Consider the following 52,984-nt stretch of genomic DNA (forward strand, 5'->3'; position numbering starts at 1 on the left):
CTGCCAAGATAATTCTCCTTTCCAGGCAGGTTTTGTGTAAGAGTATTTCACTTACTTTAAGCATTTTTCCCTCAATTATCTTAAGGTATTATAACTTGTTATTGAGATTTTATTACTGGTTATGAGTAAGTTCTGTCTTAAAATGAGAATTACCATAATTTCATCGGTGTTATATTAACCATGACAAGCTTGTCAAAGTCAGAATTTCTTATTTCAAGCATCTTATCCTTTCTTTTAATCTCTTAACACAAAACAGATAACTAAATTAAATTAATTGTTGTATTGTCAATCTGGCAACAAAAATAGGCTACAAAATGGATTGGTTTGTTGTTTTGATTGATTTATTTGGCGGTCTCAGTTAGTATAAACACTTACTTAAACAGAGCACACCAATATGCCCAGATGAAATAGTCAAACTGTTGGCTGCACTGCAAAAAATGATTTCTTGTTGAGAGAAAATATCTTTAATATGGGTGAATTTATCTATTATTTCTTATTAGAAGTTTACTAGAACTCAAATATAAGATTATTTAGCTTACTTTGAGACACTTTTACTAATTTCAAGCCTTAAATTTTCTTATTCTATTGGCAGATAATTTTGCTCATTTTAAGCATTCAATTCTAGAAAGAAGCAAAATTATCTGTCAATAGAATAAGAAAATTTAAGGCTTGACATTAGTAAAAGCGTCTCAAAGTAAGCTAAATAATCTTATATTTGAGTTCTAGTAAACTTCTAATAAGAAATAATAGATAAATTCACCCATATTAAAGATATTTTCTTTCAACAAGAAATAATTTTTTGCAGTGTGGGGGACAAAGTATCTAGCATGTTAAAGTGAGTAGTACAAATCTACTTGTTTTTAGTATAAATACACTAGTTTTAAGACATCTGTGGGGTTTCTTACTTGTTTTTAAAAATCTTGCCAAGTCAAATTTTCTTGTTCTGTTGGCAGATAATTTTGCTTATTTTAAGTAAAATATTCCTCATTGTATTACTTTTTTTTCTTGTTTTTGTAAGCCGGGTTTTTGCAGTGTAAAGTTGTGTTTATATATCAGTGACCAGGCCAAGAAGAGACTTTTACTTCCGCAATGAATGTGAGTCAGATGACGTAAGGGGGGGAAATGGGCGTGGTTTTGCCGACTGGTGTCATTGCGGAAGTAGCGGTCATATGATTCGTTTGAAGCAGCATAATGAGAGAGAATGAGCAGGAAAACAAACCTTGTTGTATTTTTGTTCATTTCGTTCTGTGTTTTTGCTTGTTTGGGTGATGAGACCTACTTTATAGATGATGGTGGTGGATTTGGACGGACATTTGATGGTATTGGGGGTTTGAGTGGTGGTGGGGTAAGAGGAACTTTTATTGGTGTTTCACTGAAAGCTGCCAGTCTGTGCATTATATGATCATTTTTAGTTTGACTTCACTGTAAAATATGAGATGCATAAAACAGAAAAGTTAATACTCCTAATCAGCAGAAGATGAGAAATGTCAGGAAGTGCACACTTCCAATTACTGAAAAGTTTTATTGCCTGATTATTTCATACACTGTGTCATATTAAGTTCCTTACTCAGACACAGGACGCATCTGGAAACATCTGTCGGCCTGTTATATATTGTGTTTGTATGTTATCTAGTTTTTGTGGTGTACATTTGTATTGTAAACAGCAAGAGATATTTCTGTTCATGTTCAAGGAAAATTCTACTCCAGGTATTCCACAACTTGTTAGAGCAGAACTTCAGGGTTGGCATTGATTGCAATAAAGCTTTGGAAGCTGATCTGTTTGAACAGAGTGTACACATGAGGAAGTGTGTGTGTGTGTGTGTGTGTGAGAGAGAGAGAGAGAGAGAGAGAGAGATGGACAGTAGGATGCATCAGTTGCCCTCACTTTCATAAAATCTGATGCATTTTTGTTTGGGTGTTCCTTTTCACCAATAAAGACATCCTGTAAAATTTTTTGACCATATTCAAAAGTCTAATGGTGGCACCTTGAGGTTCATTTTTTGCCAAAAAACGCTTATTTTATGTTTTCGCGTAAGGTTTGAATCACAATGTTGGACTCCATTTATTGATTTCTTGTGACCCAGAGATCATGTTAAGAACCTTTGCAAGGGATTGAGAAGCATTAATGTGATTCATAATACATTTGTATTGTTTAAAAGTAGTTGAACAATGATTCAATGAACAGCTAAAACTCAAACTGTGCTTGATAATATATTTAGAATATGTACTAAAAATTTGTATCTAAGATATTTGGTATACTCTATAAGGTGCCATAATGTTTCATGAAAAGTGATCGAAATTTTGTCATAAAAGTCATAAAATAGCAGCTTTTTCCATAACTTTGAGCTCCTGGTGCCACCATTAAACTTTTGAATTTTGTCAAAATATTTCACCCAGTGTGTTTTCTTACCAAAAGGAACATAAAAACAAAAATGCATCATGATCGGAGGAATTTTTCATTTTTAGGCGGCAACTGATGCACCCTAATGGACAGACTACTAAAGTGCCGCTGCATCGCTCTCTTGAAGTAGACATTAAGTGAGGGATAAATCTCATTGTGGGTAAGGTTAACTGATGTGAAAGCATTGATGAAAAGACACAAAACTTAAACTCAAATGTAGTTTTTCCTTGAAGACAGTGTATATACTTTTATTGTTATCAGTAACATTGACACTTAGAGATGTACACTGGTCAGCCTTAAAATTAAAAACCCTGACAGGTCAAGTGAATTACATTGAATATGCCATGGCAGTGGCACCTGGAAGTGGGTTGGATATATTGAGCAGCAAGAGAACAGTTGGTTCTTGAAGGCTAGCCCATATAGTCCAGTCCCGCAGATGAGCCACTGTAGCACAAGCTGCTGAAAAAATTAATGCTGGCTAAAACAGAAAGGTGTCAACATAAACTTTTTCAGCAGTTTGTGCTACAGGAGGTCTTCTGTAGGATTGAACCATATGGCCTAGCCTTCATATCCTGCGTGAATCAGTGAGCCTTTGACACCCATGACCCTGTCGCCAGTTCACTGGTTGTCCTTCCTTGGACCACTTTTGGTAGGTACTAACCACTGCATACTGGGAACACCTCATAAGATGTGCCATTTTGGAGATGCTCAGACCCAGCCATCTCACCATCCCAATGTGGCCCTTGTCAGTCACTCGGATCCTTACGCTTGCCCATTTTTCCTGCTTCCAACACATCAACTTCAAGAACTGACTGTTCTCTTGCTGCTTAATATATCCCACCCACTGCCATGTACCACTGTAACCACATAATTAATGTAATTCACTTTACCTGTCAGTTATAATTTTATGGCTGATCAGTGTGTGCATATAGCTCATTATGATTAATCTGTTTGCAGGCAACATCTCGCCTACTGGTTAGCTATGCTGAGCCATACAGGAGTCAAATTCTGGATTACCTTTTCAAGGTAAATGCTGTGTAATGTGTGAGTCATTTTAACAAAAAGTACATGTCATTAACATTCTCCTATATTTTTTTTCCCCTTTTTAGCCCAACTTTGGAGCTTCTTTACAAATCCTAAAAGTTGAAATTGGAGGTGATGCACAGACGACAGGTAGATTTCCAAACCCTGTAACCAAACAAATAATTTGGAGATGAATTGCAGGAAAGACGTTACTTTGCCACACTACATTGTATTGTTTTCTGTACAGATGGTACAGAGCCGTCTCACATGCACTATCCGAACGATGAGAATTATTTCAGGGGATACGAGTGGTGGCTGATGAGAGAGGCAAAGAAGAGGAATCCTAACATCACACTGATAGGTGGATTACACAGTAATGATTTGATTAGGCATTCACTGATATCAGTAACTACAGTAATGTTTGATCATATTACAATATTGTAAAACTGTAAATATATTCTGCTTTTGAAAAGCTATTTATGAGTCAGAGGATCAGTTTTACACATTATATTCAGGGGTACTGATATTTAAGGTTTCACTATCGCATTTACTATTTTTGAGCACATGCTATGCAGATAAGGAAGATAACTGAAAATGTGTTTGTTTCCTTCTTCACCGAAAGCAGTGCTCAAACATGGAAAAAAAAAACCCCACACTTGTTAAAAAATCCAGTTTACTGAAGGGGAAAGGACATGGGATGTCAAAAATCCCTTCTGATAGTGCTTTTCTTAGCAATAGTCCTCACTGCAGGACCGAAAGTCCCAACATTGGATCCGGATCTGACCCAAGCACTCCTATAAGCATACACAATGCTGTCGAATACAAAACAACACATTGAACAGACTCCTCCTGCTTAAAAAACTCCACCCCTTCTTTATTTATTTATTTATTTATTTATTTATATCAACTCTGCCCAGCTCTGTTCGTGTAGGAGGAGCTGGATGAGGTCTGACTCCACCCCATGGACTTTTTGTTCTGCAGTGAGGGGTATTTGCTTTTTCACTTTGTGTTAGTGTTGTCTAGCTGAACTTTGACCTGTGCCTTGGTCTTGTGAACCAATAGAAAACAAGTGGGTAGGATTGATATTTTTGGTCAGTAAAAATGGAGGGACTGCTTCTTATTAATGAGCATTCACAGCTGATTTTTTTTTTGCCCCTTTTCTATTTTCATACCTTTACCTGGTGCAAAGCTGGGAAAAAATATAAGGAATTTTATGTAATCTCTCTACCAGGATTTTCTTGTCAGCAATTTTGGGACCTCTGCATGTTTATCACACTTTTCTGAAACTGTTATGTGGCAAATGAACTTGTGATGCGGTTTTAAAATATAAGAATAAGTCTATGTTGAGAAGTGAGATATTACACACCTGTTTATTGATATATTTCTTTGGAAACTAAACTATCTATGCATAGAGATGATTTAAATAATGGCATGTGACTTGGTGTTGATGTGATGTAGGCCTGCCATGGGCGTTTCCTGGATGGGTGGGTCATGGGGACAACTGGCCCTATCACTATCCTGATATTACGGCGTCTTATGTTGTGTCCTGGATTATTGGAGCGAAGCAATACCATGACCTGGACATTGATTATGTTGGGGTAATTATTATTTTTATTATTATTATTATTATTATTATTATTATTATTGTTAGGAAAGTCTGATCAAGCTGAAATTTGGTGTACTGCACTGTTGGACTAATCTGTAATTGGAAAATTTTTGCTGAAAACTCTTGGTGGCCAAAATTGTTGTTTCGCCAAAATTCTTGGCAAGTGGAAACCAAATATTCGGACACTGGATGAAAAAGTATAAAACATGCTGGATTTAAAAAAAAATTGCTTATTTATTTATAATAAATAGATACCAGATCATGAGGAACAGGGTAGCTTCTTGGATAAACATTTTTACGTTTTTGCTGAAAATCTAAACTTGTCAAAGTTGGGAAAATTTTTGGTGGACAAAACTGTAATTAATTTTTGTTGTTGTAGTTGTAGAATTGTTTTCTATTTTTTACACAGATATGGAATGAAAGGAGTTTTAACAGCAAATATATAAAGGTAAGCAACTCCCTGTAATTCTACTTGTGTCTCTAGCAGCAGAGTTTGTACGCGTCAGAGTATTTTACAGTTTTTGTATGAGGTATAGTTGAGTAGAATGGAATCCAGTCTGGAAGATTAGACACTAGCACCTTGTTATAGGAAAAGAGTTTGGGAAATGTTAAGGAGTTGTCTTTTGCTTTGTTTTATTGTGAATAATTGTGTGACATGCTTTTCCCTCCTCCTCTCTGTTGCTGTTCCCTCATTAGATCCTGCGCTACACTCTGGATAAGAGCGGCTTGGAGAGAGTCAAAATCATCGCCAGTGACAACTTGTGGGAGCCAATCACACTATTTGTGCTTCTGGATCCTGAACTCAGGAGTGCTGTGGATGTGCTTGGGTAGGACACACACTCCAATGTTCTCCTGTTAATAAACATGAATGAACAGAAACGATGGATGGATATCTCATCTCATTATCTCTAGCCGCTTTATCCTTCTACAGGGTCGCAGGCAAGCTGGAGCCTATCCCAGCTTGCCTGCGACCCTGTAGAATAGGATAAAGCGGCTAGAGATAATGAGATTAAAAAAAAAAACCTCACACACAAAGTACATTAATATCAAGGAGCTAATAAGGAGTAGCAGCATCCTTTCCTCTAGAAAAGCTTTTTCTTGAAACGTTCTAAAAGTCCTAGATGGTTTGTTGAATGTTGGCTCATTTTTCAAGAAGAAAATTTCAGTATCTGCTTTGCAATGTATGTTCAAGAACTTGCCATGAAATTAATCTTGAGTAATATTGTTGAACTCTGACAGTAGTCCTGGCTTTATTATCACAGGCTTTATTAATTAATGCACTTATTCTAATACTTTATATTCACACTGACTTGTATGGCAGACTTTACATGATGATAATCTAAAGCTAATTATTTTAAGTGTTTTCTTTGTAAAAATATATCTCTGATGGGGTAAGCTTTACTGTAAGGAGACCTTCGTGGAAGGAGTCTCCAGTGTCAGTGCTTTGTAACGGACAAAGTCAAATCTATAAGAGGAGGAGGCGGCTTTGAGAAACAGCAGGAGATGCTGGGCAGTAATGGCCAGTAATGGTTCATGTCAGTTGTTTTGTATGACGGTGTGTCTTTGAGCCCGTATCAGAGATTTGACGTCTACGAAACAGACTTTTCACATTGTCTTATGTTATCTAACTGCCTGACAAAAATCACATGAGCGTACTGTATATGAACAAATGTCCATAGATTGACTTGTACAGTATATGGACTCTAAAACATGCCTTCTGTGCAGTGCTCATTATCCTGGAACAACCACCGTACCTGAAGCCTTGTTCCTGAAGAAGCAGCTGTGGTCTTCTGAAGACTACAGCACCTTCAACAATGATGTGGGAGGAGGCTGCTGGGCGCGAATCCTCAACTGGAACTACGTCAACGGCAGGATGTCTGCGTATGGCTGCTTTTCTTATATCTTGCACTCATCCTGGTGACCAAGCCAAAGAACTTGCATTTGCAATTTCCTTGTAATCAGTGCCCTCTAGGGGACAATGTTATGTATCTGGACAGTCAGAGACTGAAATTACAGTGGTGCTTGAAAGTTTGTGAACCCTTTAGAATTGTCTATATTTCTGCATAAATATGATCTAAAACATCATCCAATTTTCACGCAAGTCCTAAAAGTAGATAAAGAGAACCCAGTTAAACAAATGAGACAAACATATTATATTTGGTCATTTATTTATTGAGGAAAATGATCCAATATTTTATTATTATTATTATTATCTGTGAGTGGCAAAAGTATGTGAACCTCTAGGATTAGCAGTTAATTTGAAGGTGAAATTAGTCAGGTGTTTCCAATCAGTGGGATGACAATCAGGTGTGAGTGGGCACCCTGTTTTATTTAAAGAACAGGGATCGATCAAAGTCTGATCTTCACAACACGTTTGTGGAAGTTTGGACTCCAACAATCCAGTCAGACAGATTGTGCACAAATGGAGGAAATTCAAGACCATCTGTGAAACATGGTGGTGGTAGTATCATGGTTTGGGCCCATTTTGCTGCATCTGGGCCAGGACGGCTTGCCATCATTGATGGAACAATGAATTCTGAATTATACCAGTGAATTCTAAAGGAAAATGTCAGGACATCTGTCCATGAACTGAATCAAGAGAAGGTGGGTCATGCAGCAAGACAACGACCCTAAGCACACAAGTCGTTCTACCAAAGAATGGTTAAAGAAGAATAAAGTTAATGTTTTGGAATGGCCAAGTCAAAGTCCTGACCTTAATCCAATCGAAATGTTGTGGAAGGACCTGAAGCGAGCAGTTCATGTGAGGAAACCCACCAACATCCCAGAGTTGAAGCTGTTCTGTACGGAGGAATGGGCTAAAATTCCTCCAAGCCGGTGTGCAGGACTGATCAACAGTTACCGGAAATGTTTAGTTTCAGTTATTGCTGCACAAGGGGGTCACACCAGATACTGAAAGAAAGAAAGAAAGAAAGCACAACTTTATTCATCACACACTTGTGAAATTTCCTCTCTGCATTTAACCCATCTGAAGCAGTGAACACACACATGAGCAATGAGCACACACACACATACCCAGAGCAGTGGGCAGCCACACTAACAGCGCCCGGGGAGCAGTTGGGAGTTAGGTGCCTCACTCAAGGGCACCTCAGCCCAAGGTCATCCCATATTAACCTAACCGCATGTCTTTGAACTGTGGGGGAAACCCACGCAGACACGGGGAGAACATGCAGACTCCACACAGAAAGGCCCTCGCCGGCCGCTGGGTTCGAACCCAGATCCTTCTTGCTGTGAGGGGACAGTGCTAACCACGTACGCCACCGTGCCGCCCAAAGCAAAGGTTCACATACTTTTGCCACTCATAGATATGTAATATTGGATCATTTTCCTCAATAAATAAATGACCAAGTATATTATTTTTGTCTCATTTGTTTAACTGGGTTCTCTTTATCTACATTTATGTAGGACTTGTGTGAAAATCTGATGTTGTTTTAGGTCATATTTATGCAGAAATATAGAAAATTCTAAAGGGTTCACAAACTTTCAAGCACCACTGTATACAGAGTTCTTAAATATTGTTACTATTTAAAACATAATTGGAAACGTCTGTTCACAGACATTTTAGATTATAGCTTTTTTTTTTTCCATGCATATGTTTTTGTTTTTCTCTTTGGTAGTCTAACCTTGATGGCATGGTGCTACAGTGGTTAGCACGGTCACCTCACAGCAAGAAGGTTCTTGGTTTGATCTTTCTGTGTGGTGTCTGTGTGGGTTTCCTCCGGGTGCTCCGGTTTCCTCCACAGTTCAGACATGCAGTTAGGTTAACTGGCTACTCCAAGTTGCCCATAGGCGTGAATGGTGAGGGGAGAAAACCTCTATAATCCAGTAGCAGGCAGAGGGAAACCACTACTGTAATTTCCCTAGAAGCTGAGAGAAAACGCCATCAGAGCGGCCATGTCACTGTTGTGATATGCCAAATGGAGAGAGAGTAACTTTTTAAATATCCTACTTCAAAATACATAACATTAGACCAAAATCTGAATATTTAATACCAGGTGAGTAATAACCGAGACAAAGTCTAGGTTATTATTTAAATAATATTGGTTGGCTTTGAGCACAGTCACTAACGGCCCCAATACACAATCCTCCTCGATCTTCTTTTCCTACAAGTTATGACATGGAAAAATCCCAAAGCTGGGGGTTCCCCTGTTAGAAGTCATGTAGTTCATAAACTGCTGGTTCCACAGCCAGTCTACCAACCTTATTTTGATCATGAATCAAAGATTACTCAGCCCAACACGTTATTCAATTCAAGTCGATGATATTGATCCAAACGGTCGATTTTTGCCCCCTCCAACTAAGAAGAAAGCTGCCAGTCTACTCCACTGAGCGCTATATAAAATCTGGAGAGCTCATAGGCTCGTCAGAGTGAAGCCATCTGACTGCCATCTTACCACTCACATCGCATGTATTTGGCATGTGTTGAACCATCGTATCCGATCAAATTTGCCTCAAGAAAAGTGTCTCCTGACCTTTTTTCCCCTCCTTTCATTACCTCTTCTTATTTATTCACCTTTACCCACATTCCTTACATATCTTTTATAACGTTGTCCTTTCCTGTTATTTGGGTTTTTTTTCTTTCCTTTCTCAATCCAGTCTCTGATCTTTTTTTTTTTTTTTGAACTGCTTTTTTTCCTACTATATCTTTGGGAAGATTATTTCACTTTTTCTCTTTTACAATGTATCTTTCTCTTGTCTATCTATTATACCAACACAAAGGCTGTACAATACTTTTTCTTTTTAGGACAGTTGTTGAAACAGGATTATTTTCTCATGTTTGCCATTTTCACTTCAGTCTCAGTCATGTCTTACAGTCTTTATTGGTCACATAATTCAGTGTCACAATATTCATGCAGCTTGCGACCAATAAATCCTGTAAGACATGCCTGTGAGAATGAAGTAAAAATGGCAAATAACATGAGCAAATAATCCTCTTTCAATAACTGTCCTAAATAGAAACGAAGTATTGTACAGCCTTTGTGTTGGTATAATATATGGATAAATAAAAAGGAAGGAAGAACTGTATGAAAGAGAAACATACACTGTATAAGAGAAAAACTGAAATAATCTCCGTTGAAATAATTATAGTCATGAAGGAGCCGTTCAAAAAAAAAAAGATCAGAGATTGGATTGGAAAAGGAAAATAACAATGAAGGGGAGCGCTATAAAGAGATGTCAGGAATGTGGGTAAAGTTGAGAAAATAAGGAGGTAATGAAAGGGGGAAAAAATTACAGAGATCCTTTTCTTGGGGCAAATTTGATCAGATGCAATGATTTTAAACACATAAGCAAAATACACACGATCTAAAATGGCGGCCAGATGGCTTCACTCATCTCTACAGCGAGGAATAGGCTATGAGCTCTCCAGACGTTATGTAGAGCTCAGTGGTCTACTCCGCCGGTGCTGCCATTTTGGAAATCACATGATCTGTTGCTGCATGCTGATTGGTTGAAAGGTGAGTGACATTGAATTCATCTGCAAGAAATCACACACCAATGTTTTAAAAGTGTACTGTCAAAATGAGTAACAAAAACAGGACTAAAGGCTCACAACACACCATGTCATGGTATGGAAGGGTTGGAAATTAAACAAGTAGTACACAAAGTCTAAATTTATGCTTCAAGTCATTATTCTCAAGTTTATTTGGGCGCGCTGATTGTGGGATTCTGATCGGTAAAACAGCACGGTGCATAAGGTTCACGAATACCATTCGAGCTTTGGCCAATCAGTGCACAGGAATGCAATCACGTGATTTTCAATCATGGCGGAGGAGACAAAACATTTTGGCTCAATTCAGAAAATCGGCAGCAGGGGACACGAATATTGATTTGAAGTTAATGAAATGTTTGTTCAGGAAACCTTTATTGTTTTGTGATCAAACGGAGACCTACATTGTATGTGGAGTGGACCATTCATGAATTACAGCTTTGAGGATTTTTCCATGTCCTCATTTGTAGAAAAAGAAGATTGAGGAGGACTGTGTATTGGGGCAGGTAGCAACTGTCGTTTTGAGTGGTAGATCAGATATATTCCATTCAGCTAGCATGATATTGAACTCCTATTCGACTTGTTCAGACTCATGCTAGCTGAATGGAATATATCTGATGTACCATGAAAACAAAAAAGCTATTATTGTTACACTCTTCATATCAGCATTCTTGAAGGCCAGCACTAGCTTACCTGTGAGTCGGCGCTGTCAGCGCATCAGTGAAGTCACCTTCCAGCCAGTGTAGCGTTCATCAGTAGTGTTAGTGAATGCTAATAAAGTGATCAAGCCAGTGCTATCGAGAGCAAGTAGCCCAAGCTAACGACCGAGAAACTAAGATTTCTGTCTCTGGATTCTTCTTCCACGCATGCTCGCCACAGTATTTTTCCACTCGGACTTAAGTATTCATTTCCCTATGTAATTTACTTTTAAAATCAACATCGACAACTACTCACAACGGAACGACCTGGCACCCTGCTGCTTATCCCTTGCAAAATCCTTTGCCCTGTCGCTGATTTGGTGTGTCCAAGTTGTTGCTGAGCTCAAGTCCCAGCTCTAATAGTAACGGTTCACCACTGCTTGTAAATTTCCGTGAACAATATCTAATGAAGTTTTGGTAGCCTTTCAGGTGTTGCATGTCTCTCTTTTTCCCCGGCGAACAAAGAAATGCTTCTGTGCATGCACAGCAGAAAACTCTCATTGAATATTCGCATCAGGTCCGACGTGTTGTCTTGACAACCATGCAATATCGTAAACCATATTCACCACTCATTTTCCATTGGGTAATATATGTTGGATAAGCGATATGATGATATTGCATACTATCAAACCAAATGAATGAAACCTGCTAGAAGGGAATAGAACCCGTTTTTATTCCATTGAAAAAGTCGCCTGTATGTATAAGTCACCGATATTCACTGAGCCTGAGGTGGATAATTGTTTTAGTATAAATGCATGTGATTTTATTTTTTTTTTTAAATTCAGTCTTCAAGGACAGCATGCAAATGTAATAACGGCGCGGCGCAGACTTATCGCTTATCTACACCGAGTCACATACTTTTGTGTTTTGAAATCGATAAAATGAATCACAATTCTACTTTACCTTTTGAATAGTTTTAGACCAAACTTCGTAACATCTTTAGTGCTTTTACGGACACAATTTTCTTTCATAATTTGTAATTCTTCTTCACTTACGGTGACGAAGCGATCGGCCGCTGTTTTGCCAAGTCGCTCGAGGTGATTATCGAGAAATAGTCCGAATCTGTCGACCAGTCAGTGTGCACGATTTCCTATAATCACCTACATATTTATACTAAAGTAGTTTAGTCACTGAGGTGTATTTTCATCCATTTTTAGTCCACTATCATGTGCTGTGTATTTAGCTTAAATGTTATTCTGCGTTATACTGGGGGGCGGGGGGCTGCTGATGTACAGAATGCTTCAGTTTCACTTTAGAGCATTACATGTAATACAAGTATGCAGTAAAATGAGGCTTGGGGTTGATTTCTAAATACTTTAATACTGACTCTGTGTCTTGTTAGCACTATTTCCTGGAACCTGGTGGCCAGTTACTATCAGGATCTTCCCTTTGGCAGAGATGGGCTGATGACTGCTCAAGAGCCATGGAGTGGAAATTATGTTGTGGAATCACCCATTTGGATAACAGGTGCTGTATTGTACACTTTATTTAACAGAAATAAAGATCAGCATGCTAACATGCATGCTAAAAGTATATTCCTCTGATGTCGTCGTCGTCATCTAGCCCACACCACACAGTTTACTCAGCCTGGATGGAAATATCTGCAGACTGTCGGACACCTGACGTACGGTGGGACTTATGTAGCTTTGTCAGATCAGAATGGAAACCTGACTATAGTAATAGAGACAATGGTACGATTTTTCTTTTCAGGATACTCCGCTCAGAAGGTAGCGTTTTTTGTAATTTACCTTAACTTATTTAATTTTTTGTTTGTTTTTTCTTCTCCAGACTCACAATCACTCTGTGTGCATCCGGCCTCCTCTGCGTCGTTATAACGTCACACCGCAGAAAGCGACGTTCTCTTTAAAGGGGTCGTTTGTACGTATTATCAAACATTCAGTCATTTACATTGTCAATTCAGGTTTTTTGTTTGTTTGTTTATACAGAGAATTCTGGTTTGCCTGCAGGCCTCAGTTAGTGAACTGCAAGTATGGCATTCGAAGTTTGATTTCAAGACGAAAAAGCCCGTCTTCTTTCAAAAACTTGATCCTGTGAAGGTAAAGTAATTTAAGTAAACACTGATTAAATGTTTGGGGGTTAAAAATCTTCCAATTTTCACACAAATGTAGCTGAGGTTTGCTTTTTAACTTTTGCACTAGAGCTATGAGACGAATGTACAGTCAACTCTAGAATTATTGGCACCTTTAACCTTATAAAAAAAAAAAATTCAATAAAACATCTCTTCTTATCAGCCCTAGAAATTCTTATCAACAAAATGTAACTGAAGTGTAGCGCCCATGTTTATATTTTACTTTTATGTACTTTTTTGTATGGTCTTTTTTTTTAAACTTATTTTACTTCTATGTTTAAGTCAAACTCCCATTAGTCATTCATAAACATGATGACTAGCGAATAAAATTAACGTTCATAAAGCAGATGATTGCTGCAAAATAGCAAGATGCATCCATTTCAATTATTTTGTTTATTAAATCTTAGAATAATTTTTCAGTTAAGTTTGTCATATTTTTAGTAGTGCTGTCAAAAATGTCACGTTATTAACGCGTTAACTTGACTCAATTTTAACGGCGATAATTTTTTTTTATCGCGAGATTAACGCTCTGTGACATGATGTAGGTTTTTCATAAGCTTTTGAAACTGCCAGGAACTTGGAACAGCGACTTTGCTTAGAAAACCGATAGCAGCTAGACTGTAATGCCACGCCCCGCACAGCCAGAGTCCTCTGCCCCCCCCCCCTAAAGAACCAGCGCGGGCAGGGCGCGCTAGTAGAGATGGGATTTATGGCTCTTTGATGGGATCCGCATCTTTGTGATCCGTTCTTTGAAAAGAGCCGTTCAAAAGACTGGCTAATTTGGCTCTTTTTAAATATTTATTCAGTTTTAAGAAGACAGCGTCTAAAGAAGCCAGATCCCTCTGAACTGTAAACTCAATGCTATCCCAGAAATCCTTCCTGTAATATGCAAATTTGGCCGCCTCTGATTGGACAGCGCGACGCATCAACAGGCAGAAAGTGTAAAAGTACAAAATGTGTTAAGTGAGCTGAAACAGTAAAGATCAGATTCAATGCAATATTTATCAACGAACAACGGAGATTAAAAAAAAAAGATGGATAATTCAACAGTAGATCATTTCACTCATAGTTCTCTTGCTAGCCCCGCGCCGGTGCTCGGCTTAGGTTTCACTTTGCAGTGGCTGTGTCAAGACGTGTTATGCTTTGCAATAAAAAAAAAAACCATTGGTACAAAGCAAGCCCATGCACTTTTTTATGCTGATAAGAGAATTACAATGGTTTTTTATGTGACAAAAATGTGCGATTAAATTGCGATTAATCGCGAGTTAACTATGACTGTCACGACATTAATCGCGATTAAATATTTTAATCACTTGACAGCACTAATTTTTAGTGTCCAATTCAATGAATTAATTACACACTTTTTTCATAACCGTCCCCTTTCCCTCCATCTTCACCAAGGGTGCCAATAATTCTGGAGCTGACTAACTAACAAGTAGTAGACCGAGTAATCTGTCACAACCATAACCTTTCTGATGTGATCGAGGATACCTTGGGGCTTGGTGTGATCTTTGAACCTGAACAAAACTTCATAATGTAGCTGGACACTGTAACACTATGCAGGCAGCCATCTTGGATAATAATTTTTCTAGACATATCAGGTGAAAATTTAATCCGAATCACTTGAATCTGGTCTCGTTGAATTCAGAATTGAATGCTAAACAACATACCTTTTACAGAATTCAAATGTTTATCCGTTCTTGAGATATTACAAATCAAAGATTGAAAAACGGTTACATTTTTTAGAAAACTGCCATAATATTCTGTATGAGGATCACATGGTCCAAAATCAGCCTCATTAACCAATGAGATCAAATGTTTTTTTCTTAACACCCCCCCCCCCCCCCCCCCCCCCAAAAAAAAAAAAAGATATTTGCATGGAAATTGGCAGGCACATAGATGGTTGTATACTGAAGAATACAAAGTTTGAAAAATTAGTAAAAAACAATTATGCAGATTAGTGTTTAATTTAGTATTAAATATGCTAATTAGGTAAAACCGTTAAACCGTTACACTCTTAAAAGTTTCACCAGTTGGCTTTATTTGTGCAATATAAAGCTGATCTTAGCTTTCATTTATACATCACAAAGAAGTCAATGTTAATTATAAAATATGCATAAACAAGCATTGACTGTCATTCACATCTACCACTATCAAAATAAAAAAGTAATAAAGTCATAAAAGATTATTTCTAATACCCTCTTTGTGCTCTGTAGGCCTTTTGTATTTCTAAGTAGTGCCTACTAGTGTTGATCTGAAAGAATATAAATGATTATTTCGATTAATATTCACAGTTTAAGGCTAACCTCGAAAAAAACTGTCAGCCACATCCAATAAACAATTCCAATTAATTGACTTGAAATTGTCACCTTGTGTTTCTAACTGCCAGGTTTTAAAAATATCATTTCGACCACTGAGATCTCAGTATTTTTCATCAAAATAACCAGTTATATTCTAAATTGGCTATTTATTTACAGGAATCAGTTTGATTGGAAAAAATAAGCAGGTAAAGCTATGAAAACTCACTTCAAAGTCTCCCATGAATCAAAACTAGCAGATGGAAAAATTTTTTGCTGAATTCTTCATCAGAAACAGTGATGGCGAGAGAACATCCCTGTAAAAGTTATCTGATTGATCTTCATGAGTAATCCATTCGGAAACTGATCAGAAAAGAGAGAGAGCGAGAGAGCCTGAGCGCTTTCCCGTGACTCAAAAAGCACTGGCAGTTTCCCGATGTCACGCGAGCAGAGTTTTTACTCTGTTGTACCAACTTCAGCCTGCCGTTACTCCCAAAGTATTGAACAAATCTTAATGAGAGATTTTTTTGAAAAGCAGAGATTGTTTTTTTTTAATGATCGTATTCACGATAGAAAATATTCAAGAGTTAAGCAGTGACAGATTTGGAAACTTAGATGAGCGTCTGCATGCACAGTTTTCACACCACATCCAGCGAGCGTCTGATCTGCCTATTTCCCCCCCGGTACAATTTTGTCGCTTCATGTCCTTGGCCTCTCCAGGAATTTGAAATTGTCCTAAAAAAAGCTTAGTTATACAGATGATAGTGGTGGTGGCGGTGATGTGGTTCAACTTGTATGGTAAATAAGGTTGAAAAATGTATTTAAGCTGAAATGTACCTTAATGGTGATTTTAAGTATTTATGGACGTAATTATTTCTTTAATAATTTATGGACGAGACACTTTTGCGACTTGTTAGCTACAGCCACATAGATCCAGTGCAAATCTAAAGAAGCAAACACCAGACTCTAAACAAGTTCTGACTATATTTGAGGATTTACTCCATTTGAGGTAAATTTCTTTTAACATTCAAACAGCTCTCTGAAAGTACTAACCCTAAAAATAGCTCAATTTATTGAATTATCAGTTCAGAAAGATTTGTAGATATAACGTGCTGTAATGAAATCTGACCATCACAGGTATCTAATGGGACCTTCAGCTTGGACCTTGATGTTGATGAAGTTTACACAGTAACCACCATTACCACAGGATATAAAGGGAGTTACCCAGAGCCTCCTCCTTCCGCTCCCTTCCCTAAAAAATATACAGACGACTTCAATGTCAGTACGTGCTTGTGTCTCTTTCTCGTTAATTTCTGGTTTTGTATACAAATCTGTCATATAAGCATGCCTTGGCAGTTGGACTTGGTTTATCTGCATGATCACAGCCTACATATGAAATTAATTCATTATTATTATTATTATTATTATTATTATTATTAATTAAAGGATACTTCTAACCCACTTTTAGCTAAGTTTAATATGGGGGGGAAACAAGTCTATGAAAAGATGGTTCCCGTCCTCATGCTCAGTTACATAGGCATGCAATGATCAATCGTGATACAAATTTATGACTACTCAAATCGATGAAATTAAAAATTGAATCCCGATTATTATCAGGCTCCGTAATGTTTCATAGCTGTAACTGTGTTTAGACAGCAGAGGATTGATAACGTACAATAGCAGGAATACACGTGACTTTACCCTAGGTGGAGGTAGCACAGCTATACTGCCACAAAAACGCACCAAAAAAGGATCTAAAATGAGAGAGAGCTGCTGTGTGATTTGACTACAAATAGATTTAAGAAAAAAATCAGAGCTTTCTTTTTACAGACTGCTGAAAGCTGAACAGAAAAGAAAATAAGGTAGTAGAAATGTTCGTAAAAAGTTAAGAAAAGGCCTATTTGTTAACTTTTTAAAAAATTTTAATAAAAGGAATATTTTAGTTAATAAGCTATTATATTTTACTCCAACATTTACAAATGTGGGTGAAATAATGATTGTTGGTTATTAAGAAAATAAAATAAGGGTCGTGTGGGTTTTTTTTTTTTTAAACAAAAGGAATATTCAAGTTGATGAATAGGAAAATAAATGTTGCAGTTTTGGTAATAAAATTCTTTTTAAACTAGATAGAACTCGACGCCAACGGCATCGATGGGGATGCCTCCGCCTGGTAGACTACACGCCTTATTAAGTTATGATTTGGGGATGGACATTTGACCTCACAGTAATCTTGACCTGTGACCTTTTAACCTCAAAATCTAATCAGTTAATGTTTGTCCCCAAGTGCACAAATGGTGAAAGTTTGGTGAAATTCCTTTCATTTGCCTTGGAGATATTGTGTTCGCAAGGTTTTCGGACAGACACTTGACCTTACAGTGACCTTGACCTTAGATCTTTTGATCTCAAAATCTAATTATTTCATCTTTGTCCCAAAGTGCACAAATGGTGAAAGTTTGGTGAAATTCCTTTCATTAGCCTTTGAGATATGGTGTTCACAAAGTTTGGGGATGGACATTTGACCTCACAGTAATCTTGACCTGTGACCTTTCAACCTCAAAATCTAATCAGTTCATGTTTGTCTCAAAGCGCACAAATTGTGAAAGTTTGGTGAAATTCCTTTCATTAGCCTTTGAGATATCCTGTTCACAAGGTTTCGGGACGCATGCACGGACGGACAGACGGACAACCCGAAAACATAATGCCTCCTGCACCTTAAGGTGGCGGAGGCATAAAAATGGGGGGGGATCAAACTGTGAACCCAATATTTGTGAATCAGGTGAATTGTGACATGCGTGAAGTTATAGCTTCACCCATGTTATGAAGCATTAACACTGGAGACTCCTTCCAAAATTGTTAAACATCAAAAAAAAAAAAAAAATTCACTATTGCAACAGTTTTCTTTGTTGACAAATGTTTAATTTGTTTACTGTTAGGTTTTGATTATGTAGCGCGTTCACCATCTAAATCCCAGTTGCTATAGAAACATTTTCAGGTTTGGAATACACTCACTGGCCACTTTAATAGGAACTTCTTCTTGATTCTAAGATTCCTGTTCTTGGCTGCAGGACTGGAACCCAATGTTCTGCTGTTGCATGCTGAGATGCTTTTCTGCTCACCACAGTTGTAAAGAGTTGCTATGAGTTATGATGTCCTTCCTGGCAGCTTGAACCAATCTGGCCATTTTCCTCTGAGCTCTCATCAACAGGGTGTTTGTTTCCACCCATAGAACTGTCGCTCACACAATGTTTTTTTGTTTTTCACACCATTCTGTGTAAACTCTAGAGACTGTTGTGTGTGAAAAACCCAGGAGATCAGCAGTTTCTGAAATACTCAAACCAGTCCATCTGGCTCAAACCAACACCCATGCCACAGTGAAAGAAACTCACACTTTGAGAACAGTTTTTCCCATTCTGATGTTTGAAGTGAACATTAACTGAAGCTCTTGATTTGTATCTGCAGGATTTGATGCATTGTGCTGCTCTCAAGGGATCAGCTAATTAGATACCTGTATAAAACAGCAAGTGGATGGGTGTTCTAATAAAGTGGCCAGTGTGTGTTCTCCTATAGTGTGGTGTTCTTTTCCTGTTTCTAAAAGGGAACCCGTACTTCTCTGAGGCGCCACACTTTGCTGATCAGACCGGAGTGTTTGAATACTTCATGAACCTGACGGATGCCGGCGCTCACGTTTACACGCTGCGTCAGGTGCTCACTCAGAGGCCGGTAACGTGGGCAGCAGATGCAGATCAAACAGTCAGTGTCATCGGAGATTATACCTGGTGTGTATTCAGAGTTTTGGTTACTGAGCTGCTCGGTCTGTTTCTTCTTTATGTGCTCCAAGTACAGAGGAGGTGTGCTGATTTAGGAAAATAATCAACCGCAGGGTGCAGAGATATAGCCTGACATGAAGCAGTTACTGTTAACATCATGTCCCAAAGTGTTTTATTCCTCTTTTACTATAGCAGTTTGTCTCTAGCCTGCCATCTGATTGGTCATGAGGTGAAAAAAAAAATGTGCATCCTAACATTTTAACATTTGTGCAGTTTTAAAGCCTCTTTTCATCTTTGGCTTGTATGCAGTACATTATCTGTAGCAGAGGATTATTTTATTTTATTTTTTTAAAAACAAAAGAAGCCCCTGATGATCTGAAGAGCTTTATTTTTTGCAGGCAGAATCTGAGCGTCTCTTGTGAAGTGTACATGGAGAACGAGTACACCGGAGGTGTGTTTGTGGCAGCGAGAGTGGATAAAGGAGGAGGATCGATCAGAAACGCACGGGGAATCTTCTTCTGGGTGTTCGCTGATGGAACATACAAAGTCACCAATGACCTCAGTAAGAGGGGGGGAAAAATGCTTTGTCCTTTTAATCATATCACTGTTTATAACTGACTTTACAGTACGTTTTAGAATTTGAATGCATTTGAGATGCCTTTTTAATTTCATCCTGGCACAGTCAGAGTGAATAATCACGACAGCTACATCATGTTCCTCTTGTAATAAGACAGATGCCGGAGGGCACATACAGTTACAGATATGAACTGTCAATATAGACAGATCTGATATGGGGGGGAGAATACAATACAAACAAATTTATAATCAATAAATAAAGAACTTTTATTAATAAATGCTTTCAATCTGACAGGTGGACAAAGTGTCCTGGCTGAGGGGTTGTCCGGAACCAGAGCTCATGTTTGGTACACTCTGACTCTGACCATCCAGGTTTGTTGATTTTTGTTTATCTATTTGAATTAAAAAAAAAAAAAGAATCCTCAAATGGAGTCTGTGACTGTCTTTATTTGCAGGGTTATTTTGCTTCTGGAGAGCTGAACGGCTACATGCTGTGGAAGGACGCAATCATTTTGACACCTAAAAATGGATGGGCGGCTATCGGCACGAGGACGTTCGAATTGGCTCAGTTTGATAACTTTGCAGTGCAAGCAGAGTAACAGCACAGTCTAGTCTTCATTTTCTATGAAGAACAATAACATGAGGATTATTGAGTTGGAAATACTGAGACATTTAACTTTTTTACAAGGTTGCCTCTTTTAATTAAAAAAAAAAATCCAGTTTGGCATCACACTGGTGTGATTTAACTTACTGATGAAATAGTCAGTGCGTTTACATGCACATCCAAATCGAGCTGCTGTCGGTAATCGAGCTAAGGGTCCCAGCAGGGGTGCCAGAGAAATCCAATCCTACATGCACACAAGCAAATCGAGCTATTGTTATGAGGTGCATTGTGCACCCGAGCCACAGGTGGCGCTACACGCCCCCATCGTGTTGGTACACTTCCGGTTGTCGTCATGAAGAAGAGCTATTCAAGAGTGTAAACAAAGTTATCAGTTCCGTGTTCTCCATTGCGTGTTTTTCTCCTGTCCATGAATTTTAATGTATTCAACTCCTTAAGCTGAATGAGCATGAACTCTGTCTCCTCATTGCTCCAGAAGTGCACGTTTCTGCTCGCCATTTTCTCTTCTTCGTTTGTTCCTCCTGACCTCTTCTGCTGCTCGCTACTACTGTTGTCATGCCGACCGAGGCTGTTGTGTTTCCCGCTTGTGGTCTCGTCACTCGTCACTTCCGGAAGGGGCAGTGCTGAAGTAAGCAGCTCGACTACGTAGCTCGATAGGGTTTACATGCACTAAGTAGCTCGGCAAAAATCGCATAATCTAGGTCGTGTAGCTCGATTACGAGAAATCAAGTTCGGTTCAATTTCAGCCGAGCTAAGGTGTTTCCATGGCATTTAGAACTTCGATTTCAGTCGAGCAACGGCAGAAATTCGATTTTCTCTATGTGCATGTAAACGCACTGACTGTGTGAGCAAGAGAGGTGTGTAAATTGCACTGAAATACAGAGTGTCCGTTGAATGTTTTGCAAATGAAATGCCTTAACTGAAAATATTAAAATATCTTGATGTATGTACAGTGTTTGATTTCAGACTTTATCAGTTTTGATTGATTTAAAAATAAATAAATAAAAACAAATTTCAGGAAACTGGCCAAAATATAATTTAAAAAGTCTCATTTAGAAACGGAGTGATCTCCGAAATATTTTTGATTGAAGAAAACATGGATCATGAACAACTTGAATATCATCATTCTGAATCTGGATGTTTGAAGGACCTACTGATTAAAAAATAAATAAAGATGGGTTTCTAATGATTTACCTGCTACTGTAAAATCGGTGCAATCAAGAAAGTAATTTTTTTAATACCATTAATTCCAGTTCCTTTTAATTCTATCGGTCTATGTCTGTTGGCCTGTTAAATAAAGGCCCCAAATTCACACTTTCTCTGTTGGCTTAAGCTTACAAGTAACAAATTAATACCCATATGTTTCAGAAAGTATGGCCATATTGGCATGACTTTATATATAAAAATCTCACACACGTGCTTGAAAGTTTGTGAACCCTTTAGAATTTTCTATATTTCTGCATGAATATGACCTAAAACATCAGATTTTCACACAAGTCCTAAAAGTAGATAAAGAGAACCCAGTTAAACAAAGACAAAAATATTATACTTGGTCATTTATTTATTGAGGAAAATGATCCAATATTACATATCTGTGAGTGGCAAAAGTATGTGAACCTTTGCTTTCAGTATCTGGTGTGACCCCCTTGTGCAGCAATAACTGCAACTAAACATTTCTGGTAACTGTTGATCAGTCCTGCACACCGGCTTGGAGGAATTTTAGCCCATTCCTCCGTACAGAACAGCTTCAACTCTGGGATGTTGGTGGGTTTCCTCACATGAACTGCTCGCTTCAGGTCCTTCCACAACATTTCGACTGGATTAAGGTCAGGACTTTGACTTGGCCATTCCAAAACATTAACTTTATTCTTCTTTAACTATTCTCATGGATTAAAGTTTTCCGTCGCTACGACAGATTTCCGTCAACTGGGAGCGCTAAAGGTCAATAATGAGATTGATGCAGATCCGAGGAAGAAAAAAAAAGGGGGGGTAGGCCCATAGGTCTGACACCGATGTGATTTAGAACTTCACCAAGCTGCTGTGATTGCCTGTTGTTGAACCCTTTCTTGTGCTGTGTTTGAGTATATGTAAAGGAATAAGTTGTTGTGCTAGATATGCATAAATAAATACAGCCTCCGCTACTGTCTAGTCCCAGGGAGGCTCGGCGTAGGCAGCGAGCCGTGGTGCTCGGCTTGAGTTTCGTTTCTATCGGCGGCTCCAGACTGACTTTGCACGCTCGTAACTCGGCCAGGGGAGGTCCCAGCCTCTCCAAACTTGGCAGCCAGCGACCTCTGCCCTCTCCCCAACGAACCAGCGCTAGGGCGGGCCAGCCCCGCGCCTCGGGGTGAGCCGCGGCGCTCCGCACAAAAGGTCAGAAAACAGTGGAAGCCAATACTCCGAAGCTCAAAATTCAGGAAAGTGGCTCCGGTGTCGCGAGTGCACAAAAACAGTTACTTGAAAGTTAACCTGATGAATTTGTGCGTGCGCGTGCGATTTCATGAAGAACCGGGACAATTGGCATTCGGTGAAAGATTCACACCTGTGACTCATTATATTCGCGCGCACCCTCTCGCCCACTGTTGCTTCGTTTTCCCAATTTACACGCGTGTCTGCAGATGGAGTTTTCAGAAATCTCCACTCTGCCCCGAGTTTGCGAAAGTAGCTGTTTTCAGTGACTGAAACCTCCGTATACAGTACCAGTCAAAAGTTTGGAAACACCTTCAAATTCGATGTTTTTATTTTTACATTTTTTTCCTACATTGTAAATGAATACTGAAGTCATCCAGACTATGCAGCAACACACAAGGAATCATTTAGTAAACTTTAAAATGTTAATCAAACCAAAATATGTTTTAGATTTTAGATTCTTAAAGTAGGCACCTTTTGCTTTGATTACAGCTTTGCACACTCTTGACATTCTCTCAATCAGCTTCATGAGGTCATCACACAAAATGGCTTTCCAACAGTCTCGAAGGAGTTCCCAGAGGTGCTGAGCACTCGTTGGCTGCTTTGCCTTCACTCTGCGGTCCAACTCATCCCAAACTTTTTCAGACTGACTGACCTTCATTTCTTAAAGTAATGATGGACTGTCGTTTTTCTTTACTTAGTTGCACTGCAAAAAATGGCATTCAAAAATAAATAAAAGATTAAAACAAAGCATATTTGCTTGAATCAGGTGAAAAAAAATCTGCCAATGGAGCTAGTCAAATTTGACTTGGTAAGATTTCTTAAAGTAAGATGAAAAATCTAACCTGTTTTTAGATGAAATAATTCCAAAATAAGATTGAGGAACTTATTGTGCGAGATCTGATTAACTCAAAATAATCAAAATAGTTCTTATAACAAGATCGTACTTCTTACATTTAGCCATTCAAGTCATTTTTATTGATTTCATTTTAAGGGTATTTCACTTAAATTCATGACAGTCTTAGCAGTAAAAACTGAATTTAAGAAAAATATACTAATATTCATCTCATCTCATTATCTCTAGCCGCTTTATCCTTCTACAGGGTCGCAGGCAAGCTGGAGCCTATCCCAGCTGACTACGGGCGAAAGGCGGGGTACACCCTGGACAAGTCGCCAGGTCATCACAGGGCTGACACATAGACACAGACAACCATTCACACTCACATTCACACCTACGGTCAATTTAGAGTCACCAGTTAACCTAACCTGCATGTCTTTGGACTGTGGGGGAAAATGGAGCACCCAGAGGAAACCCACGTGGACACGGGGAGAACATGCAAACTCCACACAGAAAGGCCCTCGCCGGCCCCGAGGCTCGAACCCAGGACCTTCTTGCTGTGAGGCGACAGCGCTAACCACTACACCACCGTGCCGCCCTATACTAATATTAGGATTGTTAAATTCTACAACTAAGCATTGCTAGCTTAAAAGATTCTCCTTTTGTGACCTGTAATTAGTAAAATACTCTAGATATGAGACCAGAGACTATCTTGAATCAAGTTGACGACACGTGTAGCATTGCAACAAGTTTATTTTTTTTCCCATTTCAACATTAAAACATCTCTTAAGATTCCACTTCCCCAGGACCTCAGGCACCAAAAAAAAAAAAAAGTCTACGCATTTTGACTTACAGTGCTTACACAACGCCAAAGCAACAGTGCATTTTGGGGGCACTGACTATTCATGTGTACAAGGGGTTTACAAGATCAGGCACAAAAAAAAACCAAACAAAAAACACTGAACTTAACTCACAGCATTCCAAAAAGACCTCACTAAAACGCCCTCCACTCACTCATAGCCTTTTTGAAGGCACTTGTCTGGTCTAGAGTCTGTACAGCATCTAGAAGGAGCTCACTCTGAATGACTGAGAAAACAGTCGCAGTAAACTTAGGATCTGTAAGGTGGAGTTGAATTGTAATGAAAGATTCAAAGATTTCAGTAAAGTTCATTTATTCCCAAAACAAGCATGCTTTGTTTTTTTTTCTTGAAACAAGATGAACCACATTTGACAAATGTCCAAAATGTACTTACTTGTTTTAAAAAAAAAACTTGTTTTATTTTCAAAAAGTGCTCCAAATAAGACTTTTTCAAGACATTTTGTCTATCAGGGATCCCAGACGTCCGCTATTTAGCGGAATTCCGCTATGTTCTAGTGAAAGTCTCATCTCATCTCATTATCTCTAGCCGCTTTATCCTTCTACAGGGTCGCAGGCAAGCTGGAGCCTATCCCAGCTGACTACGGGCGAAAGGCGGGGTACACCCTGGACAAGTCGCCAGGTCATCACAGGGCTGACACATAGACACAGACAACCATTCACACTCACATTCACACCTACGGTCAATTTAGAGTCACCAGTCAACCTAACCTGCATGTCTTTGGACTGTGGGGGAAACCGGAGCACCCGGAGGAAACCCACGCGGACACGGGGAGAACATGCAAACTCCACACAGAAAGGCCCTCGCCGGCCCCGGGGCTCGAACCCAGGACCTTCTTGCTGTGAGGCGACAGCGCTAACCACTACACCACCGTGCCGCCCAAGCTCTTGTATATCCATTAAAAATATGTTTAAGTAAAATGACCAGCAGAATACGTTCTGATTTGGTTTGCTTGTTTAGCGATGTTTTCGTCGGCTTCGTTTGTTCTCGTTGACATTCGGGAACACTCGGAAGTTAAATTGATGTAAATACCATGAGCAGTGTTGCCCGATTGCGCGGTTCTCCGCCCAGTTGGGGGGTTTCAAGTGCATTTTGGCGGGTTTTGAACATATTTTGGGCTGGAAAACGTCAGGAGTATCTGGCAACACTGACCGCGAGACTGTACACGATAGAACAAGAAAACAATATGGCTGCGCCCATTTGCTAGAAAACATGTTTTAACTCCGTTCGTGCTTTTGTTTCTAATGTGTTGAACTTAATTCAGAGCACTGAAGGAACATCAGAAAAGCAGAAGGAAAGATCAGAGAAACAAAAGCAGAGAAAACTGGAGGAAAGACAGAATGCACCCCAGAAAAGAGCATTAAATTCCTTTGCAGTGAAACCTTTCAAAAAGAGAGAGGTTTAAATCAAATATCTCCAGTATTTGCTGTACATATGTATATATCTAATATTACTGAATCATTGATTTCTGCTCATATTCATGATTTTTGAAAAATGAATGTGGCTTATGTTAGACTAGTTTTGACATTAACTTGAAACAAAAAAAAATAAACAAATGAGATGAACTATGGATACTATTGTTATAACAAAATCAGTGGAATATTTAGGCAAGTATATTCTTCAAAGCTACATTTTCGTCTAATTTTTATAAATTTTTTTTGCCACTTATGTCATTGATTACAAAATATGGCATCAAATAGATACACATTATGGTTAAATTATGTTGCTTTTCTATGTTAAATCTATGTAAAAAAAAATGTGTTCTATAGCATCTTTAAATGTTAAAATCTCAACAGCTTCAGGCAGCCCCCTTGACCCCTGCTGATAGTTTCTCATCTCATCTCATTATCTCTAGCCGCTTTATCCTGTTCTACAGGGTCGCAGGCAAGCTGGAGCCTATCCCAGCTGACTACGGGCGAAAGGCGGGGTACACCCTGGACAAGTCGCCAGGTCATCACAGGGCTGACACATAGACACAGACAACCATTCACATTCACACCTACGGTCAATTTAGAGTCACCAGTTAACCTAACCTGCATGTCTTTGGACTGTGGGGGAAACCGGAGCACCCGGAGGAAACCCACGCGGACACGGGGAGAACATGCAAACTCCGCACAGAAAGGCCCTTGCTGGCCACGGGGCTCGAACCCGGACCTTCTTGCTGTGAGGCGACAGCGCTAACCACTAGCCTACACCACTGTGCCGCCCAGTGATAGTTTCTTACATTCCTCTATTTTTTTCAATTACTGCTGGGATCCCTGGTCTATACAAGATTTTCAAGGTGGACTGTCTAAAAACTAGCCTTTCTAGCCAAATGAGGTTTTGCTTGTTGGGCAATTATGTCTTATAATAAGGGTGGCTAGATGTTTTGACTTGAAAATAGACAAATAAACTTCCTAAGATTATTTTTTGCAGTGTGAGTAATTCTTGGCATAATATGGATTAGAACAGTACTCAAATAGGGCCATTCACTGTATACCAACTCTACCTCTTCACAACACAACTGATGGTCTCAAACACATTAAGAGGTCAAGAAATTCATGAAATTAACTCTTGACAAGGCACAGCTGTAAACTGAAAGCCATTCCAGGTGACTACCTCGTAAAGCTGACTGAGAAAATGCCAAGATGTGCAAAGCTGTCATCTAAGCAAAAGGTGCCTACTTTGAAGAATCTAAAATATAAAACATATATTCTGGTTTGATGAACACTTTTTTTGTTTACCAAATAATTCCATAGATATTTCTTCATGAAGTCGATGACTTTAGTATTAATCTACAATTCAGAAAATTTTAAAATAATGAAAAACCACTGAATTAGAGGCGTTTCCAAACGTTTGACTGGTACTGTAGGTGTGAATGAGAGGTGCAACCGAATAAATAAATATGCGTCTTTTTTATGTGGCTACATGTAGACTATCACTGCGCAAAGCCTCTAATGTTGAAATGGTAGTAATATTTGTTAAAATAATAGTAGGCTAATTTCCACATTAATTGGTAAAATGGCTCAAGGGATGTGATGGGTGGGATGGTCGTTTTTTAAGGGGGATGATTTGAGATTTTTATTTCAGAAGGGGGATGCCTCCCCCTACATCCCCCCTCAACTCGAGTACTGCGTATAAGGCCATATTTCACCAGACATAGGCCCTTCAATTTCCATCACTAGAGCGCGTCAAATTACTTTCGGTTTTGCCAGCATGGACGCGCTTCTTTTAAATGAAGGCACAGGTGTGTCAGACATCGACAAAACGGTAAAGAATAAGTGGAGATGGGCTTGGCGAAATGAAATGGGCGATAATGGCAAGCTCCTGCTGCTGTGCCAAGGAAAAAGAAACAAAAACAGGCATCAGGTGTTGCCAAACTAGATGCCTTTGGCTTCACTGCGAACAAGCAAAAAAATGGAACTTTCACTTTACTTTTCTTGTTTCCTGGCTTTATTTCAACAGATTTTCTTATTTTTCTTTCTGTTCCACTCTTTTGAAAGCATGGTTCAAGTTCGACTGCACTTGCACTTTTCTCTGAACCACTGTTGTGCATTACTAAAGTATTGTTGAAATAAATTTGCACTTTGCGCTGAAAACTTGATGTTTCATCATGAATAGCCAGTAATGACAATGGTAAAGTCTTGCCTTAGCTTTAGTCATTGTTAAAATTATGTAAATGTACTATAAGTAGGGACCGAGGAGATAATGGACAACACAGCGTTTAAAATTTGACGCATCGCTGACGTGGTAGGGGCCAACGACATGGAGCTTTTTTTTCCAGTCAGATTATTATTTTTTTTTGCTTTAATCCATGCATTCTTTGGCAGAACGACTTGTGTGCTTAGGGTCATTATCTTGCTGCATGACCCACCTTCTCTTGAGATTCAGTTAATGGACAGATGTCCTGACATTTTCCTTTAGAATTCGCTGGTATAATTCAGAATTCATTGTTCCATCAATGATGGTAAGCCGTCCTGGCCCAGATGCAGCAAAACAGGCCCAAACCATGATACTACCACCACCATGTTTCACAGATGGGATAAGGTTCTTATGCTGGAATGCAGTGTCTTCCTTTCTCCAAACATAATGCTTCTTATTTCAACCAAAAAGTTCTATTTTGGTCTCATCCATCCACAAAGCATTTTTCCAGTAGCCTTCTGGCTTGTTCACGTGATCTTTAGCAAACTGCAGACGAGCCGCAATGTTCTTTTTGGAGAGCAGTGGCTTTCTCCTTGCAACCCTGCCATGCACACCATTGTTGTTCAGTCCCAGCAAAAACACAATGTATATACGATGTAGTGGTTAAATAACATCAGGGAAATACGTCATCATTACGTAGTAGGCATGTCCTAATACAACGTTGTGCCAATACGTAATGACAACGTAGTGGTAATACCTAACGGACATGTTATCTGGCGACCATCCAGTGATGCATGTCCTACTACGTAGTCTACATGTTGTGTGTATTTTCTATTTGATGATCGATGTATTAATAATTTGCTTTCATACATTTTGTTGTATGTCTCTATGAATAACATTAACAATGTGATCTTGGTCTGTTGATGAATTGATTGTATTTTAACTTTAAAATAGCGCTGAATGAGGCCATTTCAATGAAATAAAAGTTCGTAGATTCATGATTTTGCAGTTTGTCTTATCAGTTTATCTGCCCTCTAATATAACTATTAGGGTTTTTTTTTATCCAAAATCATGTTCGGTACATGCAAAACTTTAACTGAAGGGGAGGATTTTCACATGATCCGTGATTGCCAACAAATTATTTCTGTGACCGGTGATTTGAGCCTGTCTTTAATTCATAAATGCATAATTCTCACTCGTTTTTAGGTGGCCCATGACACTCACCATTTGCTTTTTATGTGTTTTTATAGATTATCAGAGAAAGGTTCTGATGTGCCTAGATGAAATTGTGAAAAATTATCTGTAGTTACTTACCTCTTGCAAATATTTTGTGTACATACATCACTTAATCTGATCATATAATGGTAAACAAGGATTTCCCAATTTATCATTGATTATATTTGCAGGCTCCCGCTGCTGTGGCTGCAACAACTAAGGAGACAACTACTGTACCAACCCACCATTCATCTGATTCGGAAACTAGAGACAGCTGTTAGCTCTTTCACTGCTAGAATTTCTATTATTGAATACTGGTTCACCATGAAATATTTTCTAGAGCCAGAACAAAAATAATGGTTGGCATGTGTGTCAATACCTGGTGACTTGTCCAAGGTGTAGCCTGCCTTTCGCCCGTAGTCAGCTGGGATAGGCTCCAACTTGCCTGCGACCCTGTAGAACAGGATAAAGCGGCTAGAGATAATGAGATGAGATATATAGATAGATCGATATACACAGTGGTGCTTGAAAGTTTGTGAAAGCTTTAGAATTTTCTATATTTCTGCATAAATATGACCTAAAACATCAGATTTTCACACAAGTCATAAAAGTAGTTAAAGAGAACCCAGTTAAACAAATGAGACAGAAATATTATGCTTGGTCATTTATTTATTGAGGAAAATGATCCAATATCACAACCATGATTCCAAAAAAGTTGGGACAAAGTACAAATTGTAAATAAAAACGGAAGACAATGATGTGGAAGTTTCAAAATTCCATATTTTATTCAGAATAGAACATAGATGACATATCAAATGTTTAAACTGAGAAAATGTATCATTTAAAGAGAAAAATTAGGTGATTTTAAATTTCATGACAACAACACGTCTCAAAAAAGTTGGGACAAGGCCATGCTTACCACTGTGAGACATCCCCTTTTCTCTTTACAACAGTCTGTAAACGTCTGGGGACTGAGGAGACAAGTTGCTCAAGTTTAGGGATAGGAATGTTCACCCATTCTTGTCTAATGTAGGATTCTAGTTGCTCAACTGTCTTAGGTCTTTTTTGTCGTATCTTCCGTTTTATGATGTGCCAAATGTTTTCTATGGGTGAAAGATCTGGACTGCAGGCTGGCCAGTTCAGTACCTGGACCCTTCTTCTACGCAGCCATGATGCTGTAATTGATGCAGTATGTGGTTTGACATTGTCATGTTGGAAAATGCAAGGTCTTCCCTGAAAGAGACGTCGTCTGGATGGGAGCATATGTTGCTCTAGAACCTGGATATATCTTTCAGCATTGATGGTGTCTTTCCAGATGTGTAAGCTGCCCATGCCACACGCACTAATGCAACCCCATACCATCAGAGATGCAGGCTTCTGAACTGAGCGCTGATAACAACTTGGCTCGTCCTTCTCCTCTTTAGTCCGAATGACACGGCGTCCCTGATTTCCATAAAGAACTTCTAATTTTGATTCGTCTGACCACAGAACAGTTTTCCACTTTGCCACAGTCCATTTTAAATGAGCCTTGGTCCAGAGAAAACGTCTGCGCTTCTGGATCATGTTTAGATACGGCTTCTTCTTTGAACTATAGAGTTTTAGCTGGCAACGGCGGATGGCACGGTGAATTGTGTTCACAGATAATGTTCTCTGGAAATATTCCTGAGCCCATTTTGTGATTTCCAATACAGAAGCATGCCTGTATGTGATGCAGTGCCATCTAAGGGCCCGAAGATCACGGGCACCCAGTATGGTTTTCCAGCCTTGACCCTTACACACAGAGATTCTTCCAGATTTTCTGAATCTTTTGATATTATGCACTGTAGATGATATGTTCAAAGCAGTGACGTGCGGTGAGGTTTGTGGCTAGTGAGGCACTGACTTTTTCAAAATCAGATTTTCAAATATGCACCAAAATATTTGCCAAATACCGATTAGTTTCATATCTCATAGCAGCATTCTTTACATAAGGTACATTTGAAGGTACATATTTGGCCAAGGAAGAATGAAAAATGAATGGCGGTTCAGTAGCCTACCTCCAAAAAACACCACGGCGGACCACACAGTGGGTACCATACACAGAACAAACACACGAACCACAGTGCTACAGACAGAACAGGCCACACAGCACCACGGCCGGTGCCACATCCATCCATCGCAAGGCACAGCATCACGGCGGATGCTCTCTCTCTCTCTCACACACACACACACACAAACACAGGATTCGAACACTGGTCTTACCTTTACTGTTTGGCTAAGAAGCAGGTTGCATGAATGATATATTTTAAGATCTCTCGGTTTTCCTTCACCTTAGTGTTGTGCATGCTAATGTTTAGCCGGTGCTGTTCATTCAAAGCCACATCTATTCGAGAAGTCCCAAAAGTTTTTAAAGCAATTTGGCTTTGAATGTGAGTAGCTGAGCATTCATGTTTCAGGAGGCTTCTTGGTAGGTTTTTTTAAGTCACAAAATCCCATGTTAGTCCAGACATTGTCACTGGTTGAGAACAAGAGACAGGGATAACAGAAAAGGCGGTTTCTTGTAGCACAGCCACACAGCCAATCTTTTCGGTTGTACCACTCACTTTGAAACGATCGGGTTATCTTCTGCCCAGTCCTTTGAAGTAATTCCTTTAGCTCCGGCGTCAGCCGTCCATTCTTTATCACGTCCCATTTTCCTTGAAAGTCCAACTTTGAGAAACCTTTCAGTTGAGCTATTATATCCTCCATTGTTGCAGTCAATCGGAACAAGCCAACAACAGTCCAAATTAAACTTTACATTACCACCAAACAAGAATAACTGAGCTCACGTACGCCCTCTGCACTGCGGCAGAGCTACTGCCTGCCTCACCTCATGTCTTTTCAGTGCGGCTTTATGTCAAATTGTTAACACTAAATAAGTGATACACATACGTAGAAAACATTACATATTATAAGGAAAGTGAGGACATATTATACACGTCTACAATGTATAAAAAACATTTTAATACAGCATTACGTTGGTAGCATACACAGAGTAAGCAAAAGGCACGCGCTCAACGCAGTTAACAAGGGATTGTGCAATCTGACGTGAGGCACGGCTTGGTGCTGCCTCACGTCGCTGCATATTCGCTGCAATTGAAAAGGAAATGGGCAAATACGGCGATTTTGATCGCAAAAATGATTGAAATTATTTGAATCATACAGAAATGGCATATATAGCACAGATGATTGGACAAATCTTTATCATTATTTACATTCATTACATCTCATGATGGCTGGATGATGACCGGTGAGGCCCTGCCTCACCTGCCGCCCCTGACCGCACGTCAGTGGTTCAAACTCTTTGCAATTTTACACTGTCGAACTCCTTTCTGATATTGCTCCACTATTTGTTGGCGCAGAATTAGGGGGATTGATGATCCTCTTCCCATTTTTACTTCTGAGAGCCGCTGCCATTCCAAGATGCTCTTTTTATACCCAGTCATGTTAATGACCTATTGCCAATTGACCTAATGAGTTGCAATTTGGTCCTCCAGCTGTTCCTTTTTTGTACCTTTAACTTTTCCAGCCTCTTATTGCCCCTGTCCCAACTTTTTTTGAGATGTGTTGCTGTCATGAAATTTCAAATGAGCCAATATTTGGCATGAAATTTCAAAATGTCTCACTTTCGACATTTGATATGTTGTCTATGTTCTATTGTGAATACAATATCAGTTTTTGGGATTTGTAAATTATTGCATTCCATTTTCATTTACAATTTGTACTTTGTCCCAACTTTTTTGGAATCGGGGTTGTACGCATCTGTGAGTGGCAAAAGTATGTGAACATCTAGAATTAGCAGTTAATTTGAAGGTGAAATTAGAGTCAGGTGTTTGCAATCAATGGGATGACAATCAGGTGTGAGTGGGCACCCTGTTTTATTTAAAGAACAGGGGTCTATCAAAGTCTGATCTTCACAACACATGTTTGTGGAAGTGTATCATGGCACGAACAAAGGAGATTTCTGAGGACCTCAGAAAAAGCATTGTTGATGCTCATCAGGCTGGAAAAGGTTACAAAACCATCTCTGAAGAGTTTGGACTCCACCAATCCACAATCAGACAGATTGTGTACAAATGGAGGAAATTCAAAAACATAGTTACCCTCCCCAGGAGTGGTCGACCAACAAAGATCACTCCAAGAGCAAGGTATGTAATAGTCGACGAGGTCACAAAGGACCCCAGGGTAACTTCTAAGCAACTGAAGACCTCGCTCACATTGGCTAATGTTCATGAGTCCACCATCAGGAGAACACTGAACAACAATGGTGTGCATGGCAGGGTTGCAAGGAGAAAGCCAGTGCTCTCCAAAAAGAACATTGCTGCTCGTCTGTAGTTTGATAAAGATCACGTGGACAAGCCAGAAGGCTATTGGAAAAATGTTTTGTGGACGGATGAGAAGCGTTATGTCTGGAGAAAGGAAAACACTGCATTCCACCATAAAAACCTTATCCCATCTGTGAAATGTGGTGGTGGTAGCAACATGGTTTGGGCCTATTTTGCTGCGTCTGGGCCAGGGTGGCTTTCCATCATTGATGGAACAATGAATTCTGAATTATACCAGCAAATTCTAAAGGAAAATATCAGGACATCTGTCCATGAACTGAATGTCAAGAGAAGATGGGTCATGCAGCAAGACAACGACCCTAAGCACACAAGTCGTTCTGCCAAAGAATGGTTAAAGAAGAATAAAGTTAATGTTTTGGAATGGCCAAGTCAAAGTCCTGACCTTTAATCCAACTGAAATGTTGTGGAAGGACCTGAAGCGAGCAGTTCATGTGAGGAAACCCACCAACATCCCAGAGTTGAAGCTGTTCTGTATGGTGGAATGGGCTAAAATTCCTCCAAGCCAGTGTGCAGGACTGATCAACAGTTACCAGAAATGTTTAGTTGCAGTTATTGCTGCACAAGGGGGTCACACCAGATACTGAAAGCAAAGGTTCACATACTTTTGCCACTGACAGATATGTATTGGATCATTTTCCTCAATAAATAAATGACCAAGTATAATATTTTGTCTCATTTGTTTACCTAGGTTCTCTTTATCTACTTTTAGGATTTGTGTGAAAATCTGATTGTTTTAGGTCATATTTATGCAGAAATATAGAAAATTTTAAAGGGTTCACAAACTTTCAAGCATGTGTGTGTGTGTGTATATATATATATATATATATATATATATATATATATATATATATATATATATATACACACACACACAAGTAGAGTGGGTAAAAAGTCTCTGTCAGCCAACAACCAGTCTGTCCAAAAGGATGCCACGGGTCCCAGCAGTGTAGATATAGATAATGTAGAATAGAAACATTTCACTCTGATACCCAACTTTTGAACATTTATTAAAAATTTATTCTCGACAAACTTTTTGGCCTTCTTCAGTGTCGTAAAAAACTACGACACTGAAGAAGGCCGAAACGTTTGTCGAGAATAAATTTTTAATAATGCTCAAAAGTTGGGTGTCAGAGTGAAATGTTTCTCTTTTTAACCTCACCTAGCTGATGCAGCTTTTTTTTTTTTAAATAAATGCACCGACTATGCAAAATATTGTTGCTTCTTCCATGTTTTCTGCATGATATTACTCCGGTTTTGTCAGGTTAGTAGAAAGGATGTGAAAATCTAAGGTAGCGAGAATGTGCCCATATGAGTGTGAAAGTATCCATAGTATAGTGGGAAAGTCCCCATGGGGTAGTGGGAAGGTGGTGGGTACGTAATTTCTCTACGTAACATTACGACATAGTAAAAATGTTGCTGGTAGTCCAGAATTTTACATAGTAACTACGTAAAAACACTACGTAACATCTACCAAACCACTACGTTGTAAGTACAGAGTTACTACGTAAAATTGTTACCTGGGGTGTTCTCCTGATGGTGGACTTATCAATATTTACATTAGCCAATGTGAGAGAGGCCTTCAGTTGCTTAGAAGTTACCCTGGGGTCCTTTGTGACCTCGCTGACTATCACATGCCTTGCTCTTGGAGTGATCATTGTTGGTCGACCACTCCTGGGGAGGGTAACAAGTTTTGAATTTCCTCCATTTGTACACAATCTGTCTGACTGTGGATTGGTGGAGTCCAAACTCTTTAGAGATGGTTTTGTAACCTTTTCCAGCCTGATGAGCATCAACAGTGCTTTTTCTGAGGTCCTCAGAAATCTCCTTTGTTCGTGCCATGATACACTTCTAGACTGGTACCAAAATTCAAAAAAGTGCTTATTTAAGGAGTTAAAGGCATTTTTGAGACAAAGTCGGCAAACAGTCTTATTTTGTCAATTTGGGTGTGCCGAATTCAAATCCGCAATATGCCGAGCTCTATCTGACCTCTGTTGACCTCTAGAGGTCATTGAACTTTGGGCCTGTAAATGTCTCAGCTGAACCCAGTTTCTCAGCTTTCTAAGGAATGAAATGTACTAAAATGATTAATGAAGTTAGCAAATGGCCTTGTTTGTTAAATGTTTGGGTGCTGAATTCATTTTTCATTTGTAAAATGACAAAAAGGACAGATTTAGCAGCATACAAAATGTGGGGGCATACAGGGTATACAGGTTAATCAGGGTTAGTATATATTAGTTTTTTTCTTTGTTTTTTGTAAAGGCTTTACCCCATTTAAAACAAAACAAACAACAAAGAAAAAAACTCTCATATATACTAACCCTGATTAACCTGTATACCCTGTATGCCCCCACATTTTGTATGCTGCTGAATCTGTCCTTTTTTCAGTAGCTTTGTATAAACAATAACCGCTAAATGTAATGCAATGTTATGTAAGGTGATCGCCTAGGCATTCTCATTGTGAAAAGTAAGTCACATGTACATAGACTGGCATTTAATGTTGTATTTGTTCCTTTCTATTTGTTTTTTGTCTGTTCATATTCTTTTTGGGGGAGTAAAGTCAGTTTAAAAATGCCGTTAAATGCATAGGCCTATAGGCCAAGTTTAATGACCTTGAGGTTATCAGAGGTCATATGTCGTTTTACAAATGAAAAATGAATTCAGCACCCAAACATTTAACAAACAAGGCCATTTGCTAACTTCATTAATCATTTTAGTACATTTCATTCCTTAGAAAGCTGAGAAACTGGGTTCAGCTGAGACGTTTACAGGCCCAAAGTTCAATGACCTCTAGAGGTCAACAGAGGTCAGATAGAGCTCGGCATATTGCAGATTTGAATTCAGCACACCCAAATTGACAAAATAAGACTGTTTGCCGACTTTGTCTCAAAAATGCCTTTGGGTGTCACAGTTCTGGATTTTGGTACCAGTCTATTCCACAAACATGTGAAGATCAGACTTTGCTAGATCCCTGTTCTTTAAATAAAACAGGGTGCCCACTCACACCTGATTTGTCATCCCATTGATTGAAAATGCCTGACTCTAATTTCATCTTCAAATGAACTGCTAATCCTGGAGGTTCACATATTTTTGCCACTCACAGATGTGTAATATTGGATAATTTTCCTCAATAAATAAATGACCCAGTATAATATTTGTCTCATTTATTTAACTGAGTTCTCTTTATCTACTTTTAGAACTTGTGTGAAAATCTGATGTTGTAGGTCATATTTATGCAGAAATATATAAAATTCTAAAGGGTTCACAAACTTTCAAGCACCACTGTATAAAAAAAATGTAAAAAAAAAAAATAAATCAAAGAGATAGAGAGAGAGAGAGGCACCCCCTAGTGCTCAGGCTCAGCCATAGACTTGGGAGACGGAAATGCGGTCTCCCAAAGACAAGTGCTCTTTTATTTACTCAGTTGGCAGGGAATGGGGAAAAGGGAGTAAAGGTGTGAGTGAATCTTCCTGTCCTGGTGTGATAATGTTCCTTGACGAATGTTGAGGCTTTCCTACTCAGGTGAGGTAGTGTGAAGGAGAACTGCTTCTGTCCAAAGGTGGGTGAGTATTGCCAAAATTGGAATCTGTCAGCAGAGACAGAGCAGCACAGACTTGTTACTTCCCGTCACTATCCTGCTACTCGCCCAACTGGTGAAGTGTATCCTTTTGTGTCTTCTCCACTCCTTGTCTGCATTTCCGTGGTGGACTCCCACTCAATATCGAACCAGGAACAAGAAATCCTGTAGGAAGAGAAGCCATCGGGTTATGCAGCTGTTGGAGTCCTTTGCTTAATGCCATCCATTGTAGGGGTCGTGATCTGTAATGGGAGTGAAATGATGGCCAGTGAGGTAGTATTGTAATTCCTCTATGGCTCATTTGATGGCCAGGGCTTCTTGCTCCATAGCGGCATATCGCCACTCTGCGGGGTTCAGTTTCCTACTAACATATACAATTGGGTCCTCTTCTCTCTCAAACTCCTGGGAGAGAACTGCATCCCATGCTAGTCTCAGGGGTGTCTGTGAGGACCAGGAAGGGTTGTGAAAAGTACAGATTTTGTAGCATTGGCATGCTGGTGAGGGTTGCTTTCAGCATTGCAAAGGCCTGCTCTGCCTCTGTAGACCTTGTCTGGTTCTCATTTCCTGGTTAAATCTGAGAAGGGAGAGGCTGTAGAGGTGAAATTAGGCACACGTTGCCTATAATGTCCTGCCAAGCCCAAGAAAGCACATAACTGCTGTTTTGTGGAGGGTCAGGGGGTGTTTCACAGTCTTGATCTTCTTGTCCTGGGGCTTCAAGAGACCCTGACCAATGCAATAGCCCAGGTACTGTGCTTCTGTGAGTCCCAGGTGGCACTTCCAGGGTTTGGCAGTCAGCCTGGCTTGCTGGAGTTGAGCAGCACCTCTCTGAACTGATTCTGCCAGATGTAGGAGTTGATGATCTCATCATCGAGGTATGCGGCTGCAGGATGGTGTCCATCAGGCTTTGTAAAGTCATTGGTGCTCCATGGAGGCTGAAGGGGAGAATGCAGTACTGCCAGTGCCTTGTGGTAGGAGAGAAGACCATTTTTGGCCTGGAGCTGGGAGTGAGGGCCATTTGCCACTAGTCTTTTGTGAGGTCCAATGTGGAGATGAAACGAGCTCTCACCAGGCGCCCAATGAGGTCATCCACTCGGGGCATGGGGCAGCTGTCAAACTCTAAGACCTGGTTTAGCCTCCGAAAATCATTGCACAGTCGCATGGTAAATAATTTTGCAATGCTCTCTTTATAGTTAGCTCTGGAAAAAAATTAAGAGACCATTGCAAAATTTATCAAGTTCTCTGGTTTTACTATTTATAGGTATGTGTTTGAGGAACAAGAAAATTTTTGTTTATTCCTTAAACTACTGACAACACTTCCCCCAAATTTCACACCAAAATATTGTCACTTCGAGCATTAAATTGCAGACAATGACAACTGGTCAAAATAACAAAAAAAGGTCTTTTCAGATCTTGAATAATGCATAGAAATCAAGATCATATTCAATTCTAAACACAATACTAATGGTTGAACTTGGGAGGAATTCAGAAATCAATATTTGGTAGAGGGGCGGCACGGTGGTGTAGTGGTTAGCGCTGTCGCCTCACAGCAAGAAGGTCCTGGGTTCGAGCCCTGTGGCCGGCGAGGGCCTTTCTGTGCGGAGTTTGCATGTTCTCCCCGTGTCCGCGTGGGTTTCCTCCGGGTGCTCCGGTTTCCCCCACAGTCCAAAGACATGCAGGTTAGGTTAACTGGTGACTCTAAATTGACCGTAGGTGTGAATGTGAGTGTGAATGGTTGTCTGTGTCTATGTGTCAGCCCTGTGATGACCTGGCGACTTGTCCAGGGTGTACCCCGCCTTTCGCCCGTAGTCAGCTGGGATAGGCTCCAGCTTGCCTGCGACCCTGTAGAAGGATAAAGCGGCTAGAGATAATGAGATGAGATGAGATGAGAATATTTGGTAGAATAACCCTGACATTTAAATCACAGCTTTCATGCGTCTTGGCATCTTCTCCACCAGTCTTTCACAGTGCTCTTGGGTGATTATTAGTAAAAAAAAATCCACCTTTTGGTGAAGTTGCTTCATTTCACACCAAAAAAATGAGAAAAATCCAACCTTGAATAAATGTATTTCAATTAAGAGGAAAAACAAATCCCTCATCTCATCATCTCTAGCCGCTTTATCCTTCTACAGGGTCGCAGGCAAGCTGGAGCCCATCCCAGCTGACTACGGGCGAAAGGCGGGGTACACCCTGGACAACGTCGCCAGGTCATCACAGGGCCGACACATAGACACAGACAACCATTCACACTCACATTCACACCTACGGTCAATTTAGAGTCACCAGTTAACCTAACCTGCATGTCTTTGGACTGTGGGGGAAACCGGAGCACCCGGAGGAAACCCACGCGGACACGGGGAGAACATGCAAACTCCGCACAGAAAGGCCCTCGCCGGCCACGGGGCTCGAACCCGGACCTTCTTGCTGTGAGGCGACAGCGCTAACCACTACACCACCGTGCTGCCCAACAAATCCCTCATCAAGACATATTTCCAACAAAATACATGTGCCACTAATATTGGCACCTCTGCATTTCATACTTTTTGTAAAGCCTCCCTTTGTCAGTAAAACGGCACCGCGTCTTCTCCTATATCATTTTATAAGGTTGGAGATACAGAGCAGGGCATCTGAGACCATTCCTCTTTACATAATCTCTCCAGATCATTCAAGGTCCTCGGCCCTCTCTTGTGCTCTCTCCTCTTCAGTTCACCCCACAGGTTTTCAATGGGGTTCAGTTCAGGGGACTGAGATGGCCACGGCAGAAGCTGGATTCTGTGCTCAGTGAACCATTTTTGTGTTGATTTGGACAAATGCTTCAGATTATTGTCCTGCTGGAAGATCCAATGATGACCCAGTTTTAGTTTCCTGGCAGAGGCAGTCAGATTTTTCTTTAAAAAATATCCTAGTATTTCATGGAGTCCATGACGCCGTGTACCCGAACAAGGTTTCCAGGGCCATGGGTGGAGAAACAGCCCCAGAACATCACAGAACTTCCACCATATTTTACAGTTGGGATTGAGTTCCTTTCATTATAGCCATCCTTCTTTTTATGCTAAACCCACTAATTGGAATGTATGTTTGGCATGCTTGAAACTAGCACTTGTGGCTTTAAGGCTGCCGATAGTAAACTTATATCACATGCATTCTTGCCATGGATCTTTTAGAAGCATGGTCCCTGTCCATCAAAACCAAAGGTCATGACTTTAGTGACTAAACTCGGGCCAGTGGGAACCACTTAGCAGACCAAGAGGGCAAAACTTGCCCATATGTTTCTGAATCACCCATTTATTTGATGTTCTCATTTTCTTTGTCTCCTGACAGATGAGACATAGCTTTTCTACAAACTCAGGCTACTGAGGCTGACTTGACCTTCTACCATCCATCCTTTGCAAAATTAGAATAACTCCCACTTTGAGATAAAAATTGTCTCCTTTTGATGTAATAATGGGCTGACCATTCTCCAACCCTTGGACCAAAAGTAACTCTGGTATTTCATTTACAGGTGATCTGGACTTGATCATTAGTGATTACTTAAGCTTTGATTGAGAACTTGAACAGTATACTTGATGTCACTGTGTCTCTCCCTCTGCCCACACAAAAGCGTACTCACACATTTCTTCCAGGTGATTGAGTATTAGTGCACAGCCTGAATGAGAACAGCTGTCCTCACTGACTTCCAGCCACAGTGGATACACACAGTCATCTGAAAAAGTGTCTATCATCCCTACCTCTTCTCATCTCACCCAAAAAGACATGAGCAATACAGCAATTAAAAAGTCATTAGATTAGATTAGATTAGATTAGATTAGATTAGATTAGATTAGATTAGATTAGATTAGATTAGATTAGATAAAACTTTATTGATACCTTTGGGAGAGTTCCCTCAGGGAAATTAAGATTCCAGCAGCATCATTACAGATAAACAGAGAAAAGAAATAGAGAAAAACTTCTAGATAAATTAAGTATTTACATATACAAATATAAAAGAATAAGATATGGGGAAGAGAGGAAGGGGGAGGGGGGAGAAGTGGGGTTAGGGTGTGTGTGTGGGTGGGGGGGAAGCAGGAAAGATATTGCACTTTATATTGCACATTATATTGCACATTGTCCAGTATTGCTTATTGTTAGGCTAGGCTACTGCTCCTTCCTGTCCTCTGTCCTCCTGTTACCCCTCCTCCCCCTCAGAGAGGAGTTGTACAGTCTGATGGCATGAGGGACAAAGGAGTTTTTGAGTCTGTTCATCCTGCACTTGGGAAGGAGCATTCTGTCACTGAACAGGCTCCTCTGGTTGATGATGACTGTGTGCAGAGGGTGACTGGCATCATCCATGATGTTCAATAGCTTGTCCATAGACCTATTCTCTGCCACCATCACCAGAGAGTCCAGCTTCATGCTGACCACAGAGCCGGCCCGCCTGATCAGTTTGTCCAGCCTGGATGTGTCCTTCTTGGATGTGCTGCCCCCCAGCACACCATGGTGTAAAACAGGACACTGGTGACCACAGACTGATAGAACATCCAGAGGAGTTTCCTGCAGATGTTAAAAGACTGCAGCCTCCTAAGGAAGTATAGCCTGCTCTGTCCCTTCCTGCATAAGTGATTGGTGTTGCAAGTCCAGTCCAGCTTGCTGTCCAGCCACAGCCCGAGGTACTTGTAGGAATCCACAGCCTCCACCTCGACTCCCTCGATCAGAACTGGTTGTGACCTTGGTCTGGACCTCCCAAAGTCAATGACCAGCTCCTTGGTCTTCGAGGTGTTGAGCTGCAGATGGTTCCTGTTGCACCACACAGCAAAGTCCCTCACCAGGCTCCTATACTCCTCCTCTCTGTCATCCCTGATACACCCCACGATGGCTGTGTCATCGGCAAACTTCTGAATGTGACACAGCTCTGAGTTGTAGCAGACGTCTGCGGTATACAGGGTGAAGAGAAGAGGGGCCAGCACCGTGCCCTGGGGTGTTCCGGTGCTGCTAATTACAGTGTCAGACGTGATGTCCTTCAGCCTGACGTACTGCGGCCTGTTAGTGAGGTAGCTGGAGATCCAGGTGACCAGGCAGGGGTCCACTCACATCCTGTTCAGTTTGTCCTGAAGCAATAGGGGCTGGATGGTGTTGAAGGCACTTGAGAAGTCCAAGAAGATGATCTTCACTGTGCCACTGCTTCACATCCCTCATCCAGATACGAGTGAGCTCGGTGTAGCAGGTAGAGGATGGTGTCTTTCACACCAACACCTGCCCGGTACGCAAACTGCAGACAGTCCTGGGCATGTTGTACCTGGGGTCTGAGGAGGCTGAGGAAGAGCCGCTCCAACGTCCTCATCAGATGTGAAGGGAGTGTCACCGGTCGGAAGTCATTCAGCTCGCTGGGCCGATTCTTTTTGGGAACTGGAACGATACATGATGTCTTCCAGAGGGTTGGCACTCTCCCCAGCTGCAGGCTGAGGTTGAAGATGTGTTGGAGTGGTTCACCCAGTTCAGCAGCACAGGTCTTCAGTAGTCGTGGACACACCTTGTCCGGGCCTGCTGCTTTCCTGGGGTGAAGCTTCCTCAGTTGACCTCTGACCTGGTCTGCAGTAACGCATAGAGGAGTCTGTGTTGAGGTGGGGGAGGAGGGGGCTGCTGTGATGACTGGGGGGAGGTGTGTTGAGGGAAGAAGGAGAGATGGCTGCAGTGAGGGAGAGGTTGGGGGGGACATGGGCTGGTTGAACTGATTGAAGAAGCCATTCAACTCGTACGCTCTCTCCACTGTCCCCTCAGTGAATCTGGTCTTTGTATTGTGGCCTGTGATGGTTTTCACACCTTCCCAGACCTCCCTCATGCTGTTCTCCTTCAGCTTCTGCTCCACCTTTCTCCTGTAGCTGTCCTTAGCTTCCCTCACGCAGCGTTTCACCTCCTGCTGTGCTGCTTTCATCGCCTCCCTATCCCTGCTCCTGAAGGCAGCCTTCTTCTTGTTGAGGACAGCTTTGACTTCCTGTGTTACCCATGGCTTGTTATTAGGGTAACACCGTACAGTCTTAGCGGGGAAGACCACGTCTGCACAGAAGTTGAGGTAATCTGTCAGACAATGTGTCAGCCCCTCTATGTCCTCACAGTGTGGGCTAAGCAGCACATCCCAGTCCGTGATGTTATAGCAGTCTCTGAGGGCACCTTCCATTTCAGGGGACCACCTCCTGATGGAGCTAGTTGTTGCAGGCTGCCTTTGAACCAGGGAGGTGTACTTCGACTGTAGAAGAACCAGGTTGTGGTCAGACTTCCCTAGTGGGGGGAGGGGTGTGACTCTGTATGCATCCCTCACATTAGCATACAGCAAGTCAATTGTCCTGTTGTTCCTTGTTGGACAATCCACAGCCTGGTAAAAAGCAGCCAAAGTAGAGTCCAAAGTAGCATGATTAAAGTCCCCAGAAATGATCATAAATGCCTCAGGGTGCTGTGTCTGCAGCCTTGCTGTGAGAGAGTGAATCCTCTCACATGCAGTGGCTGCATCTGCCCTCGGAGGGATGTAAACACAGATGGTGATCATGTGACTGAACTCCGTCGGCAGATAATATGGCTGCAGGCTAACGGCTAGCAGCTCCAAGTCCAGGCAACATAAAACTGTCTTTACGGAGATATGTCCTGGGTTACACCAGTGGTTGTTAACATAAATGTGAGTCCCCCACCTTTGCTTTTCCAGCATGTGTTAGTGTCTCTGTCGGCTCTCACAGCAGTGAATCCCCGCAGGTCCACGTTAGCATCCGGTACAAGGTGTGTTAGCCATGTCTCTGTAAAGATAAATAAGCTGCTCTCCCGGTAAATCCACTGGTTGTTCAGAGCGGAAAGCTCGTTGACTTTATTCGGCAGTGAGTTCACATTCCCCATGATAATGGAGGGAATGGATGGTTTGTAGCACTGCCGGTTGTCTGCTAGCCTAGCCTTTAGCTTAGCTCCAGCTTTGCAGCCCCTGGGTTTCCTCCTCAACTCGGCTGGGATGGGGTGTTGCATCCCAGCTCGTCCCATTGTTTTCAGGGCCAGCAGCTACTCTCTCGAATAAGTGAGAAAACTGGCTCCTGGTTGTGTGTTAAAGTTAAATATATCCATGTTATATAGTAAAACACACTATGTCTTCGTAAGAAGAGCAAAAAAGTAAAAAAGGTGGAAAAAAGAGGTTTAAAGAGCTAAAATCTACAGAGCTACTGGAGAGGCAGCCATCTCACACAGCGCCCAAGGGGACCGCTTCTCATCTCACCTTTGACAGGAGTGATTCAGCAATCAAGAAGTCATTAGGGGACCTCTTCTAATCACACCTTTTCACATACACATCTAGTAATCTTTGTATTAGCTTTCTCATAACACTCACTTATGACCCATATGCTGGCATGACTTGTGAATGCCACTTATATAGCAGTACCATTGCAAGACCTCAAACTTGAAGACGAGGAAAGTCCAGTGTGAGCATCAGATCCTTTCAGGATCAAATGCATCAGATCCTTTTAGGATCTAAGAGGGCATTGATAGAAATATACAGTGTCTTGCAAAAGTATTCATTACCCTTCGTCTTTGTCCTGTTTTGTCATATTACAAGCTGGAATTAAAATGGAGGGGTTTTTTTTTGGGGGGGGGGGGGGGTTTAGCACTATTTGATTTATACAACATGCGTACCACTTTGAAGGTGTACATTGTTGTTTTATTATGACACAAACAATAATTAAGATGAAAAAAAAAACAGAAATCTAGAGTGTGCATGGGTATTACCCTCCCCCCCCCCCATATGAAACCTCTAAATAAGAGCTGGTCTAACCAATTCACTTCATAAGTCACATAATTAGTTGATTAAGATCCACCTGTATACAATCAAAGTGTCACATGATCAGGTCACATGATGTCTGTATAAATCAACCTGTTCTGGAAGGACCCTGACTCTGCAACACTACTAAGCAAGCAACATGGAAACCAAAGAGCACTCCAAACAGGTCAGAGACAAAGTTGTAGAGAAGTATAGATCAGGGTTGGGTTATAAAAAAAATCCTAAACTTTGAATATCCCACAGAGCACCATTAAATCCATTAGATTAGATAGAACTTTATTGATCCCTTTGGGAGGGTTTCCTCAGGGGAATTCAAATTCCAGCAGCATCATTACAGGATAAATGGAGAATAGAAAATAGAGAAATTCTAGATAAATTAGATTATTTATATATACAAATATAAAAAAGAATAAGATATGGGGAAAAAAAAGTCCAGCAGGAGAGGCATTGCACATTGTCCAGTACCTAATGCTTTTTGTCAGGCTAGGCTACTGCTCCTTCCCATCCTCTGTCCTCCTGTTACCCCTCCTCCCCCCCAGAGAAGAGTTGTACAGTCTGATGGCGTGAGGGACAAAGGAGTTTTTAAGTCTGTTAGTCCTGCACTTGGGAAGGAACATTCTGTCACTGAACAGGTTCCTCTGGTTGCTGATGACTGTGTGCAGAGGGTGACTGGCATTGTCCATAATGTTCAGTAGTTTGTCCATAGTCCTATTCTCTGCCACCATCACCAGAGAGTCCAGCTTCACGCTGACCACAGAGCCGGCCCGCCTGATCAGTTTGTCCAGCCTGGATGTGTCCTTTTGGATGTGCTGCCCCCCAGCATACCATGGTGTAAAACAGGACACTGGTGACCACAGACTGATAGAACATCCACAGGAGTTTCCTGCAGATGTTAAAGGATCGCAGCCTCCTCAGGAAGTATAGCCTGCTTTGTCCCTTCCTGAACAGGTGGTTGGTGTTGCAAGTCCAGTCCAGCTTGCTGTCCAGCCACAGCCCCAGGTACTTGTAGGAATCCATAGCCTCCACCATGACTCCCTCAATCAGAACTGGTTGTGACTTTGGTCTGGACCTCCCGAAGTCAATGACCAGCTCCTTGGTCTTCAAGGTGTTGAGCTGCAGATGGTTCCTGTTGCACCAAATGGCAAAGTCCCTCACCAGTCTCCTATACTCCTCCTCTCTGTTATCCCTGATACACCCCATGATGGCTGTGTCATCGGCGAATACAACACAGCTCCGAGTTGTAGCAGAAGTCCGTGGTGTACAGGGTGAAGAGAAGAGGGGCCAGCACCGTGCCCTGGGGTGTTCCGGTGCTGCTAATTACACTGTCAGACGTGATGTCCTTCAGCCTGACGTACTGTGGCCTGTTAGTGAGGTAGCTGGAGATCCAGGTGACCAGGCAGGGGTCCACTTGCATCTTGTTCAGTTTGTCCTGAAGCATAAGGGGCTGGATGGTTTTGAAGGCACTCAAGAAGTCCAAGAATAGGATCCTCACTGTGCCATTTCCCTTATCCAGATGTGAGTGGGCTCGGTGTAGCAGGTAGAGGATGGTGTCTTTCACACCAACACCTGCCTGGTATGCAAACTGCAGACAGTCCTGGGCATGCTGCACCTGGGGTCTGAGGAGGCTGAGGAAGAGCCACTCAAATGTCTTCATCAGATGTGAAGGGAGTGCTACCAGTTGGAAGTCGTTCAGCTCACTGGGCTGGTTCTTCTTGGGAACTAGAACGATGCATGATGTCTTCCAGAGGGTGCACACTCGCTGCAGGCTGAGGTTGAAGATGCATTGGAGTGGTTTACCCAGTTCAGCAGCGCAGGTCTTCAGTAGTTGGGGACACACCTTGTCCAGGCCTGCTGCTTTCCTGGGGTGAAGCTTCCTCAGTTGACCTCTGACCTGGTCTGCAGTGATTCATGGAAGAGTCTGTGTTGAAAAGGGGGCTGCTGCAACGACTGGGGGGAGGTATGTTGAGGGAAGAAGGAGAGATGGCTGCAGTGAGGTGGGTGGGTGGGTGGGTGGGAATGAGGGAAAATGGAAAGAATATGGCACCACTATAAACCTGACAAGAGAAGGCTGCCCACCAAAACTTACAGACCGGGCAAGGAAGGCATTAAATCAGAGATGCAACAATGATGCCAAAGATAACACTGAAGGAGCTGCAAAGATCCACAGTGGAGATGGGAGTATCTGTCCATAGGACCACTTTAAGCTGTACACTCCACAGAGCGGGGCTTAATGGAAGAGTGACCAGAAAAAAAGCCATTGCTTAAGAAAACACGTTTGGAGTTTGCCCAACAGCATGTGTCAGGCAGATTCCCCAAACACATGGAAGAAGATTCTCTGGTCAAATGAGACTAAAATTGATCTTTTTGGCCATCATGAGAAATGCCATTTGTGGCGCAAACCCAACACCCTGAGAACACCATTCCTACAGTGAAGCATGGTGATGGCATCATCATGCTGTGGGGATGTTTTTCATCTGCAGGGACAGGAAAGCTAGTCAGGACTGAAGGAAAGATGGATGGCACTAAATACAGGGCAATTCTGGAGGAAAACCTGTTTGAGTCAGCTAGAGGTTTGAGACTGGGATGAAGGTTCACATTCCAGCAGGACAATGACCCTAAACATGCTGCTAAAGCTACACTGGAGTGGTTTAAAGGGAAACATTTAAATGCCTTGGAATGGCCGAGTCAAAGCCCAAACCTCAATCCAATTCAGAATCTGTGGCATAACTTAGAAAGAAGAAACCTTTATTTGTCACATGCACACTTCAAGCACAGTGAAATTCATCCTCTGCATTTAACCCATCTGAAGCAGTGAACACACGCGCACACACACCCAGAGCAGTGGGCAGCCCAGAGTGCCTGGGGAGCAGTCAGGGGTTCAGTACCTTGCTCAAGGGCACCTCGGCCCAAGGCCACCCCACATTAACCTAACTGCATGTCTTTGGGGGAAACCGGAGCACCCAGAGGAAACCCACACAGACACGGGGAGAACATGCAAACTCCACACAGAAAGGCCCTTGCCGGCTGCTGGGTTTGAACCCGGAACCTTCTTGCTGTGAGGCGACCGTGCTAACCACTACACCACCGTGCCGCCCAAAATGTCAGACAGCGCCAGCGGTTCGAACTCGGGTCGCCCCGGTGCGTAATAACTTGAAGATTGCTGTACACCAACACAATCTATCTAACTGGAAGGAGCTGAAGCAGTTTTGCCTTGAGGAATGGGCAAAAATCCCAGTGGCTAGATGTGCTAGCCTAATAGAGACATACCCAAAGAGACTTGCAGCTGTAATTGCAGCAAAAGGTGGCTGTACAAAGTATTGACTTTGAGGGGAATACCTGTGCACACTCCAGATTTCTGTTTTTTTTTTTCATCTTAATTATTGTTTGTGTCAAAATAAAACAATTTTCACCTTTAAAGTTGTAGGCATGTTGTGTAAATCAAATGGTGCTAACCCACCAAAAATCCAGGTTAATTCCAGCTTGTAATGTGACAACACAGGACAAACACCAAGGAGGATGAATACTTTTGCAAGACACTATGTTGTTTGGCATGCTTGAAACTGTTACAGGCTGGCCTGATTGCTACTTGTTTTGGTTAGTTAAATCCTTGAGATTTATCTTCACTTGCACATTCTGCTCTCTGCTGAATGAAGGTTACAGTACGTTGACCAGTAACGTCTTTCTTCTTTCATAAGATTATGATCCTGATGGGTGATGTAATGGTACATAATGTCTCTTCTTTCATAAAGTAGTGCCATCTAAACCAGTGATGTAATGCTTCATCACCCATTGACTTAACACACAGACAACTCAGGTTCTTAATTATCCAATCAAATAGCTACAACACACTCTTGAATGTGAATATATACTCATGTTTGTCCGGCAATAAACTGAGAAACATCTCTGAGCAGCTGTGTCTTTGTTAGTGACTGTTTGCTCCGGGATCAATCTGTGAAGCAGAATCTTCTAGGTGCCAGAGGTCTACATTCCTAGATCATACTTTGTCAATTCAACCTCCTTCAGTATAGACAGATCAAACCCTATCACCCACTTTGAGTGTTTATTGTCAAAAGCTCCATTTTGTTACATCAAACCATGGAACATGGTTCCAGTCAAAGCTGTAGTAATGTTTAACAAACTTCAGGTGCTTACACTTCTGGCTAACTGACAGAAAAGGCTTTTTTTTTTCCCCTTCCTGGAAGACCTTCTAAATAATGTGTTGGCATGGAGGTGGAGTCTGATAGTTATTGCCCTAACAGTAGAAATGGACATTTTCAGGCAAATAGCTTTTTTTTTTTTTTATAACCATTCCCTGACCATGAAGGTCAACACACTTCTCCCTCATTTGGTTTGTGTGTTCTCTTATCTTTCCCATGCTGATGGATGACTAAGGGAATTTGGCCTCTGTGTCACCTCATTTTTGTTCCCCAGTTGATCAGGAAGTCATGGATTACAGCTTGAAAGTTCCTACACACTCCAATCAACTCAAAAATGTACAATTTAAATGGAAAACATGCTGCAGTTACATTGTATTCACTATAATTTCCAGGGGTGCCAACAATAAAGACACGTTTTTGTTGAAAATAATTATTTCTTGAGGGATTTGTTTTTCTCTGAATAATGTTTTTTTTTTCAATTAAAGTTTGGATTTTTCTTTTTTTTTCAGCATGAGATGAAGCGACTTCACCAAAAGGTGGATTTTTTTCTAACCCTTTTTACTCATCTTTACGGGGGGCAATAATCATGGAGGGCACTGTAAGTATTCATCGAGCTTTTCAACATTTTGCAGTTCAAGCTCGAAATTAAATTAATTGGGATTAATATGTATGTCATGAACCTACACAAACTGGTCCATAATATAGTTACAATTTACAATTTAAAAAAGCCAAATGAATAAATAATGCTAGTTGTTATTGCAATTCAGGGCAGCGTGTGTGTGTGTGTGTGTGTGTGTGTGTGTGTGTATACAGTTGTGGTCAGAAGTTTACATACAGAGACATGAATGTCATTAGGCTTTTTAATATGCTATGTTAAAAAGACAGAAATGTTATTTTTCTGTCTCAGAATGATTGTACAACAATGACTGTACAATGATTCTTTACTAATAAAAAAAAAGAATGGGTGTTAATTTATTTTGGGTTTTCTGAAATCAACACAGGGTCAAAATTATACATACACCCACTTAGATTATTAATTCGGTGGTGCTGAAAGTTCCAAATGTCTTCTGACTTAATTTCCTGTTAGTGATCATGACTGATAACAGCTGGTATCGTCTATGTGCACAACAGAAAACAGAATTATCAGCACTCATTGAATTGACCAACACACAGTACAATGGGAAAGTCTAAGGAGCTCAGTACAGATCTGAGAAAGAAGATCGTAGATTTACACACTCAAGAATGTCTCTAGGAGCCATTTCTAAACAACTGCAGATTCATCAATTCAGACAACTGTACATAACTACAAGTTATTGGGAGGTGTAGGCTACTCTTGTGGAAGAAGATGCAAACTGCCACCCTCAGCTGAGGAAATTATTTCAGATGGTCAGGAACAACCCAGAAATCAGCAAGGCACAGGCCTGCAATGAACTTCTCTCTCTCTCTCTCTCTCTCTCTCTCTCTCTCTCTCTCTCTCTGTGTGTTTAAAATAATTAATTTATGATTACTGTATTTAATTTTATTTTCAAGACTGTATAGGCTCTAGTTTAAACTTTCCTGGAAAAAAAAAATCCCATACAATGATTCATTTTTTATACTTTGTTGGAGGCCAAATGTCTCCACAAGGATAGCAGTAACTTACTTTGTGGGGACATTAAAAACAAAACAAAACAAAAAAGGGCCAAAAGTTATATTCGGTATAAGCATAAGACCGACTAACTGCATTAATGATTGTGTACGAATGGAGACGGCACGTAATGAGGGCACCAAGATTGTATCAGCATCAGCTGCTGTTTTAGATCTTAATATATGAACCTAAAGCAAGACAATCCTTCAGTTTTAAATATTTCTTATATTTTAGTAGCGATAAAATCATCCCCCAAACTCTGATACATAAAACTCCACAGCTTTTACATTCCAACCCCAATGCCAAATGTAATCAGAAAAATCAGATACATTTTCATGTGATTTAAATATTTAATATGTAATCACGTGTGAAAATCATGTTAAGGTACATTTCATCATGTTGTGTCCTGGAAATTGCATGCAAACTCGTCACATTATGAAAAACAAACTGACATCTGACAAAGAATTATTCATGTGTGCTAATCATGGATTATTGTGAATTTTAATATTTACTGTGCATATTTTTTTAAAAAAACAATTCATTTATAGAACTCAGCTACACAGACATGACATCGGTAACCTTATTTTATGAATTTCTACAACCCCGATTCCAAAAAAGTTGGGACAAAGCACAAATTGTAAATAAAAACGGAATGCAATAATTTACAAATCTCAAAAAATGATATTGTATTCACAATAGAACATAGACAACATATCAAATGTCGAAAGTAAGACATTTTGAAATTTCATGCCAAATATTGGCTCATTTGAAATTTCATGACAACAACACATCTCAAAAAAGTTGGGACGGGGCAATAAGAGGCTGGAAAAGTTAAAGGTACAAAAAAGGAACAGCTTGAGGACCAAATTGCAACTCATTACGTCAATTGGCAATAGGTCATTAACATGACTGGGTATAAAAAGAGCATCTTGGAGTGGCAGCGGCTCTCAGAAGTAAAGATGGGAAGAGGATCACCAATCCCCCTAATTCTGCGCCGACAAATAGTGGAGCAATATCAGAAAGGAGTTCGACAGTGTAAAATTGCAAAGAGTTTGAACATATCATCATCTCCAGTGCATAATATCATCAAAAGATTCAGAGAATCTGGAAGAATCTCTGTGCGTAAGGGTCAAGGCCGGAAAACCATACTGGGTGCCCGTGATCTTCGGGCCCTTAGATGGCACTGCATCACATACAGGCATGCTTCTGTATTGGAAATCACAAAATGGGCTCAGGAATATTTCCAGAAAACATTATCTGTGAACACAGTTCACCGTGCCATCCGCCGTTGCCAGCTAAAACTCTATAGTTCAAAGAAGAAGCCATATCTAAACACGATCCAGAAACGCAGACGTCTTCTCTGGGCCAAGGCTCATTTAAAATGGACTGTGGCAAAGTGGAAAACTGTTCTGTGGTCAGACGAATCAAAATTTGAAGTTCTTTATGGAAATCAGGGACGCCGTGTCATTCGGACTAAAGAGGAGAAGGACGAGCCAAGTTATCAGCGCTCAGTTCAGAAGCCTGCATCTCTGATGGTATGGGGTTGCATTAGTGCGTGTGGCATGGGCAGCTTACACATCTGGAAAGACACCATCAATGCTGAAAGGTATATCCAGGTTCTAGAGCAACATATGCTCCCATCCAGACAACGTCTCTTTCAGGGAAGACCTTGCATTTTCCAACATGACAATGCCAAACCACATACTGCATCAGTTACAGCATCATGGCTGTGTAGAAGAAGGGTCCGGGTACTGAACTGGCCAGCCTGCAGTCCAGATCTTTCACCCATAGAAAACATTTGGTGCATCATAAAACGGAAGATACGACAAAAAAGAACTAAGACGGTTGAGCAACTAGAATCCTACATTAGACAAGAATGGGTTAACATTCCTATCCCTAAACTTGAGCAACTTGTCTCCTCAGTCCCCAGACGTTTACAGAC

At 40.8% G+C, this 52,984-nt stretch overlaps 1 protein-coding gene across 1 annotated transcript; it reads left to right on the forward strand.

The window, feature by feature from the left end:
* Positions 1-1,148: 1,148 nt before the first annotated feature.
* galcb (galactosylceramidase b) lies at positions 1,149-21,531 on the forward strand. The gene is made up of 17 exons (XM_060933702.1): positions 1,149-1,345; positions 3,359-3,427; positions 3,511-3,574; positions 3,672-3,785; positions 4,883-5,022; positions 5,440-5,478; positions 5,727-5,857; positions 6,756-6,911; positions 12,577-12,701; positions 12,798-12,925; positions 13,023-13,112; positions 13,202-13,291; positions 16,758-16,902; positions 19,216-19,396; positions 19,786-19,949; positions 20,259-20,335; positions 20,419-21,531. Exons 1-17 carry the CDS (start codon positions 1,202-1,204, stop codon positions 20,560-20,562), a joined length of 2,001 nt encoding a protein of 666 aa, XP_060789685.1. The 5' UTR covers positions 1,149-1,201; the 3' UTR covers positions 20,563-21,531.
* The last annotated feature ends 31,453 nt before the right edge of the window (positions 21,532-52,984 follow it).

Source organism: Neoarius graeffei, chromosome 11 (assembly GCF_027579695.1).
Source record: "Neoarius graeffei isolate fNeoGra1 chromosome 11, fNeoGra1.pri, whole genome shotgun sequence".
NCBI lineage: Eukaryota > Metazoa > Chordata > Actinopteri > Siluriformes > Ariidae > Neoarius > Neoarius graeffei.

Coding starts and splice junctions, on each gene's coding strand:
- galcb (XM_060933702.1), top strand. CDS start 1,202: ATGAGCAGGAAAACAAACCTTGTTGTATTTTTGTTCATTTCGTTCTGT. Junction 6,912..12,576: donor GTCAACGGCAGGATGTCTGC/GTATGGCTGCTT, acceptor GTGTCTTGTTAG/CACTATTTCCTGGAACCTGG. Junction 19,397..19,785: donor GTCATCGGAGATTATACCTG/GTGTGTATTCAG, acceptor TATTTTTTGCAG/GCAGAATCTGAGCGTCTCTT.